This window comes from Myotis myotis, unplaced genomic scaffold (genome assembly GCF_014108235.1).
Source record: "Myotis myotis isolate mMyoMyo1 unplaced genomic scaffold, mMyoMyo1.p scaffold_m19_p_34, whole genome shotgun sequence".
Classification (NCBI taxonomy): Eukaryota; Metazoa; Chordata; class Mammalia; order Chiroptera; family Vespertilionidae; genus Myotis; species Myotis myotis.
The window spans coordinates 1,115,609-1,179,522 of NW_023416340.1; the positions used below are offsets into that span (position 1 = coordinate 1,115,609).

The following is a 63,914-nucleotide window of genomic DNA, read 5'->3' on the forward strand; positions in this document are numbered from 1 at the left end:
CAGAGTGGTTAGGGATGATCAGGCAGGCAGGCAGGCAGGTGAGTAGTTAGGAGTCAGCGGTCCCGGATTGCTAGAGGGATGTCCGACTGCTGGTTTAAGACCAATCCCGCCGGCAGTTGGACATCCCTTGAGGAGTCCCAGATTGGAGTGTGCAGGCTGGGCTGAGGGCCACATTCTCCCCCCCTCCCCCCGTGCACAAATTCTGTGCACTGGGCATCTAGTATATATATAAAAGTCTAATATGCAAAGTGTCCCCTCGGGAGTTTGACCGACCAGTTCGATCACTTGCTATGACGTGCTATGACGTGCACTGACCACCAGGGGGCGGCGTGGAATGAAGGCAGGCCCTGGCCAGCAGCCGGCAGCTGCGAGGGACCCTACCTGTGCATAAATTTCATGCACTGGGCCTCTAGTGTATATATATATATAGAGAGAGAGAATAAGTTGTGCACATGTTGCTCCTCGACCCACAGACATGTTGGCATTCACTTCCTAAATAGAAGAGGGAGGTTCTCTCACAACACCAAGGTAGTTGCGGAAATCAGGGAATTCAGCCTGAGCGCCACCGGGTGGGTGTCTGATCCGCAGTCCATGCTCAATATGGTCCATAGTCCTAGTCGTGGCCTTCAGAGCTGCTGTCTTTTTTCGGGATTCAATGCAGAATCGTGAGTGTCCCTCAGTCGGCACAACTTTCTCCCTCCTTCACTCTGCAGCTCTCCCCGTCCGTCCTTGGTATGTATGATACAACCTTTCAGGAGGACCATTAGCCAGAGCAGTTCTGTGTGGAGGCTCTGGACCTGGCCGCCTGGGTTTGAGTTTTGGGTTGGCTCTTATTAGCGATGGGCCTTGAGTAAGTTAACTGTTCCTATGTGCCTCAGTTTCCTCATCTGAAAAATGGGGATAATACTAGAACCTTCCTGAAGGCTTATTGTGAGGATTAAATGAGATAATAGTTAAAGGGCCTGAGACCCTGAATGAAGTAGGGGCTGTGAAAATGGGGGCGGGGGGGGGCGGGAGTGAATTCAGTTGCATATTCATCCAAATGGTGTTTCTGGGCATGTGCTATGAGCAGGATCTTGTTCTAGATCCCTGAGACACAGCCTCCAACAGGACAGACTGCCCAGTGTGGTCTCGGCCCCCCTTACCCACTCTCAGAGCCCCTGGCACTGCTTTTATTTGCATTGCTGTCTGCTGGACTCTTGGATGTGCTCCCAGTGTTAGCATAGGACTTGGAGCAGAGCTTGGAACATACATATAAACATACTAGAGGCGCAGTGCACAAAATTCGTGCACTGGGGGTGGGAGGGGGGTGTCCCTCAGCCTGGCATGCACCCTCTTGCAGTCCGGGACCACTCAGGGGATGTCCACCTGCCGGCGGGCGGACATCCCTCTCACAATCCAGGATCCCTTGCTCCTTACCACTTGGCTCACTGCTCCTTAGCGCTGCCACGAAGGTAGGAGAGGCTCCTGCCACCGCTGCTGCACTTGCCAACCATGAGCCCAGCTTCTGGCTGAGCAGCGCTCCCCCTGTGGGAGTGCACTGACCACCAGGGGGCAGCTCCTGCACTGAGCGTCTGCCCCCTGGTAGTCAGTGCATATCATAGTGACCAACTGTTCTGGTCGTTCCTCTGTAACGGTTGCTTAGGCTTTTATTATATAGATATTAAGACAGGTATAGTTGCTCAGGGTACACAAATACATATATACTCAGAAATCCCTGTTCTCCGTCTCCAGCACTGCTATCTGACGGGCAAACTCCTATAAAGGCTGGCCTTCAGTTACCTCATTAAACCTCCCCACCCTGCGGCCCTGGCTCACTCAAAGAAGTCCCACGTCCCCACCAGGGGCTACAAGGTGCTTCAAGACCTGGCAATAACCTCCCCTGCCCCACCCCCTCTTTCTCCAACTTTCTTCTTAACTCTCCCTTGTCCCCTCTGCCCAGTCACACCAGCGCCTTTGCAGTTCCTCAAACACACCAGGAAGGCTGCAGCCCCAGGGCCTTTGCACTGGCTGTTCTTCTTCCTGGGAAGCTGTGTTGAATATTCACATGGTCGCTCCCTCCTCTCCTTCAAGTCTTCACTCAAATGTCACCTCCGTAGAGTTCTCTCTCCGCAGGCTCCAAAAAATTAGCACACCCTCTGCCTCCAGGCACCCTTTTTCTCTTTATCCTCCTTCCCTGCTTTATTATCCCTATCACCACTTACTATCACCATGTAATATATAGCTTTCTTTTTAAAAGATATATTTTTATTGATTTCAGATAGGAAGGGAGAGGGGGAGAGAGAGAGAAACATCAACAATGAGAGAGAATCACTGATTGGCTGCCTCCTGCACGCTCCCTACTGGGGATCGAGCCCACAACCCATGCGTGTGCCCTTGACCAGAATCGAACCTGGGACCCTTCAGTCCGCAGGCTGACGCTCTATCCACTGAGCCAAACCCGCTAGGGCTTATTATTTTGTAAAATTTTTTAATTGATTTTTAGAGAGAGGGGAAGGAAGAGGGAGAAAGAGACAGAAACATTGATGAGAGACAAGCATCAACATGGATCCCCTGCCGCCTGCACACCCCCTGTTGAGGATCAAGCCTGAAACCCGGGCCTGTGCCTTGATCTGGAATCAAACCTGAGACCTTCAGTGGACGGGACGCTGCTCCAACCAACCGAGCCAGACTGGCCAGGACCAATACTCCCAATTAAAAAAATGGGTGAAAGATATGAACAGAAAATCACAGAAAAATGAAATAAAAATTTCAAAATCTCACTAGCTGTGTGGCCTTAGGTAAGTGATTTAACCTCTCTGGTCCTCAGTTTTCCTGACTGTAAAACCCAAGAGATGCTCAATAAATGTTTGTTGAATGAAGGAGCAACAGAATCAATAAAATACTAGTAATATCTAACTCATGGACTGCGGATAAGAATTAAATGACAGTGCAGAGATAGGGCTTAAAATATTGTCTGGCATATAGCACGTCCTATGTAAGTGATAGCAATGCCTGCTTTAAAAAATAATATCGCCTGGCCGGTGTTTCCCAGTGGCTAGATAGTCGGCCTGCTCGTGGAAGGGTTTCAGGTCTGATTCCCCGTAAAGGGCAGGTACCTGGGTTGCAGTTTGCTCCCCGCCCCCAGTCAGGCTACATGCCAGAGGCAACCAGTCGGTTTGTCTCTCACATCACTGTTTTTTTCTCTCTCTCTCCCCACTCCCTCCCTTCCACTATCTGAAAAGCAATGGAAAAAATATCCTCAGGTGAGGATTAACAACAACAACAAATGTTACTAACAAGGTTACTATAGGCAGCCTTCAGGATCCCTTCCAGTGTTGCCTCCTGCAGGGAGCCTTCCCTGGTGAGGCTGATAGGGAAAATGAGACATTTCTTGGGGCTAGCAATCTGGATCTGTGCCAGTAACCTAATGCACATTCTTGTTAGCCTATAGTTTAGTTACTGCTCCTTCTTTAATTATCTGGTCCTGCAAGACCTGTTTACCTAAGTACTAGAGGCCACAAACCATGAACAACACACAACCCCAGATGTGCTGGGGTCCAACCCCAGCAGGTCCAGGGGTCCCCAAAGGTGTAGACGGAGTCGGCGAAGAAGGAATGACATGGAGACAGCGTTCAGTTGATCAGCAGCCTAGCCAGGATCTCTAGCCAAGTTCTGTTCCGGATCTTTAGCGAAGTTCTGGCTAGGATCTCCAGCCAGGTTCTGTGTCCATGTTCTCTTGCTAGGTTCTCCAGGTTCTCCAGCCAGGTTCTGTCCAGGTTCTCCAGCCAGGTTCAGTCACCAGGTTCTAGTCAGGTTCTCTTGCCAATTTCTGTAGTCAGGTTCAGTCCAGGATCTTTTGCCATGTTCTCTCGCTAGGTTCTGTCTCTAGGTTCTGAGGCCAGTTTCTGTCCAGGATCTTTTGCCATGTTCTCTCCAGCGAAGGTCTTCTGTCTCTAGGTTCTGTCTTCTAAGTTCTGTCTTGTTACATCTGTATTTATACCAGTTGATTCCAATCCTATCAATCTCTATTCCAAAGGTTAGGGCGTTTCTTATCTCCATTCCAGGGAGTAAAGATTATGTAGCTTAAGCATGATTGTTCGTAAAGTGATTAATTACCCGCCTGGCACTTAGTTAAGAGGTTTTATTCCCTCCCTAACTTCAGGGGAAAAATCCCTACCTGGGGAAACAACCTTTCTCAGAGAGGTGACCTTGGTTAAAACACATAGTGCCAAGAAGGTGAGCAAACATATCAAGAACAGTATGCCATATATGCCAGGTCCTTTGAAACAGCAAGGATGGACCGGCTCCCAGCACAGATGGAGTTATTAGTGCTGGTGCCAGGCCAGGCCTTGAGATGTGGTCTCACTGCCTCCATCCCAGCACATGGGGCTTTTTGCAAAGCCTGTGAAAGGTCTGGAAGTGTGACCCATATTTGGGGGACAAAGAAACCAAAGGGGTTTAAAGGGAAAGCTTCCTCCATATTGGTTTGCTCAGGGTTTGGAGAGAAACAAACTCCCCCGTCACTGTTCCGGTACCTGTGAAATGTCTGGAAATAAGTGGGTTTCCCGGTGCCTCCAGTATTCCTGCGTATTTTTCGCTCGCCTGGTAAATTCTGAAACAAGGCCAGGTGGGATCAGTCGCTCAGGGCCCCCAAAGCCCCTTTTGCAGTCCTCTCTTTAAACCAGTGGTTCTCAACCTTCCTAATGCCGCGACCCTTTCATACAGCTCCTCATGTTGTGGTGACCCCCAACCATAACATTATTTTCGTTGCTACTTCATAACTGTAATGTTGCTACTGTTATGAATCGTAATGTAAATATCTGATATGCAGGATGTATTTTTATTGTTACAAATGGAACATAATTGAAGCATAGTGATTCATCACAAAAACAATATGTAATTATATATGTGTTTTCCGATGGTCTTAGGCGACCCCTGTGAAAGGGTTGTTCGACCCCCAAAGGGGTCGCGACCCACAGGTTGAGAACCGCTGCAAACGTTAGCAAAGCATGTCCCAATTAGCATATTCTACAGTCTACACCCCGGACCGAGGATCAGAACACATCTTCGTGAGAACCACGGGGCTTCCCTCCCTGACTGTAAGGGGGCCGGCCGAGCCTGTCACAGCCCCGGGGCCGAGCGCCTACAAACGGAGCCTGCTTCGCTCACCCAGGTCCTCCCAGCACGGCCGGCCCGGGGTCTGGCACAAGGCGCGTCTCAGTCCATCCTGCTGGGTCACACAAAGGACCCGTCTGTCCCCTGCTTCTCAGTTCGGAATGCGCACACGCCCAGGGGTGTGCCCCGGAGCCCCGGGGACTCATAAACCCACGGCAACTTTTTAAAACATTCATCACCACGCTGAGCCACAGAATTTTTTCCTTGTGATGAAAACGTTTTGAGATTTCCTCTCTTAGCAGCCTTCAAGCACGCAGTGCAGCAGTGGTAAGTACGGTCGCTGTGCTGTGCACCCCCAGGGCTCACACCTGCAAGTTTGTACCTTTAACCACCTTCCCCCATTTACGGCCCGCCCCCCCCAACTCCTCCTGCCCCTGGCAACCACCACTCTGTACTCTGTATCTATGAGGTTTTTAAAAATATATATTTTATTGATTTTTTTTACAGAGGAAGGGAGAGGGATAGAGAGTTAGAAACATCGATGAGAGAGAAACATCGATCAGCTGCCTCCTGCACACCTCCTACTGGGGATGTGCCTATAACCAGGGTACGTGCCCTTGACCGGAATCGAACCTGGGACCCTTCAGTCCGTAGGCTGGCGCTCTATCCACTGAGCCAAACTGGTTAGGGCAAGGGGATTTTTTTGTTTTTGTTGTTTTAAGATTACAGATACAAGTGAGATCATATGGTATTTGTCTTCCTCTGTCCATCTTATTTCACTTAGTATAAAGCCCTCAAGATCCGTTCATGTTGTTTCAAATGGCAGGGTCTCCTTTTTTTTTTTTTTTTAAATATATTTTATTGATTTTTTACAGAGAGGAAGGGAGAGAGCTAGAGAGCCAGAAACATCGATGAGAGAGAAACATCGATCAGCTGCCTCCTGCACGCCTCCCACTGAGGATGTGCCGGCAACCAAGGTCCATGGCCTTGACCAGAATCGAACCCGGGACCCTTGAGTCCGCAGGCCAACGCTCTATCCACTGAGCCAAATCGGTTCTGGCCAGGGTCTCCTTTTTTATGGCTGAACAATATTCCATTGTATACACACACCACAGCTTCTTTATCCATTCATCCATGTCTTGGCTGTGGTAAATAATGCTGCAGTGAACACTGGGGTACATATATCTTTTCGAATTAAGTGTTTTATTTCCTTCAGAGAAATACCCCAAAGTGGAATTGTTGAATCATATGGGAGTTTGATGTTTAACTTTTTGGGGGACCTCCATACTGCTTTCCACAGTGGCTGCACCAGTCTGCATTCCCGCCAGCCGTGCACGAGGGTTCCCTTTTCTTCATATTTTCACCAGCTCTTGTTTGTTGATTTATTGATGGTAGTCATTCCGACACCTGTGATGTGGCACCTCCTTGTGGTTTTCATTTGCATCTCTCTGATGAGTAGTAACGTTGAGTATCTTTTCATATGTCTATTGGCCACCTATATGTCTCCTGTGGAGAAGTCTCTATTCAGGTCCTCTGCCCATTTTTTTTAATTGGATTGTTTTTCTTGATGTTGTTTTGTAAGTTCTTTTTTTTTAAAAAAAGATATACTTTATTGATTTTTTACAGAGAGGAAGGGAGAGGGATAGAGAGTTAGAAACATCGATGAGAGAGAAACATCGATCAGCTGCCTCCTGCACACCCCCCACTGGGGATGTGCCCGCAACCAAGGTACATGCCCTTGACCGGAATCGAACCCAGGACCCTTGAGTCCGAAGGCCAACGCTCTATCCACTGAGCCAAACCAGTCAGGGCTTGTAAGTTCTTTATAAATTTTGGATATTAAGCCCTTATCAGATGTATCATTGGCGAATATGTTCTTCCATTCAGTGAGTCGTCTTTTCATTTTGTTGATGGTTTCCTTTGCTGTGCAAAAACTGTTTAGTTTGATGTAGTCACATTTGTTTATTTTTTCTTTTGTTTCCCTTGCCCAAGGCAATATATCAAAAAAAAAATATTGCTGCTAAGAAATGTCTGAGATTTTACTGCCTAACTATGTGCGTGTGTGTTTCTGGGATTTTTATGTTAACCACTTTCTTGACTAGGGAGATAGAAGGCACTGATTGGCTTAGGCCCGGGTTACCTGGGTGACCATTCTGAGCCAATCACTGCGGCAAAGGGGCGGGTTAATTAATTTAAACCATTCACCGCTGGAGCTAGGAGTTTGGAATCTGTCAGTCAACCCACAATTTACGGCTTTGATTACTGGGGTAGAGGGCGGAGGAGAGGACGTTGTGAAGGTGATCACATATGCAGGACGTTTCTTTTTTATTTAAAAATTTTTTTTGAAACAAGAGAGTTGCAAGTACGGTGCCAAGAACTTTTCCTCTGAATCCATTTTGAGAGTAAATTGCCAATCTGGTGCGCCCCCCTGAATACTGTCCCTGGCTGTCATCGTAGTGGGCGTGTCCCACAGAAAAGGGCATTCCAAGGCAAAGATCCTTTTTGTTCCTTTGGAGTCATAAGTTTTATACGAGACAACGTAAAAACACACATTCCTCGCCGAAACCGGTTTGGCTCAGTGGATAGAGCGTCGGCCTGCGGACTGAAAGGTTCCAGGTTCGATTCCGGTCAAGGGCATGTACCTGGGTTGCGGGCACTTCCCCAGTGGGAAATGTGCAGGAGGCAGCTGATGGATGTTTCTCTCTCATCGATGTTTCTAACTCTCTATCTCTCTCCCTTCCTCTCTGTAAAAAATCAATAAAATATATTTAAAAAAAAAACAAAACACACATTCCTCCACCAAACTTTCCGTCGGTCCACTTACTTACATCTACATGGACACATGGATGCTTATTTTATTGGAAGCGTTATGATCTGTTACCCGCAATGGGAAAAGAAAAACAGTTTATTGATTTTTAGGGAGAGAGGAAGGGAGAGAAACATCCACCTGAGAATGAAACATCCATCAGTTGCCTACTGCAGGACCCCAGGCCCACAGTCCAGGCACCTGCCCTGACTGGGAATCCAGCAGGCAACCCTTTGGTGCAAGGGAGGATGCCCAACCCACTGGGCCACACCGGCCAGGGCTGTAAACAACCCCCAGTGTTAACGTTGATGCCCAGAGTGTCCCAGATTGTTCAGCAGGAGCCCTTCAAGCCAACCCTGTGTGTTTCCATCTGTTCTCACTATCCTTTGAGCATTTCCTGACTTTCTGACCCAAGAAGATGTTCCGGGGTCATTTGTATCTTCCCTGTCTCTCCCCCCCCGCCCCCCCAATCAGCCATTTCCCCAAAGGGTCAAGGGGGAGGGGACTTCCGAAAGCTGGTGGCTGACCCCTCACCTCTGAATGACCCCCTCAGACTCTGATTTCAATGCGGCTGGGCCTGGCCAATGGCAGAGGCGATGCTCTAGTGGTCGCCATGGAGACCGCTGGGCCGCGGAGAGGAAGGAGGCGGTGACGTCATTGCGGGAGCAAGTGCAGCGGCCGCAGCCTCGTCTTAGCCCGGCCACGGGGCACCGAGGGCAGCCTCTGGGCCAGCGGCACCGAACCACCGAACCCGCCGCTCTGCCTGCCAGGCCTCCACCCCCAGCACCCGGGTGGCAGCGGCCCCAGCGAGATCCGCAGCCTCAAGTCTGCTGAGACCTTCGGAGGCACCGCCAAGCGAGGGGAAGCGGCATCTTCAGAGCCTCCCTGGTGCGGCCTCGCCCGGGAGCCACGAGCCGGCTGGCAGGCACCCTCCTGGCTTCACTCTGCGCGAGTCCCTGGGATCCCCAAGGGCAGGGCCCCGGGCAGCCTCGGCAGGTGGACAGATCAGGCCGCGCGCCTCTCTCTCTCTCTCTCTCTCTCTCTCTCTCTCTCTCTCTCTCTCTCGCAGGGCCTTGGGGAAGGAAGGGACTGTGGCATCCTGGATACCCCCGCGGAGTCCCGAGGCAGCGCGGGGGCGCGCCAGCGGGCTTACTGCTGCCTCCGAGAGCTGGGCAAGATGCTGTTCGGGGTGAAGGACATCGCGCTGCTGGAGCACGGCTGCCAGGCCCTGGAGGTGGACAGCGCCCGGTCCCTGATGATCCTGGGCATCCCCGAGGACTGCGGCCACGAGGAGTTCGAGGAGATCATCCGGGCCCCGCTGAAACCGCTGGGCGAGTTCGAGGTGGCGGGGAAGGCCTTCGTGGAGGAGGAGCGCTCCAAGGCGGCCATCATCAGGCTGCTGGGGGACGTCACCCACGCCGCCATCCCCCGGGAGATCCAGGGCAAGGGCGGCGCCTGGAGGGTGGTCTATATGCCCCGCAAGCAGGACATCGAGTTCCTGACCAAGCTGAACCTCTTCCTGCACAGCGAGGGCCGGACGGTGGAGGACGTGGCCCGGGTCCTGAGGCAGGAGCTGTGCCCGACGCCGACGCGCCCCAGGGAGCCGCCGGCCAGGAAGCTCTGTGCGCCCGGGTCCCCCGAGAAGCCGAAACCGGGGGCGGGGACCTCCGCGGCGCTGGCCCGGGCGCCGCCTCTGGACTCCGCCGAGGACAGCAAGGCTGCAGACGGCAAGAAGGGCAAGCGGAAGCCGAAGAAAAACCGCCGGCGGCACCATGCCTCGGACAAGAAGCTGTGAGGTGGGGTGGGGTGGGCGAGAGGCAGCGAGGGAGTGTGGGCGTCAGCTGAGTGGGTGTGGGTGGCCACTGAGGGAAGGTGGGTACCACCTGAGTGAGTTGGGGCATGCGAGTGAGTGTGGGTCCTGTGGGTGAGGTGGGTCACTCCGTCGAGTGGGTAACTGAGTAGGAATGGTATCATCTGGGTGGGCCTGGTTACATCTGACTGTGTGCGTGAGGGTGGGCGTTTGCATCTGAGTTAACGTGTGGGTTACAGCTGCGGGAGGGTGGGGCATGCATTCATTCCACCATTCATTCATTCATTCATTCATTCATTCATTCATAGTCAATTGACTATGCCCCAGGCACTGTCGTAGGAGCAGGGAATATGGAAGGAACAAATCCTGCCTTCACTGGTAACATTTGAGTTCCTTGGATACATCTGAACGGGGGTGGGTACCATCTGAGCAGACGCGGGTAATATCCGGTTGCGTGTGGCTCATTCATTCAGCAAATATTCCCCGAGCACCCACGGTGTACCAGGCACTGTTCCAGGCACCGGGGGTACATCAGGGAACAAACAGCCCCCAGCCTTGCCCCCACGGCACTCGTGTTAAGTGGGTGCGAGTAGCATCGAAGTTACCTGGCTGCATGCGTGAGCGTGGGTACCACGTGAGTGTGTGGGCAGCATCCGCGCACGTGTAACATGTGAGTCCGGGTGGGTTATATTTGAGCGGTTGGGAGTAGCACCTGATGATGTGTGTGTGTGTGTGTGTGGGGGGGTATTATGTGAGTCGGGGAGGCAACTTCTGAGTGAGGAAGCGCCTCAAAATCCTGCAAACGCGGCTGACTCCCGGGAGACGCCGCGGGACCAGCCGCGCAGTCGCAGTCGGCGGCGCTGAGCAGCGCGTCGGGCCGTTGCCACGGAGACCGCGTCCCCTCCCCCACCCACGCGGTGCCTGCAGGTGTTTGCGGGAACTGGAAGGAGAGAAACCGGTGCGGGACTCCAGGGTTTTACAGGAGGTCTTTCCATAGAGCTGAGGAGCATGGCAGGTGGTGGGGACTCGGGGCCAGGGAGGAAGGCCGCTGCTGTCCCCTCGCCACCCCCGCGGCCGCTGCCGCCGTGAGGACAGCCCCTCTTGCTGCGTGTGTGTTGCGGGAAGGAAGCACGGACGCCCCTACCTCCGGGCCGCCTGGAAATCCTGCCACCGCGAAGTCTAGAGTCGTTTTTTGTCTTCTAGAAGGATGTGCTTTGGCTGGACCTCTGGCACAGACTGTCCGGAGTGCGCGCCCTGTCTGCACACGACCAGCAGGGACCGAGCCTGACCAAGTGAGCTGCCTGCTCGCCAGGCCCGAGGGGCTCGCTGCTCTGAAAAGCGGCCGCTGTTCCCTACACGCTGCGTGTCCCTGGCCGGGATGGTCAGCCAGGGACCCTTCTGCTCTGATTGGCGCCAGAGGTCAGGGTAGGGGTCTCCCCAAATTAAATCCTAGAGGCTCTGACGTGGGGGGAGGGGCACGTTCCGCTCTCTAAAGAACAAGAGGCAAGGCTTGCAGGGAATGGCCCAAAAGGCGGTAAATAATTAAGAGGTCACCTTCAAGAGTTACCCATTAACGACAGTCAGGTTGAGTTGCCAAGTCCCCTGGGATGATAAAGAACAGAGGGAAGGCAGGCAGGCAGACAGGAAGGCAGGCAGGAAGGAAGGAAGGAAGGAAGGAAGAAGGAAGGAAGGAACGCAGGAAGGAAGGAAGGAACGTAGGAAGGAAGGAAGGAACGTAGGAAGGAAGGAAGGAAGGCAGGAAGGAAGGAAGGAATGTTAGGAAGGAAGGAAGGAGGGAAGAAGGAAGGAAGGAGGGAGGGAGGAAGGGAGGAAGGAAGGAAGGAAGGAAGGAAGGAAGGAAGGAAGGAAGGAAGGGAGGAAGGGAGGAAGGGAGGAAGGCAGGAAGGAAGGAAGGAATGTTAGGAAGGAAGGAAGGAGGGAAGAAGGAAGGAAGGAGGGAGGGAGGGAGGAAGGGAGGAAGGAAGGAAGGAAGGAAGGAAGGAAGGAAGGAAGGAAGGAAGGAAGGAAGGGAGGAAGGGAGGAAGGGAGGAAGGAAGGAAGGAAGGCCATCAGGTAATATCTAAAGGTCTGTGGGTAGACAGGCTCTTGCTCAGGGGCGCCTGACTTGTGAATCTGCAGACTTTCATTAGTTCAGCAAAAGTCTGAATTGATTTTCTTTCCAAAAATGTAATTTCTGCGCGCATGCTCAGATTCTTACCCATCAAATTGCTCAACAATAAAGATTTTTAAAAATAAGTGAAATTGAATACACATTGTGCCACTGGAGACCCCCAGTGCATTCCTGCGGTGGGCAATCAGCCTGTGGATTCCAGCGTCCAACCCCTTTCTTATTTCGGAGGCTGCCCCACTTTGCCCCCCTAGCAGAGCCCATAGGTGGAGGTCTTGTTCTCCACCCCCCCCCCCCCCCTTGGCAGCCGGGGTGCAGGTAAGGGACCCGCCTTCAGACGGTCAGAAACTCCTGGTAGGTCCTTGCCTTCCCAGCAGGTGTCAGGACACCGAGGAATTTTCAGAGTTCACTTGCCTTGACAGAACCTAAAACCCGGAAGACGGATTCCCGTCCACTCCCCAAACTGTCTCTCTACCGCAAGCCTCACTATCCCTCAATATCCTTCTCTTTGGCGCAGTGGCTGGGGTAGAGCTTTCCCTGCATCCCCTCACCGATATTTGAACTTCTTGCGAGTGCATCCCTGGTGCAGAAGACGATAGCTCCCTGTTGGTCCTGTTATCCTTTGTAAGTTTCCGGCCTGGTCACGCCCACTCACAGAATATTGTACTCACTGTCTCCTCAGAATCTGATCTTGAATAACATCCACACAAACCTCAGGCATATTTGCTCACTGCATGCTGTTCTCCCATCAAAGCACAATCATTGTCCAGGAGCAAGGGACAGGGTGACGTTTCTTGGCGTCCTATTGCAGCGCTAAGACCGCATTTGTGCCTGTCGTGGATTTCACGTGCTTCCCATACACAAAGTGAATGGGTTTCATGTTGCCTGCGACACCCAAGGCTCCTACCACTTCTCTCTGGAGCTTCTCTGGACTAGGTGAAGAGTTTCCTGAGGTTGCCAGGCCAGCTGTTGTGCAAAACTGGTGTGGACAGTTCACACCCTGCCTGTCTGTGTGAATGGAGACGGCCGCCGGCATAGCGGATCCCAAACAAAAATTCCCACGCTGGCTGGCGGAGGGAGGCTGCGGCTGGCCTTCGCAAGCCCCGGATTTTAAAAGTGGGTTCGGTTAAAACTTTTCATTGTTCCTTGTGGCTGATGCTGTGTTGGTCAAACATCCAATAAATATAAAATCCATGTGTGCCAAAGCAATCCGTCTGCTCGTTGATATTGGATTTAATCTGGAAAAACAATCTGGCTGCTAAGAAGCATTCTGAAAACCGTGGGTGGCGTTATTTGCAAAAGGGGTGTTATCAGATCTTACGGCCAAGAGAACAAAAAACACACTCTGCCGAGGGCTTCCCGCAGCTGGTAGGAAAGGGGAAACATTTTATCTGGAATAAAAACAGGAGCAGCTGCCCCGTGCTCCAGACAGGGAGCCGCGTCCTCCACACCCATTCATTCATTAGATCTTCCCTCCCTCCAGAAAAATGATTCAGTGACTGCACCCTGTACTGTGTGACTCACTCCCCAGGGAGGATGGGGCAGCTCCCACAATCCAACTCATGAGTGTTCTGAGGGAAGTGCAGGCTATTGGCCTTCAGTGAATAAATGAGGACTGGACACAGCTTCACATCAGTCTACATCTTGCCTACAAATGTTTGTCTGTTTGTTTATTTTGTTTGGGGGGGGTTTTGATGCAAAGCTTTCCACTTAGGGAGTTTCTAAAATATATATATATTTTATTGATTTTTTACAGAGAGGAGGGAAGAGGGATAGAGAGCCAGAAACATAGATGAGAGAGAAACATCCATCAGCTGCCTCCTGCACACTCCCCACTGGGGATGTGCCCGCAACCCAGGTACATGCCCTTGACCGGAATCGAACCCGGGACCCTTGAGTCCGCAGGCCGACGCTCTATCCACTGAGCCAAACCGGTCAGGGTAAGCTTAGGGGGTTTCAGAAAAGGAGGTAAGTGATGAGGAACCCGTTCTACGATCATGATCATCTCATTCTACAGACGAGGAAAGTGACACTCAGAGAGGTTAAGTGACTTGCCTACGGCCGCACAGGAAGTAATACTCATGCTCACTGAATATTCAATATGTATCAGGCACTCTTCTAAGCATTTCCCATAAAGTTAATTGAATCCTCACAGCACCACTCAACACTACCAGGCAGATACAAAATAATCCCGGTCTTGCCCTGGTGAGCGTGGCTCACCTGGTTGGTTGTCGTCCAGGCACTGAAAGGTCACCGGTTCGATTCCCAGTCAGGCACATGCCCGGGTTGCAGGCTGGATCCCTAGGAGGGGGTATGCAGAGGGTAGCTGATCACCTTTTCTCTCTCACATCGATGTTTCCCTCTCTCTCTCTCCAAATAAATAAAAACATATCTTTAAAAAATAACACCACGCCGGAGCCGGTTTGCTCAGTGGATGGAGCGTCGGCCTGCGGACTGGGGGGTCCCGGGTTCGATTCCGGTCGGGGGCATGTGCCTGGGTTGCGGGCATATCCCCAGTGGGAGATGTGTGGGAGGCAGCTGATCGATGTTTCTCTCTCATCAATGTTTCTGGCTCTCTGTCTCTCTCCCTTTCTCTCTGTAAAGAGTCAATGAAATATGTTTAAAAATAAAAAAATAAAAATAAAAAATAACACCAGTTTCCAGATTTGGAGGCTGAGACAGTCACACAATGTGCAAACAGAGCCAGAGTTTGAACCAGACTTGAGCCTGCATGCATAACCACTAGGCAACACTGCCCTTCTAACAACCATGGCTTGCATTAATTAATTAATTTAATTTATTGGTGTGACATCCTAATAAAAGACAAAAAGGGTAATTGACCGTACCTGCACTATGCTTCCCATTGGCTAATCAGGGTGATATGCAAATTAACCACCAACAAAGATGGCGACAAATTTGCATACTGCAGACAGGGCAGGACAGCGCCAGATGCCATCCGGCCCCCGTGTGCCACCTAAGCCCCGCTGCCAGCTGGGACCCCATGGCGATCCCAGAGCAGGCAAGTGCAGAGGGCGGGTGGCCCCCAGGTGGGGGGCCTCTAGTAAATAAATAATACCAGGAAGTGGCAAGTGCTGTGGTGAAAATAACTTAGGATAATGGGAAAACTCCCTATGGGGTGAATCCTAAAATTCCACATATATTAAACATTTTTTTTTTCTGGAAAAGTACAGCTATTTAACTGTGGGGGTGAGAGGCTGGAGGCTTGGGGTGGAGGGCTTGTTTTTCATTTTACACTTTTCTGTAACTTCAGCATTTTCTTAGTGCGGCGCGTCTGTGTGTGTGTGTGTGTGTGTGTGTGTGTGTGTGTGTGTGTGTACCACTTTTAATATTACTTTTATTTTTTTAATGGCAACCCAGTGAAGCTGAATAGAGAGATTTGGGCCATCTTTGTTTTCTTCCCTCATTCTTTACTGATTTTTTTTTCTTTTCAACAAATATAAAGCGGAAGCTATAATTATCCATTTGTCATGGGTGCTGGGGGAGGAGCTCCCTGCCAGAGACCTGGGCCATTTCAAACACCCGCAGCGGAACTGCTCTGGTTGGCAATTTTTGTAAGGATGTTAGACATGGGAGGTTTTCATTTCTAGGGTCATCTTCCCCTCCTTCCACCAAAACACAACGGATAAATAAATAAAACGATCTAAAGGTCTCATCTGACGGGTCATTGTCTTGCCTTCTCACAGTTGGATTCTTAAGCCATTATTCCTCGAACAGGGTGTCCGAGGGGTTTTTGCTTCGGGCCTCCACGAGGCAGCTTCTCAGGGGAGATGATGAGGGCATCAGAGCCAGGGAAGGGATGAGAATCCGGGAGGAAGCCTGCGCGCCCATCTCACCCACAGAGAGGACCGGCGCTTCAGAACGCGTGTCTTCGTTGCCATGGAGACCACTGGGAGGCGGGGCGAGAAACTGAACTGGAGGAGCGTAGTGGCTGGAGGCCCCGGGGGGAGGAGGAGGAGGAGGAGGGGGAGGAGGAGAGGGAGGAGGAGGGGGAGGAGGAGGAGGGGGAGGAGGAGGAGGGGGAGGAGGAGGAGGAGGAGGAGGAGGAGGAGGGGGGGGGAGGAGGGGGAGGGGGAGGAGGAGCGGGAGGAGGAGGAGGATAAAATCTAGGGAAGCCTAAGGCCGGGCTGTGCAATATGAAAAACAATCAGCATGAGCCAACAACTGTGCTATGGCCTCGGGGAGCCTCTAACCTCCCCGAAATCTCCAAGCATCTTTCTTCCTTCTTTCCCCCTCCCCCTTCCCTTCCTTTAACCTCTCCCTTCCCTCTTTCTCTAAACATCTGCCTGGTTCCTCCAGGAGTTAAATAAAATTACACGTGTTCATTTTTATATTGTGTATAAAAGTTATTATTTTTAACATGTTTCTATTGATTTTGGAGAGAGAGGAAGGGAGGGAGGAGAGAGGGAAACATCAATGTGAGAGAGTAACATTGTCCCTCATATGCACCCCGATCGGAGATCGAACCCACAACCTGGACATGCACCCTGACCAGAATCAAACGGGTGACCTTATGGTGCATCAGCCGATGTTTAACCAACTGAGCCACACCAGCCAAGGCTAAAGTCATTATTTCACGGGGTTGTGTTTTTTTCTGATGGAATTTCATTATCACTGGTTTCCTTTGTAAGCCAATAGATGTAATTCTAGTCATTGAAACACTTTATCCAGAAAAGGGTTCATGGCTTGGTAAAGGGTTAAGGATTCCTGGGCTACAGGGCTCTGGAGAGGGCAGAGGGGGGAGGGGTGGTGGCATAGAGGAGATTGCCAAAGAAGGTGGAGGCAGAGCATTCTGGGTGGAGGCAACAGCAAGTGCAAAGGCCCTGGGGTTGGGGGCGAGAACAGTGTGTTGGAGGAACAGTAAAGAAGAGGCAGGGGTGACTGGAGTGAGGAGAGGAAGAGAGGGAAGTGAGGGAGACCTGGTAGGGCTTTGTGGGCGATAGTGAGGGGTTTGATTTTACTCTGTCTGAGATGAAGACTTTGAAAAGAGTAGAGACAGCTGACAAGTTTTTAAAAGGCCCCTCCAGCTGCTGGGTCCGGGATAGACTGCAGGCAGCGAAGGTGCAAGAAGCGTGTTCTTGGATCCAGGCAACCGATCAAGGTCAGCCGCACCTTCTGAGCCTGCCTGGATGGTCACTGCAGGGCCTACCTTCACTCAGAGCTGCGCAACTTCAGACCAGCCTCAGTTTCCCCGTTGTAAGAAGATGATAGCTCTGAGGATTCCTAACAACAGGCCTAGTCAGCACATCGGCGCAGGGTGTCTGGTTTTAAGGTAACCCTCCATGCAAGTTAACTATTATTATTACTAATGCCATCGCTATTGTGCATATCCCTGCTGAGCTGGCTGCCTCAGGGTTACCTGGGAAACTACAAATCCTACCCCCATGTCCCAGCTGTCCTAACCCACTATGTCTGTGGCCGAGTATGAGGACCTTTGGTTTAATTTAATTTTTTTTTCATCCTCACCTGAGGATATTTTTCCATTAATTTTTAGAGAGAGGGAAAGGCAGAGAGAAACATCGATGTGAGAGAAACACATCGATTGGTTGCCTCCTGCACGAGCCCTAACCAGGGCCCCAAGCCAGGGAGGAGCCTGCAACCGAGGTATGTGCCCTTGACCTGAATCGAACCCGGGACCCTTCAGTCGGCAGGCCAACACTCTATCCACTGAGCCAAACCAGCTAGGGCTAATTTAATTTTTTAATTAACATTTCTGATTGCTAAAAATCCAAGCGATCCAAAAGGATATAGAAAAGTACATGTCCCCAGGGCCCCTCCCCAGAAACAGCCATTGCCGGCAGTGCTTGTCTGTGTGCAGAACATGTGTGTAGGCCTTGGCCCTTACACACACACACGCACACACACACACACACACACACACACACACACGCCAGGCTGTTTCAGATTCAGACCCAGGTTCTGTCACTTTCTGATCCTGAACAAGTGATTTTATTTCTTTGGCGATAAAGTGGGACTGATGATTGTAGTCTCTGTCTCATCATGTTATGATGAGGATTATATGAGCTGGTTTCGTAGAAAGCGCTTACAAGGGTGCCGCCTCTTCAGGAAATGCTGCATAAACCTGACTGCCCTTATTCATAGCAGCTCAGCATCTTACTGTCGGAATAGATCGTGAGATTGAGTCTCTTCTGATAAACAATTGGGTTCATTCTTTCATTTCACTCAAGAATATTTATTGAGCACCTACTAGGAGCTGGTGCAATAACACCCTGGTACCACTTCCTCCACCCCCGTATCTGGGTAGGTAGGAGGGAATCGCTGGTCCCAGAAGGCCTGTCCTTTGAAAATGGTGCGATTCAGGGGCAATGACACTGAACGGACGGCCTCACTAGCCCACCCACCTCCAGCTCGGCTGGAACCCGCACGTGCAGGATGGCTGGTTTGGAAACTGCCTTTCCCGGGGAAGGTGCTGACGTGGGCCGCCGCCTCGCGCTCCGCTTGGAAAGCGGTGGCCCCAGCGAGGCCCGGGGCGCGGCCACACCCCCGGGCGGGAGGGGAGTGAGGGCGCCCCGAAGGGAGTGGGCAGCCCCCTTGTCAGTCTTCCCCTGTCCGGGAGGGGGGCGGGGGGGTGTAAGATGAGACGGGGGAAGGTGGGCCTCACCCTGGGGAGGGCGAGGAGGAACTTCCTGCCCGCGCGCTCGCTCCGGGGCACAGCGCGCGCCGACCAGGAGGCGGGAGGCGAGTCAAGGTCAGCCTGGACCAGGTGGCCGCCTGCCGAGGGGCGGGAGGCCCTCCCGGGGGGCTGGGCGGCCTCCCCCGAGCGCTCGGCCATATTGAATAGCCGCGGCGGAGCCGTCTTTGTCTGCGAAGTCCTCGCCCAAGTTCCAGGCGCGCCCCCGTGCCCGGGCCGGGAGGAGCCACGGCCGCCCGCGCGCTCCAACTTGCAGCCGGGACACCACGTTTTCCGCTCGCGGTGGGCGGTGAGCCTCAGGACGGGCCTCGACCCGGCTCCCGTGAGCGTCCTGAACACGGATTCCCCCCGCGGGCTGCGGGGAGCCGGCCTGGGTCCAGCAGGACTAGTTGCCGGCGGAGGAATTGGGAGGCGCTGGCTCACCCCCACCCGGGAGAGGGGAGACTCTCCGCGCAGCATTGCCGGGACCCCCTCCCCGCCCCCACTTCGTGCAGTTTAGGCTCGTTGCCCCCACCCAGATTTCACGCTGGAGATCCTGAAGACCCTCGAGAAAAGCCACGTGGGGGGCTGGTTCCCCTGGGGCTTCCTCCCGTCCCCCGACGGCCTGATTCTCTGGAGCGTGCCCGACGTCTGCAAAGATGTGGACCTGGACGTGCTCGTGGACGCCCTGAAGCCCGTGGGGACCTTTAAGAAGATCGGCAAGGTGTTCCGCCGGGAGGAGGACTCCACGGTGGGGATGCTGCAGATCGGCGAGGACGTGGACCACCTGCTCATCCCGCGCGAGGTCCGGCTGGCGGGGGGCGTCTGGAGGGTCATCTCCAAGCCCGCCACCAAGGAGGCGGAATTCCGGGAGCGGCTGACCCGGTTTCTGGAGGAAGAGGGCCGCACCCTGGAGGACGTGGCCCGCATCATTGAGAAGAGCACCCCGCACCCTCCCCAGCCCCCCCAAAAGCCCAAGGGGCCCCGAGTGAGGAGGAGAGTCCCGCAGATGGCGACCCCGCCTCCCCGGCTGGTCGTGGGCACCTACGACAGCAGCAACGCCAGCGACAGCGAGTTCAGCGACTTCGAGGCCTCGCGAAAGCAGGGCGACCAAGGCCGCAGGGGCCCCATGCGCAGCGGGAAGGCGCGCAAGATGCCGGTCAGTTACCTGGGCAGCAAGTTCCTGGGGAGCGACCTGGAGAGCGAGGATGACGAGGAGCTGGTGGAGGCCTTCCTCCGGCGCGGGGAGAAGCAGCCGGGCGCCCAGCCCGCCCGCCGCCGCGGGAACCTGCCGGTGCCCATGTTTGAGGACGGCCCGGGGCTGCAGCCGCCCAAGGGGGACAGGTGGCGGGAGTACGTCAGCCAGGTGTCCTGGGGGAAGCTGAAGCGCAGGGTGAAGGGCTGGGCGCCCAGGTCCGGCCCCGGAGTGGGTGAGGCCCAGCAGGCCTCTGTCAGGGTGGAGAGGGATGAGGTGCCATGTAGCGCCCCTCAGGGGGATCACGTGGTGAGCGCAGGAGGTGGGCTGGTGCCCGAGGCTCCCCCAAGGCGATGGAGGCCCAAGATTAAGTGGGCCTCGTTTAGGCTGCTCAGGAGGGAGGAAGCAGCATCCACAGCTCAGGGGGCAGAGGCTGCAGCTGATCAGAGGGCGGAGACTGTGGGTAATCAGAGGGTGGAGGCTGCAGCTGATCAGAGGGTGGAGGCTGTGGGTAATCAGAGGGTGGAGGCTGCAGCTGGTCAGAGGGTGGAGGCTGTGGGTAATCAGAGGGTGGAGGCTGCAGCTGATCGGAGGGCGGAGGCTGCAGCCGATCAGAGAGTGGAGGCTGCAGCTGCTCAGAGGGTGGAGGCTGCAGCTGATCAGAGGGTGGAGGCTGCAACTGATCAGGGAGCAGAGGCTGCAGCCGCTCAGAGGGTGGAGGCTGCAGCTGCTCAGAGGGTGGAGGCTGCAGCTGCTCAGAGGGTGGAGGCTGCAGCTGCTCAGAGGGTGGAGGCTGCAACTGATCAGGGAGCAGAGGCTGCAGCTGCTCAGAGGGTGGAGGCTGCAGCTGCTCAGAGGGTGGAGGCTGCAGCTGCTCAGAGGGTGGAGGCTGCAGCTGCTCAGAGGGTGGAGGCTGCAGCTGATCAGGGAGCAGAGGCTGCAGCTGCTCAGAGGGTGGAGGCTGTGGGTAATCAGAGGGTGGAGGCTGCAGCTGATCAGAGGGTGGAGGCTGTGGGTAATCAAAGGGTGGAGGCTGCAGCTGATCGGAGGGCGGAGGCTGCAGCCGATCAGAGAGTGGAGGCTGCAGCTGATCAGAGGGTGGAGGCTGTGGGTAATCAGAGGGTGGAGGCTGCAGCTGATCAGGGGGTGGAGGCTGTGGGTAATCAGAGGGTGGAGGCTGCAGCTGATCAGGGGGTGGAGGCTGTGGGTAATCAGAGGGTGGAGGCTGCAGCTGATCAGAGGGCAGAGGCTGTGGGTAATCAGAGGGTGGAGGCTGCAGCTGATCAGGGGGCAGAGGCTGTGGGTAATCAGAGGGCCGGAGCCCCAGTTGTCCAGGGAGCAGAGGCTGCAGCTGATCAGAGGGCAGAGGCTGTGGGTGATCAGAGGGCCGGAGCCCCAGTTGTCCAGGGAGCAGAGGCTGCGGCTGATCAGAGGGCAGAGGCTGCAGCTGATCAGGGGGCAGAGGCTGTGGGTGATCAGAGGACCGGGGCCCCAGTTGTCCAGGGAGCAGAGGCTGCATCTGATGGGGCCGAGGCCAGAGCTGGTCAGAGAGCAGAGGCTTCTGCTGAAGCTGCCGCCTTAGCTGCCCCGGGAGCCACAGGAGCGACCCCAGGAGCTAGGGCCCGGAAGCAGGTCAAGACAGTGAGATTCCAGACCCCTGGGCGCTTTTCGTGGTTTCGCAAGCGCCGGAGAGCCTTCTGGCACACTCCCCGGTTGCCAACCCTGCCCAAGAGAGTCCCCAGGGCAGGCGAGGCCGGAGGCCTCAGGGTGCTGAGGGCCGAGGCCAGAGCAGAAGCGGAGCCGGAAGAGCAAGAGGACCTGCTGTGAGGCGGGCATAGAAGCCAGAGAGCCCCTGCCACCTGCCACCTACCGGCCACTCAGGGCGCCCCCCTCCCCCGCACTTGGACAGAGATGCTATTTCTGCCTCCACGCGTGAAAAAGGAGGTGGGGCTGGAGGTGGACCGAGGGCCGGCAGCACCTACCACCCCTTTTCTTTTCTTGTTAAAATTTTAACTTTCATGCATTGATTTTTTTTAGAAAAAAATACAGACTCTCTAGTAACCCAGGGAACGTAAGGAAAGAAACCGGTGCAATGGGGTTGCATTAACTTCCTCACATGCAACCCTGGGTGCTCAGCGTGACGGGAGCCAGGCGGAGAGAAATTCCCTCCTCTTTGCTTTCCGTGCTCCCTCCCGCTGCACATCTCATGGTGCTGGCCTCCTGGAACCTACAACATGTAAATAAAAATGTTTACAAACTTGTTGCCTGGCTTTGGACTTGGCAGCTAAAGACTGCCCCCCCCCCCGGGGTGATTTTTGTCACGCCCTTGTCCACCCTCCGGATGGCGACCTGCATTTATGTCACTTTGCTTGCCATCCCCGCACCTCTGGGTGCTGCCGGCTCCACGGGTCCAGGGCCTGCAGCGTATATGCGCTTCATGCACTCTACAGGCTTCATGCACTTTACACGCTTCATGCACTTTACATGCTTCATGCGCGTTACGAGGGACGGGAGACTCACCGGGAAGTGTGTCCAAATGCTGTGCTTGCTAGGGCTGCCTGTGAGGCCAAGGAACTGTATGTGTGTTTTTTCTTTTTTAAAATATTTTTTATTGATTTTTTTACAGAGAGGAAGGGAGAGAGAGGGATAGAGAGTTAGAAACATCAATGAGAGAGAAACATCGATTAGCTGCCTCCTGCACACCCCCTACTGGGGATGTGCCCGCAACCAAGGTACATGCCCTTGACCAAGAATCAAACCCATGACCCTTTGGTGGGCGGGCCAGGGCTCCAACCACTGAGTGCACCAGCCAGGGCACAGGAATCTGTTTTGATCAAGCCCCGTGAACACCTACCTGGGAAGCTGGCAATTGGAACAGGCCGGTGCAAGGCGGGGTGTGTGGTCGTGTGGGGTGCCCTGTAGTTACAGTTGGGAGAGATGGGGCTGCTAAGGTCCGTGGGAGCTGGGGGACACCTCTCTGTGCTGTTTGTGTCCTCCCACCCCGACCCCCACTCCCCCCACTTCACTGAAGCAGGAGGACAGGAAGTCACTGCCGGGGGGCTCTGAAGGGCAGCTCTGGCCTCCTGTCTGTGGCTGCAGCCTGGCAGGAGTTGCTGTTTTTCCCCTCGGAACTGAAGAACGAAGCAGCCTCTCCCAGCCGCCCCGGAAGTGGTCGTGTGGGTGCCGCTGGCTGTGAAGCTAAGAGCCCCTCTGCCTGGTGGTTCAGAGCTCACAGCCTGGCAAGAAGGAGCCCCCATGGGCTTTGAACGCCAGTGGAGGGCTGGGCTTTGGAGGTGGCAGGGGGAGAGCTGGTGAGCACTCCAGGTGCCAGGGTGGTGGTGGCACTGCGGCTGTCTGTCCGTGGCTACTGCCCATCTTGGGGAATGTGGGCCTCCTTACCACGGCCCCTGGGCTGATTGGGATGCTGGAAGGGGAGCGGAGCTGTGAGCAGGGATGGGGACTCAGGCTGTAGGCAAACCTACCCGTCCCCCCTCCGCCTGCTAATTCTGTTTGTCCCTCCTGTCCCGGCGTCCCAGCATGAGCTTCCAGCGAGGCCATGGCGGTGGGAGGACCCTTGAGCAACCTGAGACGGTACCAGGGCTTTCTTTTATATATATATATTTTATTGATTTCTTACAGAGAGGAAGGGAGAGGGACAGAGAGTTAGAAACATCGATGAACGAGAAACATCGATCAGCCGTCTCCCGCACACCCCCCACTGGGGACGTGCCCGCAACCAAGGCACATGCCCTTGACTGGAATCGAACCCGGGACCCTCTGGTCTGCAGGCCGACGCTCTATCCACTGAGCCAAACCAGTCAGGGCAGGGCTTTCAATATTATTTTCAATCCAAGGGGGTTTCTGGGAGGAAGCCCCCCCGAAAACTGGAGTTTTGTTGCCAAACCAGCCTTTATGTGGACTGGCCAGCCTCCCTGAACTGTAACCAAAGAGAAATCAATGGAAATCAGACACAGAAATGCCCCCCACACAGGGGCTTTCTGGGTCCCCCTTCCCAGGCCCCAAGGTGGGGTGACAGGAAGCGAGGAAACCATGTGAGGTCGGGGGACAGAGTGAGGAGGGATTTGGAGCGAGGCTGCCCATCTCACCTCCAGCTGCACTGCCCCTCACAGCTGTGTGGCCCTGGGCGGGTTATTAACGTCTCTGAGCCTCCACCTACTCACCTGAGTGAGTGATCATCACAGAGCTCCCCACGTGGGGCCGCTGAGAGGAACGAAGACCTGAAGTGTCAGAGCTCACATCAGCCTCAGCCGGTGTCATGGCGTGTTATTCCTGTTACATGTCATGGCGTGTTATTCCTGTTACATGTCAGAGGCGGCCAGTTCTTTACATCTCAGCCCTGACGGGGACTCCCAAGGTAGCGGTTCCCATCCTGGCTGCCATGTGGAATGACCTGGGGGCTTTCACACACTCGGGCCCAGCCTGCTCTCTCAGAGGTTCCCAAGAGCTGGTTCGGGTATGGCTGGGGCACCCAGAGCCCCGAGGCTTCCGGGTGATTCCCAGGTGTGGGGGGTGGGGGGAGGGATGGGGGGGGGTGATAGGAGGTGTGGGGGGTGTGTGGGGGTGTGTGTGTGTGTGCGGGGGGCGGAACCACGGTCCGAGGGTCCGGAAGGTAATCAGACCTCAAACTGGCTGTGCATCACCATCACTTAAAGGGCCTTTTAAAACACAGATGGCTGGATCCCAACCCCAAGTGATTCTGTAGGTCCGGGGGGGTGGGTGGGGGGATCTATACATGGACATTTCTGGTTGTTTTTTTGTTTTTTGGTGTGTTTTTTTAAAATCCTCACCTGAGGATATTTTTCCATTGTTTTTAGAGAGGGAAAGACAGAGAGAAACACCGATGTGAGAGAAACACATCGACTGGTTGTCTCCTGCAGGAGCCCTGACCAGGGCCCAGGCCAGGGAGGAGCCTGCCACCGAGGTTCATGCCTTTGACCGCAATCGAACCCGGGACCCATTGGTCCACAGGCCGGCGCTCTATCCACTGAGCCAACCCGGCTAGGGCTGTACATTTACATTTCTATCAAGAATATGCCTTTCTACCAAGCCCGCAGGTGATGCTCACGCTGCTGATCCCAGGACCTCACCTGAAGGAGCGTCCATTCCCCCTCCCGGCCGGTGCCTAACGCACCTTCAGCGGCCCTGGAGCGCCCTCTGGTGGGCACCGGGGGAGCGCGGCAGGCGCGGGCCACCTGGCCACGACCTCAGCGGGGGGTAGTGGGGAGGAGGCTTCGCTCGCTGCTCCCGGAGCCCCGTCCTTCCTCCCCATAGTTCTAGGACCTAACTACCCTCGGGCCTTGAGCGGGTGGAGAAGCCGGGACGGGGTCAGCGGGGGCGGGGGCGAGGGTGTGGGGAAGTGTGGGGGGTTCCAAGCCAAGGCACCTCTGCCTCTTGCTCTGGAACTGTTATGCGGGGATGTGCGGGAGACCTTGAGTTAAGGCAGGGATTGAGCTCCCTTCCTCCGCTCTCGGAGCCTCAGTTTCCTCCTCTGGGAAATGGGGGTGAAAACCTATTTCCCCAGCCGTGGCCGGTGTGGCTCAGTGGATAGAGTGTCGGCCTGTGGACTGAAGGGTCCCGGGTTCGATTCCGGTCAAGGGCATGTACCTGGGTTGCGGGCACATCCCCAGTGGGGGGCGTGCAGGAGGCAGCTGATGGATGTTTCTCTCTCATCGATGTTTCTAACTCTCCCTTCCTCTCTGTAAAAAATCAATAAAATATATTTTAAAAAAACCAACAACCTATTTCCCCAAAACTATTCCAACCATAGGATCAAATGAAGAATCCCCGCCCCCCCCCCCCCCCCCAATCTACTCACTCCAAAGACTGGATAGGACACAAGCCCAGCACCGGCCCTGGCCCTGCGGGGGTCAGTGACGACAAGTGAACCCCCACCCCCCACCAGCATCACCCCCTGGCTCAGGGCTTTGGCACCGGCTGCTCCTGCCCCTGCGTGCGCTCCCCTCGGGTATCCGCTGCCTCGCCGCTCCCTCCTCCGGGCTTTGGCTCACCCGTCACCGCCTCAGCGAGGCTTCCCCGCAGCCTCAAACCGGCGGTGCCTGCACCCCCTCCTGCCCCGCCCGCCGGCTCCCCCCCGCAGTCACCGCGTCTAATGCGGGCCCCGCGCTTCTCCGGCGGCATTAGCACCTGCCGCCGCCCCCCCCTCTCTCCTCCCCCCGCGTCTGCATTCGTGCGGCTTCCCGCAGCCCCATTCCCAGCGCCGGGCCGGGATCCACGTCCTTTCAGCCTCGCAGGCGCCCTCGGTCTCCTCCGGGGACCCCGACGTCTCCCACCAGAGGCGACTCCCCCGCCTCCGTCCACCTCCGGGGCCTCGGCACCTCGGGGCGCCCCGCGGGGACAAACCCGCCGCCAAGGGGCCTGGCGGGCTCCTCGCGCCGCCTTCCCGGCGGGGTCTCAGGCCGGGGCGCGGCTGCTCCGTGGACCTGAGACGCTGCTCGGCGCCCCGGGCCCTCCCGCCGGCGGAGCGTCCCAGCACCGTCCTCGCCCGCGCGCCCGGGTCGCGTTCGCCAAGCCCGCGCGGCTCCTTCGTCCATTAGTCACGGACAACGGGAACCGCAGCCGCCGAGCGTGGGCACCGGGCTGGCGCTGGGGACGCGGCGGGGACAGGGCTAAGTCCCCCCCTCCCACCCCCCTCCCCCTCCCTCCCCAGCGGGTGGATCCTTCCCGCCGCCTGGCCCTGGGGACACTGGGCTTTGTCTTGAGGTCACTGGGGAGCCGTGAAGCCCTGAGCGGAGGAGGGGCCATGTCAGATCTGAAGTTTGATGGGGATGGGGGGGAACAGAGGCCGGGAAGGAGACTGGGGCTGAGGAGGGAGACACCGGGCAGGGCTGGGGCCTGGAGATGGGGCAGGTCTCAGGGTGAAGCCCGCGGCCTCCCAGTCTGAGCGAGGATGGGGTGGCCTCCAGCCTGACGCCACGCCCCGCTCCCGCCCAGAGCCGGGCCCAGGCTTCCAGCGGCACATTCCCACCTGGGGTTCCCTTCTGTACCCTCCTCAGCCCAGAGGGTGCTGGTCCCCCAATGCCCGCAAGTCCCGGCCCTTGATCTGCCAAGAATGACAAGAAAAAAACAATGGCACCAACCTGGGAAGGGAGAGTGGGCACGTGGGCGACAGGGATGCGTGGGGAGGAAGCTGGGGCTGTGCGTGTGAGTGGGCGACGGGGCGTGCGGATTGTGAGAGGGTTTCAGCAGTTGTGGGGTGTGTGTGTCTGAGTCTCTGCGTGTACCTGGGTGGGTGGGTGTGGTGGTGTGGGTGTGTGATTGTGTGGTGTGTCTGGGTGTCACTGAGTTAGTGTGCGTTCGTGTGACTGTGACGCAGGCTGACCTGAGCCCACTCCACACTGTGAAACTACCAACCCAGGACCTGCCCGCCCCGCTCCCTAACCCGCGCCCCTCCCCCCCGCCTCCCCGCACACACACCACCCCCCCAGGCTGACCCTGTCCCCGCCTCTTGGCCCGCTCAGGCATGGACAGGGGTGCCCCCTGACTCCCCCCTCGTGCGTGACCAGGTCTTACAACAGTCGGAGGGAGGAATGAGGGTTCCCAGAACAGAAAGCGACCTCCTCCCTGTCACCCCCGCAGGCAAGATCATGGTAGTGGCACCTGCCTACTCAAGTCGCAGCGCCCGAGGTCCCCACCAGGGGGCGCTGCAGGACCGCGCGGAGGAAGGCGCTGCCGCCGCGGCAGGTGCGTGGGGCTAAATAACCTGCCCAGATTCGGCTCTGAAGTGGGGAGCTGGGATGTAACACTAATTCCAAAAATAACAATAACATGTTCCTACAGTTCTTACCACACTCCAAGCGCTGTCCGAAGAACTCAGGTTGGCTGTTTTTAATATTTTTATTGATTTCAGAGAGGAAGGGAGTGGGAGAGAGAGAGAAACATCAATGATGAGAGAGAATCATTGATCAGCGCATCCTGCACGCCCCCTACTGGGGGTCAAGGCCGCAACCCCGGGCATGTGCCCTGACCGGGAATCAAACTGTGACTTCCTGGTTATAGGTAGACGCTCAACCACTGAGCCATGCAGCCAGGCTCAGGTTGTTTTTTTAATTTAATTTTTAATTAAAATACACATAACAAAATTAACCATCCTAGCCATTTAAAACATTTTTTTATTGTTTTTTAGAGAGGGAGAATGTAATGTAAATATCTGATATGCAGGATGTATTTTCATGGTTCGCGAATCACAGGTTGGCATAGACAAAGACAGAGAATGGAAGAAGGTCGCTGAATATTTCTAAGTGCTGGGAATACACGATGAGAAAGGTACAATGGTACTCATGCAACCTGAGAAGGAAACAAGGAGAAAACAGTAGAAAAACAGGCAAGAACACCCACAGGCAATGTTGAAGAGGGAATGCATCCAACGTTCATCTGCAATGATTAGGTGCTCAGTCATTAAAATAGGAAATACGCAAAACAAAGGAATGAGTTATTGTTTTATGCCTGTGAGACTGGAGAAATGAGAACGCTGGACAATGCTATTAATATACCCATTTTCCAGATGAGAAACCTGAGGCTTAGTGGGGAGAAGTGCAGAGGGGCCTTGCCCAGCCCACATAGCTGGGAAGTGGCAGGACAGGAAGTGAACACAGGTTTTCTCAGATCTCAAGCCCCAGACTCTACAACTCCATCAGGCAGCCTTCGGCAGAGCCTTCCCTGCCATTCATTCATTCACTCACTCATTCATTCATTCATTTTTCCATCAGTCCATCCATCCATCGGAGCACCCATCCTCGACGGATACAGCTGTGATCCATCGGTTCAGTTCGGTTCCCTCTGACAACGTTAATCACACAAACAGCTGTTTAAGGACAGTTTACTACCTGTCAGCTCCATGGACTGCTGGGTCCCAAAGCACTGACCGGGGAAAAAACGAGTTATGGGGAGAACGCTTCTAGTGTGATCATTCATATAAACCAGCTGGTCAACCATCTGTCCATTAATTGTCAAGTATTTTAGAAAATGTCTCTATTTTCTATTTTTAAAATATTTTCTCAATTTATGTAATAAAAATGTTTGGCTATGGTGGGCAAGATAGGTTTTTTTTAAAACACTTTTTTTAGGGGCATGAAAACAAAAGAAAGTTTGAAGTCTACCCTCTTAGGGGACTTGTCATTTTCTACAAATGTTCTAATTAAGAAGTGGGAGAGAAGCGCAGGACACAGCCTTGAAAAGAAAGGAAGTTGCGCCCTGGCTGGGTGGCTCAGCTGGTTGGAGCGTTGTCCGTACCCAAAAAGGTTGCAGATTCTGCCCTAGCTGGTTTAGCTCAGTGGATAGAGCATTGGCCTGCGGACTAAAGGGTCTCAGGTTCGATTCCGGCCAAGGGCACATGCCGGGGTTGCGGGCTTGATTCCTCAGTGGGGGGGCGTGCAGGAAGCAGCTGATCAAAGATTTTCTCTCATCATTGATGTTTCTATCTCTCTCTCCCTTCCTCTCTGAAATCAATAAAAATATATAACAAATGAATAAATAAATTTAAATAAAAAGGTTGCAGATTCGATTCCCTGTTAGGGCGCATAGTGCAGGTTTGACCCCCAGTCGGGGTGCATAGGGGAGGCAACCGATCGATGTTTCTCTCTGGCCCCTCCTCTCTCTAAAGTCAACAAAAACGTATCCTTAGATGAGAATTAAAAAGGAATTCTCAGGCGGCCCCAGCAGAGAAGCTTGTTCTGAGGAAAGGCCTGCAATGACTAAGTCAAGGTCAAGGAGAGGGACGGGGCCAGTCTCCACCTTCTGAGCAAGAACCGCCTCCCCCCCCCCCCCCCCCCGGTCTCTTGCTGTGTGTCCTTCCGTGTACATGTGTACAATGAGCTACATTCTTTCTACCATACAGTGGCATCACATGCTACAGACCGTTCTGCTCCTCAAATTCTTCCCGTAAGAGCATCTTGGAGTTTATTTCGTATCAAGAATTTAGAGTTGTGTTTTGACCACAAGTAACTTTTATAAAATTTCCCCCTTCCCTTCCTTTCTTCCTTCTTTCTTTCCCCTTTTATGGGGTGGGTAACAGCTTTACAGATATATAATTCACATACAATTCACCCATGTAAAGCGTATATTTTAGTGGCTTTGAGATATCCACGGACTTGTACATTACAACAATCAAATTTTTAATATTTGTATGACCCCCAAAAGAAACCCTATACCCCTTAGTAGTCAATCCACACCCTTCCCTCCCCCCCCCCCCCCCCCCGAGCCTCTGGCAACCATCAATCTACTTCCTGTCTCTGAATTTGTCTATTCAGGACATTTCATAGAGATGGAATCATACACTTTATGGCTATTTGTGTCTGGCTTCTTTCACTTAACATGATGACTTTATTGCTTTTTTAAAAAAATATATCTTTTTTATTGATTTCAGAGAGGAATAAACATCAATGATGAGCCCAGCTGGTGTGGCCCAGTGGTTGAGCGTCGACCTATGAAGCAGGAGGTTATGGCACATGCCTGGGTTGTGGGCTCAATCCCCAGTGGGGGACGTACAGAAGGCAGCAATCGATGGTTTTCTATCATTAGTGATGTTTCTCTCTCTCCCTCCCTCTCTGAAATCAATAAAAATATATTTTAAAAAATAAAGAAACATTAATGATGAGAGAGAGTCATCAGTCAGCTGCCCCCTGCACACCCCACTCTGGGGACCCAGCCCGAAACCCGGGCATGTGCCCTGACCGGGAATCGAACTGTGACCTGACCCATAGGTTGACGCTCAACCACTGAGCCAGGCCAGCTGGGCTTAGCATGACGTTTTAAGGTTCATCCACATTGTAGCATGTGCCAGACCTTCTTCTTTCTATGGCCAAATTATATTCCATTGTCCGAATAGACCACACTTTGTCTACCCAGTCATCATTGACGGACATTTGAGTTGTTTCTGCTTTTTTACTATGGTGAACAATGTTAAGCCTATTTGTGCACTAGTTTTTGTGTAGGCGGGTTTTTCATTTCTCTTGGGCAGATACCTAGGAGCAGAATTGCTGTGTCACGTGATGTGTTAGTCAGCTGGGGCTGCCACAACAAACACCACAGACTGGGTGGCTTCAACAATTGGAATTAATTTGCTCACAGTTCTGGAAGTCCAGGACCAAGGCATGGGCTCCAAGCGCCATGATTACTATCCCGTGGGGCTGCTGAGTGGCTCTCCTGGCGGTGCGCTGGGGCTGTGGCCAGGGCAGCTGCGTTGGTTCTCCACGTGGCCTCCCTCCCTCCCTCCAGGTGATCTTTCACTGTTAGGCAGTGAATCTTGAGCTTCCTTGCAAAATGGCAGCTGGCTTCCGGGAGAGCAAACATGGGAGCTGCCAGGCTTAGGCCCCAAATTGACAACAGTATCCCTCCCACTGCATTCTATTGGTCAAAACAAGTCACAAGCCGGCAGGTGTGGCTCAGTGGTTGAGTGTCAACCTATGAACTGGGAGATCATGGTTCAATTCCCAGTCAGGGCACATGCCTGGGTTGCAGGCTCAATCCACAGTGTGGGGCATTCAGCCGATCAATGATTCTCTCTCATCACTGATCTCTCTCTCTCTCTCTCTCTCTCTCTCTCTCTCTCTCTCTCTTCCTTCTTCTCTGAAATCAATAAAAATATTGAAACAAACAAGTCACAGGGCCTGCCTGCCTAGAACCATGAGGGTGGGGAAGCAGACTGCTGCGTGTGGTGGGAGGGCCGACAAGCATGTACAGGCATGGGAGGCAGTCCGAGCAGCGTCTTTCTGTTTTCTAGGCACTGGTGGTCCGTGAGGTCTGAAAGGTTGGTGACCGCTGTTCTAGGGCATCTGCGCTGGTCAAGTATATTTTATAATGGAAATGGTATTTTTAAAATAGCATAATAAGTAGTGGGAAGATGTTGACTTGAATAAGAATCTGTATAATAAGAGCCTAGCCCTGGCCGGTGTGGCTCAGCGGATAGAGCGTCGGCCTGCGGACTCAAGGGTCCCGGGTTCGATTCCGGTCAAGGGCATGTACCTGGGTTGCGGGCACATCCCCAGTGGGGAGTGTGCAGGAGGCAGCTGATGGATGCTTCTCTCTCATCGATGTTTCTAACTCTCTATCCCTCTCCCTCTCTGTAAAAAAAAAAAAAAAAAAAAAAAAAAATCAATAAAATATATTAAAAAAAAAAAAAGCCTAAGTGACCTTTACGGCAGAACAACCAGTTGCTCTGACGCGCACTGACCACCAGGGGGCAGACGCTCGATGCAGGAGCTGCCCCCTGGTGGTCAGTGTGCTCCCACAGGGGGAGCTCTGCTCAGCCAGAGCCAGGCTTATGGCTGGTGAGCTCAGTGGCAGTGGCAGGAGCCTCTCCCGCCTCCGCGGCAGCACTAAGGAGCAGTGAGCAGGCAGGTGGTAAGGGGCAAGGGGTCCCGGACTGTGAGGAGAAAGAAAATTAATACCTGGGTGCATTTGAGGGAAACTACAAACAAACAAACAACAACAACAAAAGGGCAGAGAACATCTTAAAAGTAGTCAGAAGAAAACTGCAGGTGGACATCCCCTGAGGGGTTCTGGTCTGCAAGAGGGCATGAATTTCATGCACCAGGCCTCTAGTCCTATATAATAAAAGCCTAATATGCTAAGTGTCCAACTGTTCAGTTGACCAATCCACCAGTAGCTATGATGAGCACTGACCACCAGGGGGCAGATGCTCTGACTGGTAGGTTAGCTTGCTGCTGGGGTCCAGCTGATCAGGGTTGGGCCAGAGGGGCCAGACATGCCCTGTAGCCCTCCTGCGGTCCTTCCCCGGCTGGCCAGTCCCCATCGGCCCCAGTGGGGACTGGGTGAGACAGCCTCGATCGCCAGCCAGGCAGAGGGACCTCCACTGGTGCACGAATTCGTGCACTGGGCCTCTAGTCTATAAATAAATGAGTTCAGTCCTGCCAGCGTGGTTCAGTGGTTGAGCATCGACCTATGAACCAGGAGGTCAGTTTCATTCCCAGTCAGGGCCCATGCCCAGATTTCCAGCTTGGCCCCAGTAGGGGGTGTGCAGGAGACAGCCAATTTATGATTCTCTCTCATCATTAATGTTTCTCTCTCTCTTCCTCTCATAAATAAATATATAAATACTAGAGGCCCAGTGCATGAAATTTGTGCATGAGAGGGGGTCCCTCAGCCCGGCCTGCACCCTCGGGGGATGTCTGACTGCCAGTTTAGGACCAGTCTCTGGGGATGGGGCCTAAACCAGCAGTCTGACATCCCTCTCGCGATCCAGGATGCTGCATGCACCAGTGACCATGCTTTTCATACAGATGAAAGGCATCTTGCTGCTGTATGGGCAGCTACATTTTTTTGCCGATTATAAAAAGTAGTACATAACATGATCCTTTTGAGGCAGTAGTACCATTTCCCCCATCTTATGGGTGGAAAAACTGAAGCACAAAGAAGTTAAGTAATTGGCTTTGTCACATGGTTATGTGTCAGAATCAGGGCTGACCACAAAATGTGCAAGTCAGAGTCCATGCATGTCATCACTGTATCATCCTGTTTTTTCAGTGTTAGAGTAGCCTTGCCAAGTTTCAATTTTTAAATCTAAGAGACTGTTCCCAATATATAGGGTAGGATCCCTAGACCTGGCCAGCAATCAGGACCATCTGTGGGGTGACTGGAGATTGGGGGGCCCCCCTGCTGTCATCTGCCTTGGCTGGCGGCCTGGTGCCACCTGTTGGCTGGCCCCGCAACCCCCCTCGCCACCCCCCACAACTGTTGCCTCCCTCTGCAGGGTGACCAGCAGGCAGGGTGATCGGGGGCTCCTGCTGGCACCTACCTTGGCTTGCCTTCCTCTGTGGGGGGCAGGTGCTCAACGTCGACCGGTCCTTCCGCTGTTCGGTCGATTTGCATATTAGGGTTTTATTATATAGGACACACACACACACACACACATTTTAAAAGAGTTCTGACTAGAGGCCACAGGTGTAAGGTAGTTCTAATGAAAATCTTCGATCCTTCTGTGCACCATGTTTGCTTCTTCGGCATCTTTTTCCCATAGACAGCTGGTAGCCAGCGGATGCCATGGAGTGAAGGTGGATTTGTTTAAAAACGGTCCTCTGTGGATTCCATTCACCCAGATACCCGCAGCCTCTCGTTACTGCGACACTTCTAACAGAACTGTTTCGTTTTATGATTCCCAGCCATTCATCTTAAGTTCTGTATAGAGAATATAATGAAGTATTTGCTGACTGGAGCCAGAGGAAACGGAGAGCATTCCTCAGCAGAGAAGGGACGGTGGCTGGAGCCTGTGCTGCAGGACCGTAAGCGCCTGCCCGGCCCGGGCTCCCCGGGAGGCGTGGCCCAGCGAGGGGGGAGAGCACTGCCAGGAGCTGTGTGAGCCTTGGCTCCGGGTGGGAGGTCTGACCAAGTCGGAGAAGATGGTTTTTTACTTGAATCTCCAAACACTCATTTGAATTTTCCCACGTACTTCAGATCGGTGGTGTTGGGCCACTATTGTTGCCTCTAAATTTCTGCCCTCACTCATCTCTACAGCTACCACATGCTATTTATTTATTTAACTTATTATCCTCACCCAAGGAGTCAGGTATTTTTTCCATTGATTCTTCAGAGAGAACCATTGATGTGGGAGAGACACACAGGTTGGTTGCCTCCTGAATGTGCTCCAACCGGGGTGCTGGGGTGAACTTGCAACCCAGGTGCCTACCCTTGACCAGGAATCGAACCTGTGACCCTCCAGTGAGAAGGCCAAATGCTCTAACCATTGAGCACACTTGCCAGGGCTAATGTACTACTGTCAATGTTCAGTTTGGTTGCATTTTTAATTTTATGGATCCCACATATTTCCCTCCCCCATATTCATTATTTATACCCAAATGCATACTTACAGAGCACAGAGTTTTCTGAAGCCTAAAAATAATCTATAGTATATAAGACCCCAATTCTTAAATTCAGCTTTAATTGGGGTGAAGGGTTCGTGGCAAGGTGAGGCCCTGTTGTATGGGCAGCTACAACCCTGTGCCGGTGGGCTCTGCGAGGGGTTTATCCTGAGGACACAGAGGGATGAATCTGTCTAGAACAGGGAAGAGCACCATCAACCCTCAACCTGGGAAAGAATCCTCGGCCGGGGTGACAGAGGCTGAGCCCCACGGGGACCAAGAAGGTGGGAGGGCGCTGCCTAGAGAGCTATAGGGGAAGGGGAAGGGGAAGGGGAAGGGGAAGGGGAAGGGGAAGGGGAAGGACACAGCTGGGACCACACTCTGTGTGACAGAGAGGATGGGGCAGCCCCCCTGAAATGGGCAGGAGGAGGAGGCTTGCAATGAGAGGATAATTAAGATTTCCCTATATTCCTCAATATAGCTATAGGTTTCTAATTTTTTTTGTTATAAAAGTAATACATATTCATTGAACTTGGATAAATATAAAATCATAAAACATTAAAATCAGCAAGGATTCTTTGATCAGCAAGATGGCTCCCAATGCTATCTGGCTGTATACTTATAACCTAGTCCATAGATATAGATAATATTTGTAGATAAGGATAGAGATACATATATATAGATATAGATAGGGATATAGATAAGGAGACAGATTTATATATTACAGTGGGTTGAATGGTGATGCCTGCTAGCCCCCAAATACATCCATATTCTAACCCAATTCCTGGAACCTGCAATTGTGACCTCACTTGGAAAAAAGACCTTTGAAATATAATTAAGGATCTCAAATGAGGTCACCCTGGAAATTCAATTGGGCTCTAAATCCAATGACAAGTGTCATTACGAGACAGAAGAGAAGACGGGAGGTGGCCATGCAAAGCTGACGGAGCATTGGGAGCCAAGAGCCTCGAGAAGCTGGAAGCAGCAGGAAGAGTTCTCCCCTCGGGCGTCTGGAGGGAGGCTCCCAGCCCCAGGATTACGCAAGACACATCTCTGTTGTTTTGGCATCCGGTTTGTGGGGGTTTGTTCCGGCAAAGCCCAGAGGCAACACAAATGTGGGCACAGATCTGAACCTAGACACTGACGTGGCTGCACTGCAGACACACAGACAGGGACACACAGACAGACAGACACACAGACAGGGACACAGCTGTAGGTGTGGCTGCGGCTGCGACAGGCTGTGGCCGTCTGTGCAGATATGGACAGAGATGTATAGACAGTTATCGCTGTGGCTGTTGACAGACAGAGATAGTGCAGATCTTGAGGAAACCCTGATAAGGAACGGAGCCGACCTGGACACCACGGCAGAAGGCTGAGCGCGAGGCGGTGCAGCAGCAGGTGACAGCCCAGCACTTGGTGCCTGGGACACCGGCTGCCGCACGGCTGCACGCGCTCTGCGGGCCGGAAGGACTCTCCCAGCACTCCTCATGGGAATGAATGAAACGGGCCACCTGGGACTCACGCCTCTCCTTCAGGACACAAACCCGCGCCCACATTTCCCACAATGCCGACCTGTTTTACCGAGGGGAGCTGCCCGCAGAGCCGCCCGAAATGCCAACAGAGGATTAGGACTGTGATCCCCTCATTTCTGTCCCTGGGGAGGCAGCCAAGGACGACAAAGTACTCAGCAGTCTCCACCCCCGATCCAGTGTCATCTGCCTGGAGACAATCCTCAGGTCTATGTCTCCCGGGGAAAGGTGGGTCCTGGAGAGCTCAGACCTGAAACCAGGAGTCTCTCCAGGGGCCCAGGCCAGGCAGGTGGCCTGCAGGGGACTGAGCATCAACCTCCGACGGAGAGGAGAGGGGGGAATTCCTCGGTCTTCCTGGGTGGTGGGTGTCTGCCTGGTGGTGTGCTGTCAGAACCAAAGTTGGGCCGCTGTGAAGGGGGTCTGCCTTGAACTGCGAGGCCGGGGGCGGGGCTGTGTGAGGCTGAGGGCGGGGCTGTGAGAGGCCGGGGCAGGGAGGCATCCAGCAGCCCCAGTAAGCATTTGGCAACCACAGAGAACAAGTTTCCTCCAGCTTCCGCTGACCCGGCCATGCTGGCCCAGCCTTCACTTCGTCTCCCTGTGTACGATGTTTCTGACGGGGGTTCTCCACCCCAGGCAGCGCATCTCTCCCTCAAGAGCCATGTCAGGTGGACACAAGGGCTGGTCAGCTCCGCGCCCCGCTGGACAGCTCCAGGGAAATGGGAGGAGGGGCTGGACTCTTGCGGCTCCGCCGCCCCTCCGTAATCCTAGCAGCTCTGGTGGCTCTACCAGGGAGACAAGCTGACTTACAATAATGACTTTATTTTAACATATTTAATTACAGACATAAAATAGCTGGGGAAGGGGGTGAGCCCCAGCCTAGCCCCTCCCTGGGGCTGCCCGGAGGGGGTGCAGGCGAGGCCTCCCTGATGACCCTCCTTCAAGGGTCTTCCTATGGCGGGGCCCTATTGCTTTAGCAGGGGAGGGGCCATGCAAACGAAGGGGGCGGGGAAGCCTTGGGCCCCGCCCCTCGCCACAGCTGGCCTCCCTCCCAAATGCCCGGGACAGCGCCCCAACCCAGCCTCTCTCCACCTCCTCCTCCTCTGTCCAGGGAGCAGACTCTCTGGCAGACCCCCACCCCCTCTGCAAACCTAAAGGGGAATAAATACAAACTTTACAAAGTAAAGGGGTCCAATGTGGCCGGGGCGGCCGCTGCGGCCTCACATCATCCCCAGCTGCAGCAGCGTGCTGGCGTAGGCCATGGGCTTGACGTCGGGATGAGGCTGTGGACCAGACACACGGGGACAGACAGAGACACAGATGGGCAGCTTTAGGGCTGTCTCTGAACACCAGATGCGGGCACCCACCGGTCCCCCCAGTTGTTATGCCGTCTCCCCACTCCCAGGCCTCTCAGCCACTTCCTGCCCAGGCAGAGCGGGGCCGGGGGTGACTCACCACTGCTGTGAACTGGTGGAACTGGGGCCGCAGGTCGGAGCCCCGGAGGTGGATGTAGGAGGCTTTGTTCCCCATCTGGTCACTGTGGGGACAGGGGCAGAGTAGCCAGTCAGGGGCTGGGCGGGGCTGAGGGACAGAGAAGGGCCGGGCAGCAAGGAAAGAGGGAACGAGAGGAGGGGCGACAGAGAAAACCTGAGTGGCTGAAAGGCCGAGAGAAAAAAGGAAGATGGAGGGACAGTCACGGCAGACACTGAGACAAATGTTGAGTCAAGGTCACAGAGGACAGAGACAGAGAGGAATCCAGACAGAAGAGGGGGCTCAAGGGAGGAGGGAGACGGGGAATGAGGGTGAGACACGAGGCGGGGAGGGTAGTAGGGAGACAGGATGGGGGGGGGGGGGCAGCTGCAGCCCCAGGGAAGCAGGACTCTTGCCAAGTCCTAGGTTCTAACCTGACCAGGCCTGGCTCAGCCCCAGCAGACACAGGGGACAGAGGGACGTGGGGGCGGCCCCGAGACTGGAATCGGCCTGGTCCCCAACACAGGCAACTCGACAGAACAGCGGGCCTGGTTTTCAACCACAAAATGCAACATGGGGGTATCCATGGATGGAAGAGATGCCTGGGGTTTGCTTTAAGACCACCCGTGGTGGGGTGGGGTTGGGGTGAGCAGGGGAGAGGGGCCGGAGTTGGTACTGTGGAAACTGGGTGACGGGTATGTGGGCATTCATTATACGATTTTATCTGCTCCTCTGTGTTCAGAATCTTATATCATAAAAAGTAGAAACCAAGGGGGCGGGGGAGAGGCCCGGATGTGTGGGGGTGACGCGGACGCACCAGTAGTTGGGGGCAGAGAACACGGTGACGCAGCGGCCGCCGTGCGCCACCTCGTAGCCCTCAGCCTTGACCTCGTGGCTGCGGATGATGTAGTCCAGGTGGTTCTCCTCCAGGAAGGCCTTGGTGACATCGGGCCCGAACTGGCAGCTCACGCCCCGCTTACTGACCGAGCGCCCGTTCTGGGGACACAGGGAGCTTAGGTGCTGGCCCACCTCCAAGTCCCTGCCCACACCCACCGTCCAAGGCCCCTGGGCAAACTGACCTGTGGCTGTGGGTCTGACCAGAGCAGGTCGCACATGGGACCTAGAGGGGAGGCAGAGGGGAACGTCAGGGACTGGCCAGCCTGCCTGGGGTGGGTGCTCTCAGACCACCTTCCAGCCCACCCCACGACACAGCCCGCGCCCTCCGTCACACTTCCCGTGTGTGTGTGTGTGTGTGTGTGTGTGTGTGTGTGTGCGTGCGCATGTGAGTCCTCAGCTGTCTGTCCCAGTCACTTGAACGGAAGCCCCACTACATCACCCCAGAGGCCAGGAGCTGACTCATGAATAAATCTGTGCCTTAAGTGTGCCCCGGGCCCAGGACACGAACGCTCCCTTGTCATGCACTGACCCGCGCCGCGGGTAAGGAAGCGGAGGTTGTTTTGCTGTCCTCGCCAAGGGCAGGGCCCTGGTCACAGCAGCTCCAACCGGAGCCCAGGCCCGGACACCCCGAGGCCCCGGGAGGAAAGGGGCTGTCACCCAGCCCGCCGGTCACCTGAATCTGGGGGCTGCCGATTCCGTTCGATCTTCCTGATATCGTCCAGGGTGACGCCGTCCTCACTGAACAAGCCCCCGTGCATGATCTAGGGTTTAGGGTGGGGACAGCTGTGTGAGGGGAGGCGCCAGACATATTCCAACTCCCATCCCTTCGACTTCTTCACCAGCACATCTGCCCACGTGGGGCCCTACGGGAGGCGGGTAGGGAAGAGGCTCGTGGGGTGCCGGCTGCCGTGCTCACCAGCACTTTGCCGTTGATGCACTGGGCCAGAGGGAGCCACTCAAACACCTCACTGAAGAGCTCGTACATCTGCGCTGTGTACTTGGCCTTCACCTCGCCCTCGAAGCCATAGATCTGGTTCATGTTGTCCGTTTCGTGGTTGCCTGGCCAACAGCAGGACAAAGAGAAACCTCAGCCTCTGCCGCCCCCCTAGGAGCCCTCAGACTCGGGCCAGGGGCCCAGGGAGGCTTGTGTGGCAGCTCCAAGCCAATGACGTTCATGCATCAGCTCCTTGGCCCCTCAGACCCTGATGAGGTGTAGACACTGTTCTCAGCCTCTTTGCCGGAGGGGCACACCTGGGCATGTGGTTACGAAGCCTGGGCTGGAGTCATGGCCCTGGGAGTGGCTGATGTCTTTCCAGTCCCACAGCCACGTCCAGAGGCGACCTCCGCGTCTCCAGGCTCACACCCTGCTCTTCCCCGTCTGTCAGTGGCAGCCACAGGCCTCTAGGCGCTCCAGCCGAAACCACTGCTCCCCAATCCCCCGGGGCCAACGCTACATCCTGCTCCCACCCTTGGTCTGTTCACCACACAGAGGCCCAAGGGACCCTGTTAACACCCAAGTCAGCCCCGACCCTCCTCTGCTCCAAGCCCTCCCGAGACCCAACTCCTCCTCAAGACCCACGGGCTCCATGTGTGTAAGGCCACGTGCAGGGCAACCTGCCCGACCTGACAGGGCAGCCCTCCCTGAACACACAACACACACCCAGCGGCAACTGGTCTCCCTGCTTCACGTGGCGACACTGGAGGCTCCCAGAGGAGAGAGCCAGTGCCCTGCCGGCGCCCCACACGGATCCCAGCTCCTGCTGCCGCCCCGCTCACCTCGAAGCAGGTGGAAATGATCTGGGTACAGGAGCTTAAAGCCAAAAAGGGTGAGGATCACCTCCACGGAGAAAGAGCCTCGGTCCACAAAGTCGCCATTAAATATCTGCCCTGCTAAGGAAAACAAGGGGGGGGGGGGGATCCTCCCCTAGTCTCTCCACACCCACGGCTCCTGTCAGCGCCTCCCTAGGAGCAAGGAGGTCAGCGGGGCCTGGGGATCTGGCTTGTCTCTCCTCGCTGTGTGGCCTCTGTGAGCCTCAGTAGGATGTACTGAGGTCCCCAACCTCACCTGTTTCTCAGGGAACCTGATGGTGGAGGGGCAGACTCTAGGTGTTCAGCCTGCTCAGCTCTCCCCCAAACACAGCCCCAGCCCCAGGGGAAATGAGACAAAGACCCTCCCACCCAACACTGCTCAGGCCTGGTGGGCCTAACATGGCCATTTATCCAGCAATTAGCATCAATAACCCATGAACACTGGGACAGCACTGCCTGGGCCCCTTAGCCCTTCACATGTCCTAACTCCTCGACTCCTCAGTGACCCAGGAGGCAGGCCCTACTTCCATCCCCATTTTGCAATGAGGAAGCTGGGCACCGGCAGGTGAAGTTACGGCCATGGTCCCACAGCTGCCAAGTAGCAAAGCCAAGAGGGCGCCCGGTGTGGGCAGTGCCGGGTGCTGTACAGGATCCTGGAGCTGCCCCCTTTCAAGATAAAGAGAAGCTGGGGCCCAGCGAGGTGGCGCCACCTGCCCTGTCACACGGCAGGCGGGACTGGCTGGCTGTGTCCACCCACATCCCGGGGCTGCTTCTCTGCGGGGGCTCCTCTCCCACATCCAGGCTGCGGGGAGAGGGGTTTGCTCTTCTGAGAAGGATACATAGGGGTTGGTGTCTGAGGGTAAACCGTTGAGTTCAAATATGTTGAGGAGGTCATAGAACTGGCCATGGGTGTCCCCGCACACTGTAATCTTCTCTGTCTGGAAGAAAAGAGGCCACCGGAGAGGGAGGGGCCCAGAGAGAGATGTGGGGAGGGGGCAGAGGGGAGGGGAGAGGCAAGAGGTCATGGCAGACCGAGAAGAACCATGCAAAGACACAGGCAGAGGACACGGACATGGAGAGGGTGGGACAGAGGCCGAGAGGCCAGGAGAAGAGGGACATCCAGGGAGACAGACACGGGGGGGGGGGGGGGGGGAGGGAAGGCAGACCAAGCCAGGTGGGCCTGTGAGTTTCTGAGCTCCGTGGCCCCTCCCCAGCCAGGGAGCCCCACCTGGCCCACCCACACACCGCCCCACAGCGCGCACCTCTTTAAGCGTGGTCTCCACGAGTGTGCTCAGCTTGGAAAGGACCTCTTTGACCTGTACCAGGATCTGGAAGGCAGGGCAGGCTGTGAGTGGGACTGGCGGAGGGCTCGCCTTCCCCCTGGCCCCCAGAGGGCCTGGATGGACTCACTAGATTCAACCTGCTGGGCTGAGGGGAGGGAGAGGTGGGCAGTGGGGAGGAACGGGTAGGGGGAGGCCGATAACTGAGTGCTTGCTGGGGCCAGAGGTGTCCCCCAAACTGTGACGCAAGTAACCTCTATGGCATTTCAATATCAAAGTTATTTCACATGAAAATTGAGAGTCTTGGTTTCTCTTAAAATAATCAGCATCATGAAACACATGAAGAGCCCTAGCTGGTTTGGCTCAGTGGATAGAGCGTTGGCCTGCGGACTGAAGGGTCCCGGGTTTGATTCCAGTCAAGGGCACATGACAGGGTTGTGGGCTCAATCCCCAGTAGGGGGCGCGCAGGAGGCAGCCGATCAATGATTCTCTCTCATCATTGATGTTTCTGTCTCTCTCTCCCCTCTCCCTTCCTCTCTGAAATCAATAAAAATATATTTAAAAGAAAAGAAAAAAGAAGTGAAACACGTGGATGAATCCAGACGTGGAACATTTTATAAAACAACTGGCCTGGACACATCTGATGTCAGTGTCACTTAGTCAGGGGCAGCGTGGCAATGCTCAGTTTCTAAGGCGGACAACTGAGCTGGTCATGCAGGAGGAGGTCCTGGTTCTGGGAGGCACAGCTTATGACGCAGTGTATCCTCAAATGGTCCAGAAACACAAAAACCAAAAGTTAACGGTTGGTGAGTATATGTGAAGGGAACATGGGTGTTACCTGTAGTGTTCTTTTGACTTCTCTGTAGGTTTGACACTTTTCAAAATAACAAGTTGTGGAAAAAATTTAAGCATTAAAAGTAGGTGTCCAGCCCTAGCCAGTTTGGCTCAGTGGATAGAGCATCAGCCTGCAGGCTGAAAGGTTCCAGGTCCAATTCTGATCAAGGGCACATGCACGGGTTGGGGGCTCGATCCCCATTAGGGGGCATGCAGGAGGCAGCCGATCAATGATTCTCTCTCATCACTGATGTTTCTATCTCTCTCTCCCTCTCCCTTCCTCTCTGAAATCAATTAAAATATACATTTTTAAAAAAGTAGTTGTCCACTCTGGTCAGAACATATCCTATAGAATAAAAGCCCAGCGACCGAACGGTGGAACGACCAGAATGACCAGTCGCTGTGCTGTGCACTGACCACTAGGGGCACTCAACGCAGGAGCTGCCCACTGGTGGTCAGGGCGCTACCACAGTGGGACTGCCGCTCGCTAACCGGATGAGCGACTGCTCCCGCTGCGAACCTCTGGCTGAGGAGCAGGAACCTGGGTTGCAATCGTTGCCTCCTCGCCCCAGGCTCCTCCTCCTCACTCCCTGCCACCTCCTTTGGACGCCCAGCGCCACTGCTGGGCTCGCAGAGCTGACCCGGGAGGCTGGGAGGCGGGTTCATGGCCGCCCAGGGACTGAAGCCTACTCCACCGCCTCTCAGTGCTACTGTCCCTGGGCCCGGCCCCGACCGGGTCCCCTGGAGGGGCCAGCGCTTCAGCTCCATGGAAGATGCCGGACCAGGGAGCAGCCGCTCAGAGGGCAGGTCCACGGCCGCTCAGCTGACCAGAATGAGCGGCACTCCCACAGCCGGGATCCCTGCAGGCCACGCCCCCCACAGGTGCACAAATCCCATGCACCGGGCCTCTAGTAAAATTATAAAAGATCGTCACTCTCGCCCTAATGATGAAAACAAGCCAAATCCCAACAAAATTAAACAAAAAACAAAACACACACACACAAAAAGATCCAAGAGCTGAGGATGCAAAGAAACCTAAATCAATCCAGTTGTAGACAGTGCCAGGCCCTTCCTTGGGGGAGAAGACATGACTGCTTTCATCCTGGTCTCCTCTAGGAGGGCGAGTCCACCACGGCTGGGGGAGGGAGCAGAAGTCCATGCCCAGCATGGGCTGGTGTGACAGCTGAGAGCCCCAAGGAGCCCCAGCCCCACAACACCTCTGCCCTCACCCACCACCTCCCTCACTGGCTGTCACAGGAGGCGAGGCGCAGGGCAGCATGGCGGGGACAGACTTCCTGAGGCACAAAAGTGGGGAGCGGGACTGGAAACAGAGGACTCCCCAGCCACCCAAATCTCTGGCAGTGCGCCTGGAAATCAGCGCTCTCAGAGTGCCAAAGCTGGAGACTTTACAACATGAAGACACCGCTCGCTGGCATCCCAAGCCCTGGCTGAAGGGAGACCCTGCTTCCACTCTGAAACATTTAAAGCCAGTGGTGAACTTAGTCCAACCACAGCTGCCCGACTGCAGGTGAGACGGACAGCCCTCACACTAGCTGCCTGGCAGAAGGAAGTCCTGCCATTTTCTGCCGAGAAGTTTGATCTCAGTCTCTTCTACACAGAATGTCTGGCACACAATAAAAACTGGCATGTGAAGAACAGGCAGCAGAAGCAGACCCAGAGATGACCCAGACAGTGGAATTACCAGATAGAGACTTTAAAATAACTCTGCTAAACCTGTTAAAGGGTCTAGTGCAGTGATGGCGAACCTTTTGAGCTCGGCTTGTCAGCATTTTGAAAAACCCTAACTTAACTCTGGTGCCGTGTCACATATAGAAATTTTTTGATATTTGCAACCATAGTAAAACCAAGATGTATATTTTTGATATTTATTTTATATATTTAAATGCCATTTAACAAAGAAAAAACAACCAAAAAAATGAGTTCGCGTGTCACCTCTGACATGCGTGTCATAGGTTCGCCATTACTGGTCTAGTGGAAAAGGGAGACAACATGCATGAACATATGGGGCAGAGAGATGGGAACTATTAAAAAAGAACTGAATGGAAATGCTAAAAACAAAAAAATAACAATATCAGAAATAGAGAACTCGCAATGCCCAGCATACCCCAGCTCAGCAAGTGTTAAGACACTGTGGCCACCCTGCCCTTTGTGGCTGTTTCAGCAGCCAGCACTGTGATGCACCCTGGGGCACAGCCTTGTGCCGTACCTCACAGATGCGTTACCTGGTAGGCGCATTTCCGGTGCAATTTCTTCTGGTCCTTGTACCACTGCATGAGCTCCTTCATGAAGGTGATTGTCACCTTGCCGTCCTCAAGCTTGGGCCCGCTGTACTCATCCTCGATAGCTAATTGTGAGTGAAGGAATGAGTCAGTGGCCACAGCCACTGTGAGGGTGGGAGGGGGGCTGGCTCCCAGGCATGGGGCAGACACAGCTCTGGACACTGAGGTTAAGATGTGAAGGAGAGAGGATTCCACTCTCCAGCAGGTCCCCTCACAGCCTGCTCCTCCCATTTGGTCAGCTCAGAGGCCCTCTCCCTGACCTCCCTGCCTGTTGTGCCCCTCTCTCTCCTCTGCCTATTTGATTTTATAGCGCTTAACACTATTAATTCGTTTGTTGACTAATCATCTCTCTCCCCCCTAGAACATCAGCTCCATGAGGGCAGTGTCTAGAACAGTGTCTGGCACATAGGTGCTCAGCAATGATCTGTGGCATGAATGAGTGAATTATCTGAGTGCCTAGGAGACCTAGAGACAAATCCGACACAGGAGGCCCGTGAGGGGTGGGCAGGAGGAGGAGGTGCTCAGCCACTTCTCCCAAACTGGAACTCAAAGCCCAAATCCGGACTCTGGATTCCCCAGGAAGGCAGGAGGGAAGCAACAGACAGCAGCCTGGGGACAGGGGCCGGAGGCCACCCGAGCCCCACCTCCCCACCCCACAGTGTGCGCAGGGAGCGGAGAGCCCATGCAGGGACGTGGAATGTTCTGGACTGGGTGTGGCTGGACCTGGGCCTGACTCACTCATGCTCTCGATGTCCAGCGAGTCCACCACGGAGCGCTTGTGCTCGTCGCCCGCGATGGCCCGCTCGAAGGCCTTCTGCTTCACGATCTTGTTGCACTCCTGGTATTTCATTTTGGCATCTTTGTCGTGGGGCTTCACCTTCACCACCTGGGCAGGCAGGGGGTAGAGGAGGGAAGGAAATAAGGGAGAGGGGGGACCACAGGGAAGAAGGATGGGGAAGGAAGGGAGAGGAAGGGAGGGAGGAAGGAAGGGAGGAGGCATCAGGCTCAGACCAAGGAGGGGGCAGACAGCAGTCAGGAGGTGGGGACGCCACAGCTGCCCACAGTCTGCCCGGCCATGAATGATGAAGCCAGACCACCCAGGCCGTCATGCACTAGTGGGGCAGCCCTGGACACCTCTCACCTCCAGGCCTAGGTTTCTGCACCCCCAAACTAGACCACACGGGCTGTTGTGAGGGGTAAACAGTAACCCACATGGGTGATGTTAATAAATCTTAGCTCCATCATGAAAATAAAATGGCCCCATCCGAGGAGCACGTGTTCAGCTTCTGGTTCCCCGTCAGAACCAGAGCAGCCGAGGCACTTTACTGCTGTTGTCACCGTCAATACCAAAGAGCGTGGGGTTGAGAGGAAAGGATGTGCTGGGTCTAAAGTCATGATTAATGGCCCAGACCCATCCGAAGGGCCAATGATCACAGGTTCCCTGAACCTCAGGCCCTTCATGTATAAAACGAAGGAGATAACAGGCTCCACCTGCCAAGGCTACAGTAGGCCTCGGGTTACGTCCGAGATCCGTTCCTACGGCGCGACGTAACGTGATTTTCCCGGTACGTCGGAACCCACCTACATAAGCACCTTCGTCACTCACATGGAGCACATACACAGCAGTAATGAAGTGAAACAGTAAAAAAATTTAAAAGATAACAATTCCTGACCTTTGCTTGTGGTAAATAAATAAAAAAAACATAAAGTACCAGAGACTTTTATGTACATGCGTCGAAATGACGGAACTTTTTAAAAATATAAATATATGGGAGATGGCGACATAACCACGAAACGACGTACGTCCAGTCTGACGTAACCTGAGGACTGTCTGTGCTGGACATGAGTGGGGACACATGCACAGCCAGCACCGAGTGGTATCTGTTCCTTGGGCTGCGGGGAGATGCAGGGCCAATGATTCCCTCAGTCTCCTCTTCTGAGGGGAGGGGCCACAGACCCAGGCTACCTGGGTTCAAATCCCAGCCCCGCCCATCAATCATCAGTGGAGCAACCTTGGGCAGCCGGTTGCCTCTGTGGCTGTTTCCTCTCTGAGATGGGAGTGGCAGGAGTCCCTGCCTCCGAGGGCTGCTGTGAGGACTGAATGAGTGAACACTGTGCAGTGTGTGCAGCGGCGTCAGGCCGGGGTCAACCTGCGTAACCGTCGCTGCTCCCTATGGCCCCTTTCCCAGGCTGCTGTGCTGATCACACCAGCTCATCCCCTCCCTTCTCTCCACCTTGTACCCGGCGTCCTCCAGTCTTGCCTCCTCCAAACTCAGAAGCACAGAGGGCTGGATTCTGATCCCTGCTCTGCCACTCGCTTGCTGTGTGACCCTGGGCAAGTGACTCCCCCCGCCCCTGAGCCTCAGGTAGTTATCTGTGTTACTGTCACTGTTATTAGTGGCCCCACAACCCCTGTGCGGGTGAGGGGCAGAGCGGGGCGGTGATGCCCCCTAGAAGGCCTGGCAGAGTGAGCCAGAAGCCTGGGCAAAGGCTCACTCGCTGACCCGAGGGTCAGTGCGGCTCGTCCACGCTGGGAATGGCTGTGCAGACCAGGCGAGTGGCAGAACGCTGGCTGCGGCTGGCGATGGCTTCCTCCCTGTCTGGACAGGCTCAGGCTAGGGCACCCTGCCAGGCAGCTCCACCTGGGGCATGGGTGCGGTGCAAGGCTCGGGAGGGAGGCAGAACCAGACATCCCCTGGAGTCCTTCCCGGGAGGGAGAGGTTGAGTCCACACCCCGGGATAAAGTCCACACCACCACCTGGCCTGGCTCATGAGAACCCCTTTGTTTGTCCAGCACTGCCCAGCAGGCCGACCTCCAAGTCCCCACGTGCACCGTCTCCTCTCACCCCAGGTCCTGTACAGGCTGCCCCGGCCCAGAACTCCTCATCCCCTCCCACCTCTAAGTCCTTTCCAGCTCCTCCTCTTCCAGGTCTCCCCTTCCCGTCACTCAGGCTGGGTCAGGCACCCCTCGGGGCTCCCACAACCCCCTGGACCTCCTGGCCAGCACGAGCACTGCTGGACAGGGGACATCCCCCCTGCACGGTGGCCCGTGAGGCGGGGCTGAGGCTGTGTCCCAGCAGTGAATGAACGCCCCGAGTGAACAGATGAACCACTCAGCTTATCCCCCTGGCCAGTCGCCAGTTCTCAGCGAGCTCACAGTCTGGGGTGGAGGATGGGGACAAACCCTGACAGTGGAAGAGGAGCAGGAGCCGTAACAGAAGCAGAAGCAAAAACATGGCTAATTTTGACACGTTTTATGTGCCTGACACTGTTGTGAGCAATTAACTTGCTCATCTGCTCAAAGTAGCTCTATGTGGTGTTACCACAATCCCATTTGATGGATGAGAAACTGAGGCCCAGAGAGGTGTCACCGACCCAGGAGGCCAGGATTCTGTTCCCTTCCTGTGTAGGCTCCTGACTTCTACCACACGCTGAGACATGGTCCCTCCCCTGACCAATGCCACATGTCCCCACAGCACCCTGTATGCCCTCCATGGAGGCAGTGTGGGGTCGTGGCCATGAGCGCCCTCTCAGGAGTCAGGCCTTCCAGGGCAAGCAGCCCCCCTCAGGCCTCCCTCAGCTTCTAGAAAGTGGGGAGGGTGCCGGCAGTCCTGAGGAGGGTGGTGTGAGAATTCAACATCAGGCCCGCGTCACAGGGCCTAGCAGTGAGCCAGGGCCCGTGCCAGGGCCTGCAGCTGTTGCTATTATTCGCTACCGGGAGTGGGGTGGGGGGGTGGGGGGTGGGGGGGGGGGCTGCCAGGCACCTGGGGAAGGCCAGTGCTTCAGACCAGAGGGACGGGGCGGCTCTTCAGGAGTCGAGGCCGGTTAGGCCAGAACTTAAGGCTGCGTTTTTCTTTAAAATGTGGTGCCTGGGTCGTCTCAATGCCAGGCTCCTGACTGTGATGTTTATGTAGTGATGTCACTGGGGAACCTGGGAGAAGGGATCTCTCTATTACTTCCTATAACAGTCGCAAAATAAAAAGACATTTTCAGAAAGTGGTATTGCAGCTGGGACTGCTCACAGGCAATTATGCTGGGATCGATGAAATGACAGCACAGCTTGGCAATCCCTAGAAGCCAGGGGCTGCTGTGTCTGGGAACCGGGAGGTTTCTGGGGTTTACGAAGTTGACACAGTGCTCACGCTGTTATCTGACACCCCAGCAGGTCTGAGTGGCACCTGGTCACCACACACCCCCCCAAACCTCTAGGCACACCACGTGGGGGCAATCAAGACCATCAACGGCCTCTCATTAGTTCAGGTCAGATTTTGCCACCAAATAAGTTGCCCAAATTTACTGGAAAAACTGGTTTTCAGAATGGCCTGGGTTTGGAACTGAAGGTGAGAGACTCTAGACCAGCAGCAGGAGCCAGGCCCCAAGGCAAGTGCTCCTGACCTCAGGGGACCTACATGCCAACACGTGATGGACACTGTGATTATCTGTAATGTCACGATGACGGACAGCCGAGAGGTACTGCGCCCGCCCGAGCCGGAGGGAAGCCAGGTGTCTTGGGCAGGCCCTGCACGCGACAGTCTTAAGTGTGACACTTGGGTTTTCAGCCCACAGGTTGAGACCCTCTAGTGAATTAATTCAGCCAATACTCCTCTTATAATAAAAGAGAAGAGAAGACCATTGAGTACACTGCCTGAGCTGAGGGCAAGCACTGCGCCCGGAAACTGGTGCCCACGGTGAACAGCCAGTGGCCAGGAGCCTGACTCTGGTACCAGCCTGTCACCTCCTGGCTGGGGGGCCTCAGCTTCCTCACCTGTCAATCAGGACAACAGGCCCCAATGCACAGGGTTGCTAAGATCACGCGAGTTATTAGGGTATTAAGGTCCCAACCGTGAACAGTAAAGAGCCCATTAGGAGTTACTCAGCATCTACTGATGAGTAGTGGTGAGCACTGTGCTGGGTTTCGGCTCTGACTAGCCCTGTTACTGCCGCGTGTCCACACCTCAGGTACAGGCCTGTGTGGGCTTGCACGGCAGACACACGTTTACCTGGCTGCGCAGACTATGCTGTAAGAACCCAAATGCAAACCATATCACAAACCCAACCCAACAAATCCCAGGAAGGGGCGAGGAGGGAGTGCAGGAGTCCCCCAGACCCAGCCTGGGCCCACGTGACCCCCCGAGCTCCACTGCAGACAGGAAAGAACCCAGGAAGAGGACCCGATAAAGGGCAGGGGATCCTGAAGCAAGGGTCCCTGCGGAAGGATGAACTTGGAGATGAGGGAGGCTGGGGTTGGGGGATTCATCATGGGCCCATGCAGAGGGGAGCTGATATCTGAGGCGTGGCCTTAGAATGGAGACACCGCCAGCTCCCAGGCCCCTAACGCAGCGCTTCCCACGGGCCTCAGGCTTTCCCCCAACACCCCCAGGAGAAAACGCACCCAGTGCTAAGTGGGGGCAGGTCCGACTCTAACGTACTGATCTCCGTCAATCCGCACAAGGTCACGGAGGCAGCCCCTACTCCTCTCCCCTTTCACAGACGAGGACAGAGGCTGGAGACGAGCCCTCGGAGTTGAGCGGCTCAGAGCTGGGCCTCCTGGCCAGGGGGCGGGTGCCTCCGGCTGCACCAGTGGCCTGTAGACTGACTCGCAGTAAGAAATATGTATTTTATGTCACACCTAACACACATCTAAATTCACATAAATGAAAATTTTTTTTCACAGAACCACATATACACAACGTTCTCCAAATATTGACCTTTTTTCTTCTTTACTGTATTTGATGAAAGTGGTCTCAAACCATTACACTGACTTCACAGCCTCTAACAGTTACAAGCACAGACTCTGGTTCAAGTCCCAGCTCTGCCACTTCTCGGCTGGGTGACCCTGGAGGGGGGCTCCCCCTCTCTAGACCCGTTTCCTTCCTGTAAAATGCACTAAACTCAGTAGGCAGAGAGCTCACACAGAGCCAGGCCCACAGCGAGCACGCAGACGAGGAGACCGAGGTGGCAAAGGAAAGGCCTCCACCCGAGGGCCCAGGCTGCTGAGGCAGAACCTTGGGCTTGTTTGTTCAGCCAAGGTCACGTCTTGGCTCCACCTCCAAGGAGGCCCAGGTCTGAGGGGGGCCTGGGCACACCCTCCATGAGAGTCACACGTCGTAAGACAGCTCCGGAGGGTAGGAGGTAGAGACTGGAGGGGGGGCAGCCCCAGGGCCTGGCCCCTCTGCCTGCACCCAGAGGCTGAAGAAACATGTCAGCATGGAGAAGGGTGACCAGCCTGCAGGCATGAGCGTGGCTGGCCAGGGGTGGGCCAGACCCAGGCGCAGGCCGGCAAGGATCTCAGGCTCACGTGGGGACTTTCCAATGCTGCAGGCAGAGCCCCCACAATAAAGGCAAGTTGATTTGAAAAAGACTGTGAACCCCCCCTCCACCCCCCCCCAAGACATCCACAGGCTGGGGATGAAGTTCAGACGTGGTACCCACAGGATGGCTGGCCCGAACCACCTCAGTCTCACGGAGAATGCAAGGCTAGGGCCCAATCTGGGCCAGAGCCACGGGAAGAACCCCTGCTCCTCACCCCAGGAAAAGCCTCTTTCCTGCAGCCCTGGGAGTGGGAAGACCTGTGGTCAGATCTCACTTTCAAATGCCCCCTCCAGGCCCAGCTCCCGTTCTACGACTCCCCACCCTGCCCCGGAGCCCTAGGAAAGCCCTGCCCCCACCCAACCCCCACTGCCCTCTGGGTTACTCATCAGTGACCCTCCAGCCCCGATGACCTTTACTCACACCGCTTCACAGAGCCCCAGAGCCACTCCTCTTGTCACCATGCCCGACGGGAGGACACCAGGGGCGGGGGGGAGGACTGACGGAGGAATGGCTTGGGCGCCCAAGCTCACAGGGACTCTGTTCTGTTGTCCCTTCCCTCATCCTCGGGGTGTCACCCAGCATCCTCCTCCACTGTGTCCCCGCTCCCTGCACACCTCTGCCCCAACCCTGACACAGGTGTCCTCTGGCCCGAGGCTTGGCTCAGCTTTCACTGGCCTGAAATCCACCCTTCACCCAAGGCCAGCGGCCAGTCCGACCAGGATCCCTCCAACTGCAGCCTGTGCCTCTCAGCCCCCTGGCCGCCCTCCCCACACAGCAGAAGCTGCTCAATGTGTGCAGGAGGGAATGGAAGGAGGGTGTGTGCATTGAGGGCAGAGTAAGAATTCACTCCACAAACACCGACTGAGCCACTGCAGGGTACACCATCCCAATGAACAGAACAAATGAACCCGACTCTCAGGAAGCTAACTCTCCGAGGCAGGGGAGACGGGGGGCTGGCAGGCCGGGCTGCCTGGGTTCAAATCCCAGCTATGACCCTTCCACCGGCTGGGCCTCCGTCTCCTCTGTAAAACGGGGTAACCAGTTCCCACCCCACAGAGCCACCATTCATTCAGCCAACTGATGTGAAGGCTGCAGAAGGTGCCTGGCACAAAGGCATGTACTCTGTGGGTCCTTCCGACTATCATCATTACTATTATCAGGGCAATTACAGCGGGAATGGCAGGTGACCGAGGGGTCCCGTCCCTCATCACAACGCATCCCCCACTTGCTCTGCCTCTAGAGCACATGACCCCACTCCATTCCTCCCAGCTGCATGGGTTCTGCTTACATGCTCGCCTCTGAACCATCAGCTCCTCTGAAGAAAGGCTGTGGCTCTCATTCAACAGAGAGAACAACAATAATCCTAACAGCACACGCTCACAGAACACTGACTGTGTTCAAACACCCGAAAAGCAGAAACTCGTTTACTCTTCATGGCAACCCACTGGGGTAGGTCCCACTGCTCTCCCATTTCACAGATGTGGAGAAGAAGGCACTGAGGGCCAGGCAGAGCCGGATATGAACCCAGGCAGTCGCTCCAGGACAAGGGGCCTCACGCCTTTGCTGGATGAGTAGATGGTGAGTAACTCGTGAACGGCCTTCTCCCACCTCCCCCTCCAGGCATGCACAGAGCACACCTTCCCCTGCCCGCCCCATCGGCCCTCAGCATCCACCTGGCTCAGGCGGCTGGCCTACTCCCAGAGGCCTGGCTCACCGTCTCGTAGTCGCGCAGGGCGGCTCGGAACTTGCCCAGTGCCATGTTGCTGGCAGCCCGGCGGTAGTAGCCCTTAATGTACTTCTTGTCCATCTCGATGGCCCGCGTGGCGTCAGCCAGTGCGTAGCCATAGCACTCAGTGCGCAGGTAGGCCAGGCTGCGGTTGCCGTAGTAGATGGCATTGCTGGGGTTCAGCTCGATGGCCTGGCTGTAGAACTTGATCGCGTTCTCGTAGTCCTTGGCTGTGGAGACAGAGGAGGAGGAGGCATGAAGCAGGGCCGCTGCCCCCGCAGGAAGAACAGGTCCTAGGCTGGGCATGGGCCCAGTCTCCCCATTTACAGATGGGGAAACTGAGGTCCAGAGCTGGATTCAGCAACGTCTCTTCCGCCCGCCCCTCTTCCCTGTCCCGACTGTCCCACACTAACATAGGCCTCATCTCATGACCAAATCTCCAGGACCCAAGGTCATTTCCACACACCCGTCCTCCCAACCATGAGTCCTCCAGGCCCCAGGCCAGTGACCTTCTTCCAGGACCTCAGGAGGGTCTCACTGAGTCCTCCCCATGGCCCAGAGAGGTCATGCTACTGAGATATAAACCAGCAAACACGAATATGCCCTGAGCCTCTCGACTGTCCAGCCCTCAGAGCAAGGACACAAGTCCAAAGGGGGGGCCTAGGACACGAAGTGGGGAAGGAGAAGGAAGCTACTTGGTCCTCAATAAGAAGGGGACATATCAGCCAAGACCCAAGAAAGTGACAAACCAGACTGAAGAAGGGCATTCCTGACAAAAGGAACAGCAGGTGCAAAGGCCCCGGGGGGGGGGGGGGGGGGGGGGAGCGTGAGAGGCTGGAGTGGCTGGGCAGAGTGACCTGGAGTAGGGTGCAGATGAGGGCATGGAGGCTGGCAGGACAGATCCCCAAGGCCACGGCCACAGCCGGATCCGGACACTGATATTCTGGGTATGAACCAATAGGATGTGGCCTGGCCAAGGGTAAAAGATCAATTTTATTTAAAATGAGCTATGGTTGCCCTGACTGGTTTGGCTCAGTGGATAGAGCGTCAGCCTATCCCTGGGCTGAAGGGTCCCAGGTTCGATTCCGGTCAAGGGCATGTACCTTGGTTGCGGGCACATCCACAGTAGGAGATGCAGGAGGCAGCTGGTCGATGTTTCTCTCTCATCGATGTTTCTCTCTATCCCTCTCCCTTCCTCTCTGTAAAAAACTCAATAAAATATATATATATATATTTTTTTTTAAAAAATATATTTTATTGAGTTTCTACAGAGAGGAAAGGAGAGAGATAGAGAGTTAGAAACATCGATGAGAGAGAAACATCGACCAGCTGCCTCCTGCACACTCCCCACTGGGGATGTGCCCGCAACCAAGGTACATGCCCTTGACCGGAATCGAACCTGGGACCCTCCAGTCCGCAGGCTGATGCTCTATCCACAGAGCCAAACCAGTTTCGGCTCACTAAAATATATTTTTAAAAATAAGTAAACAAAATACAATAAAATGAGCCATGGCTGTGCCCTGCACTCTACATCTCCATGGCATAAGCACCATCTGGTGCTCACTTTACAGATGAGTCATTAGGTCTTTTTCAAGGTCAAGCACCCAGTCTCTATTAGCAAAGCCAGGCTCAAACCCCTCCCATGAGGCATTCGCCAGGCAGAAGGCCAAGGCTTGTCAGAACCGGAGGACCATGATGTACTATGGGCCACATAGGGCTCTTGGTACATGAGTCCCTTCACTGAACCCTCGTAACAACCCCGAGGATAACTACGTTAGCCCCATTTTCCAGATGAGGGGACTGAGGCTCATTGAGGCAAAGCCCATATTGAGGTCACACCACAAGTGGCAGGCAGGGATTCTGAGCCAGGCCAAGACCCAAATGGCCCCACTCTCACCCTCCACATCTGGAAACCTCTGGGGAGCCTGGCACAGGGGCAGGAGCAGATACAGGGGCAGGTGGCCTAGGCCCATCCCTGGCTCTGGCTCTTACTAGCTGGGTACCCTTGCACACCTTGAGAGCCCTCTTAATACCTGGCTTGAAATGGAAATTCCTGCCCTAACTCCCACTTTACTTTTCTCCTGAGTCATCTGATAAACCATTCCATTTTTGTTTGTTTGTTTGCTTATAATCTATCTCCCCAATTTCAAGTTAAGCCCCATGAAGGCAAGGGCCTTGTTTGTCTTACTTCTTTTTGAGTCGTTGCCCTGTCTAAGGATACAGCACCACTCAGTCCTGCCCTCCCTGGGCTCATAGTCCAGTGGGGACTGGGGTGGGGACAATACACAGATCCATCCCCATAATGTGATAATCGAGTGCTGAGGGCTGGGAAGCCAGAGGGGATGTCAAGCTGAGACCTATAGGGTGAGAAAGAGCCAGGTAAAGAAATAGAATGGAATAGGGCTCCCAACTCCATTGATTGTTCTAGAAGGGAGGGAGGGAGGGAGACAGACAGACAGACAAACTAACCCAATAACCAACACTAGAGAAAGAAGAAACCAGGTCCTAGGGAGATGGCCAGGAACAATATAACAGTAACTCCTTTTGCAGGCGAACACCTGGCAATCTTTTAATGCTCGATGTCCCCTCCTTCAGGAAGCCCGCCCTGATCCCTCCCCCCCCCCCCCCAGGCTTACCTATCCCAGCCCTGCGCACTCCACTCTGGATTGTCACTGTTAAGTGATGAATGTGTCCCCCCAGAGCTGTGAGCCCTGGTGGGCAGGCCCAGGACTTCCCAGAAACAAGCAAGGGCAGAACCGACCCTCCCTGGAACACCAGTGCCTTTGGAGACTCCTTCCGGCTCCCTGGCGGCGTTCCAGAGGCTGGCTGGCCAGCTCTCTTGTCGGGTGAGGTGTTACCTGACGGCCGTCTGGCATGGGGCAGAAAGCCTGGGGTCTGAGAACCTGGCATCCAGCTCTGCAGGTCCAGCCATGAGACCTCGGGCAGAGCCTCTCCTCTGAGCCTCAGTGTGATGATCTGAAATGTGGAGTCACAAACAACCCTGCCTCGGGGGGTGGTTGGCTAAGTGAACTCATGTATGAAATGTGCTACAGCGGATACTTGTAAAAGCAGCAAATGAATGACTAAGCGAAGGGAAGGAGAATGGAGCAGAGGAAATGGGAGGGGCCCCACTCCACGCATCTGCCCAAAGACACCACCACAGCCCGGGCTGCTCTGTGTTGAACCTGAGTGCGTTCCATCGTCCGACAGTCCCCCGTGTAGAGATGAGGAGACGGAGGCACAGAGAGGAAGCGGAAGAAATAAGATTTGGGGGCTGCTGAGGCCCAGGGAGGAGGGAAGGGAGCTGAACACCACCGGGGACAGGGCTCTGCCAGGGCCTCTGAAATGGGCCTGAGCTCACAGAGCCAGCCTTGCTGGGGAAAGGTGGCGTGGGCGGGGAGTCCCTGGAGTCCCTCTTCCCCCTGCGGGGGCCAGGGTAAAACCTGTGGGAGCCCAGCACGTGGCGAGGGAGGGGACATCCGGGCTCGGCTGCTCACACCCTCCACCGTGGCGCGTGGTTTCACTTCTGAGCCCCAGCTTCCTCTGTGAGACAAGCAGAGCTGCTGCCACCTGCCGCCGGTGCTCCAGGGAGGACTGAACAAAGGGTGTACCTGGCCACCACAGGGCCTCAATCAGGGGAGCTGTAATCATTCTTTTATTGTCCTTCCAGAGGCCAGGGCTCTGTGCCTGCTGCTGCCTGCCATACAGAGAAGGGCCTGACCCAGGAGGGGCGCTCTCCACGCCAGGACCTCTGGCTGCCCGCCCAGCCCAGGGCTCCTGACAACCTAGGTCCCAGGTCCTGAGGGGCACGGGGCACCTCCCAATTGCTTCCTATTTTCCAGAATTCTTACTCTGCCTCAGCATCAACCCCCAGACTTGCTGCTCCTCCCGAGCCCCATGGCAGGGATAACACCACCTTCCACGTCACCCCTAGCGGCAGACTGGGCTCTGTCCGGACACCTCCTGGCCCTCAGCCCCTGAAGCCAGGCAGCCACCGAGTTCCGTCAAATCAGCCTCCGGAACACCTCTCCAACCTGCTCATCTCCATCCCTTCGGACCCATCCCACCTGGCCCGGCCTGCATCCTCTCCTGCCAGGGTCCCGCCCAGCCTCCAGTCCTGCCCCCCAGAGGGGACTTTTACAGCACAAACCTGACCTTGTCCCTTCCCTGCTCAGAACGGGCCGCAGCTCCCCAGAGGCCTGGGCAGAAAGCTCAGGCTCCTCCCTGCAGCCTCACCAACACCAACTCCTCCTGCCTCTCACACTTCCTACCTCAGTGCCAGGCCTCTGCCATCTGTTCTCTGCCTGGGGCTCCCTCTGCCCTCTCTCCAGGCAGCCCCTCTGAAACGTTTCTCGAGTTAGTTCCCCTCTCCAGCCTGGTCAGCAGTTCTACCACCTTTCACCTGTCCCCAGTTCTCGTCTCCTCTCCGGTCTCCAGTCTGACCCTGTGTCCAAGCTTCACACGGCCGCTGGGGGATCTTTTCCAAATGCCGATCAGACCATGTTGCTCCTCTCCTAAAACCTCCCATGGCTCCCTAGCACTCCAGGATGCCATCCATTCTCCCGGACCCGGACCTCAGGGCTCCCCCTCCCCATCTCTCACCAGTCCCACCTGCTCCCTCAGCCCATCACACTTTCCCACTCTTTCAATCTGTCTGTGCTCCCACTGAAGGCCAATTCTCCCCGAGGGCTCTAATTCATTCCACTCCCCACCCCCTTCCCCAGGGCTTTGTTGCTGCAAGTCACCCCTCTCTCCTACAGGATCAAGTCACCCCTCTCTCCTACAGGATCAAGTCACCCCTCTCTCCTACAGGATCAAGTCACCCCTCTCTCCTATAGGATCAAGTCACCCCTCTCTCCTATAGGATCAGTTCTCCCCTCTCTCCTATAGGATCAAGTCACCCCTCTCTCCTATAGGATCATGTCTCCCCTCTCTCCTATAGGATCAAGTCACCCCTCTCTCCTATAGGATCAGTTCTCCCCTCTCTCCTATAGGATCAAGTCACCCCTCTCTCCTATAGGATCAGTTCTCCCCTCTCTCCTATAGGATCAGTTCTCCCCTCTCTCCTATAGGATCAAGTCACCCCTCTCTCCTACAGGATCAAGTCACCCCTCTCTCCTATAGGATCAAGTCACCCCTCTCTCCTATAGGATCAAGTCACCCCTCTCTCCTATAGGATCAAGTCACCCCTCTCTCCTACAGGATCAAGTCACCCCTCTCTCCTACAGGATCAAGTCACCCCTCTCTCCTATAGGATCAAGTCACCCCTCTCTCCTATAGGATCAAGTCACCCCTCTCTCCTATAGGATCAAGTCACCCCTCTCTCCTACAGGATCAAGTCACCCCTCTCTCCTACAGGATCAAGTCACCCCTCTCTCCTATAGGATCAAGTCACCCCTCTCTCCTACAGGATCAAGTCACCCCTCTCTCCTATAGGATCAAGTCACCCCTCTCTCCTACAGGATCAAGTCACCCCTCTCTCCTACAGGATCAAGTCACCCCTCTCTCCTATAGGATCAAGTCACCCCTCTCTCCTACAGGATCAAGTCACCCCTCTCTCCTATATGATCAAGTCACCCCTCTCTCCTACAGGATCAAGTCACCCCTCTCTCCTATAGGATCAAGTCACCCCTCTCTCCTACAGGATCAAGTCACCCCTCTCTCCTATAGGATCAGTTCTCCCCTCTCTCCTATAGGATCAGTTCTCCCCTCTCTCCTACAGGATCAAGTCACCCCTCTCTCCTATAGGATCAAGTCACCCCTCTCTCCTACAGGATCAAGTCACCCCTCTCTCCTATAGGATCAGTTCTCCCCTCTCTCCTATAGGATCAATTCTCTCTCACATGCACCAGACCCTGCTCTCCTCCATCCTTCAAAAAAGCAGCTCCCTCCCCCATTTCTCCACTCTCCTTCAGAACCAAAATACTCAAACACTGTCAACATTTGCTGTCTCCACTTCCACACCTCCCGTTCCACCGTCAGTGCCCTCCTCGCTGGCCACCCCCCCATCATTCCCCAGAGCCTGCTCTTGTCGAGACTACCATCAACACCCATGGAGCCGAAGCCCATGGTCGATGCTCTGTGTTCACCTGGGCAGCATCTGACCCAGGGCCCAGCCCCTCCCTCTGGAAGCACCCTCTTCTCTCACCTTTCCCCACCCTTTCCCCCCGATTTCCTTTCTACTCCGCTGACCACCCCTCCTCTGCCTCTTCCGCTTCGGTTCCAAACGTGAGGATTCCTCCAGGTTCCGTCTGTGGCCCCTGCTCTTCCGGGATGACCTCACCCCTTCCCGGGAGTTCTATTCCACCCTCAGGCGGACCCTCTCCTTAGAACTCCGCGCCGGCCTGTCCGTCTCCTCAAAGCTCCTCAAAGGCTCCTCTCGGGCGGCCGGGTAAAAGCCAAACTAGTCCTTGCAAAGACCTGGGAAGAAACCCTACCGATCCGGCCCCTGTCCTGACCGCGTCTGTATCAGTCTCCCCGCTCACCTGCTCGGGTCCCAGGCCCACCGGTCAGCCCCCTTTCATTTCCTGCCCCAGGTCTTTGCACACAGGCTCCGCCCGCCAGGAGCCCTCCTCCCCAGTTCTGCCCAACGTAAACGCACCTACTCAGTGCAGCCTCCAGCCCCCCAACCCTCACACTGTTCCCCCGCCCCCCCAAAGCACTCATCACAACTTCTAAGTATTTGATTAATGTGTGCAGTTACTCATTGTTCGATTCTCCTGCTAAATTACAAGATGTAGAGGGGCATTTATCTCATTGGTTGCTACCTCCCAGAGTCTAGCACAGTCCTTCGCACACAGGTGTTCGAGGAACATGTGGAATGAATGAATGAATGAATGGGTGCCCGCATACCCATCTCTTTCTCAAGGTCCTGTCATACATACTATTCTGGGGGTTCTCCCACCTCTACTCCCAGGGCCTCCCCACATCTACTTCCTTGCCCTCCATTCTAGTGATGGATTCCTCACTCCCACGACCCCCCCGCTCTACTGAGACTGTCCCCCTCCAGCCCCCACTTGGCGCCACCCACCCCAAGTCTCCCCACTGGGTAGCGCCATCACTACCCCGCCCCACGTCCACACTTGACAGCGTCCTCTTCAGGTGTCCCCACAAACTAGCAGCTCTCGGGGGGGAGGGGGTCTCACGTTCGGTGGGACCCTCATTCCCCTCCCCCCTCCCGCCCCACACTTGGTAGCGCCCTCCTCAGTCTCCATAGTTAGCAGCATCCGCTCCGTCCGCCACTTTTAGGTACCACCTTTCCCCTCAGAAGCCCCCTCTGTCGCCCCCGGGCAGCGCCATCCTGGGCCTCCCCGGACCTCCCCACGCCCGGTCACTTGGTAGTGCCGGGCCCGGGCGCAGGCTGCCGCTCCGCGTTGCCATGGTTCCGCGCGGGCCCCGCGCCCCTCGACCCGGGCAGCTCTCCACCCCCCTCCTTCGCCACCTCCAGAGCGGGCGCACCTTTGAAGTAGTCGTTGGCCTGCGTCTTGAGCTCCTCTGCCCGCTTCAGTGCGCCATCAGCCGGGGGTTCGTCTTGGGGGGGCTCAGGACACTCAGCCCGCTCGCCCTCCGCCATCGCCATGCCGCAAAGCGACCCCCACCCTGGCAACAGCCACCAGCGGCACCCGGACGAATCGTCGCGAAGGAGTGCCGGATTCCAGCGGCCGCTGCTGCACAAGTGTCGTAAAGCGCGGGCCCCGAAGGCTCCCGTCACGCGCCTGCGCAGGTCTCTTCCGCCGGGGAGCGCGCGGAGGACAAGGTGACCACGGGGCCCTCAGACGGCGCCCTTCCTAGAATAAGCCAATGGGGAAGGTGAAAAGGGGCGCGCGGGGGAAAAAGGCCCGGCGTGGCCCCTGCTCCCCAAGCGGCCGCGTTCCGAGACCGAAGGTTCTGGGGGCGGGAAGCGGGATTTATCCGCTGTCTTCCGGGGTTGGTGGGTCAGGCCGCGGTGCGTGCGGCTCAGGCGGGGCTGCGCCAAGCCCAGCGCGGAACCGGAGCCGGGAGTCTAGCCCTACAGCCAGTTACCTCGATGACCTTGAACACAGAGTCCTCTCCTCTCTGGGGCCACTGCTACCCCTCTCTGGAACATGGGTGGTTTCCCAAACTAGAGTCAAGTTCCAGCCTTGAGGGTCAGGGTTTCTAAGTTATTAACCGAAGGCCCCCTGGGTCCCCTAATCCTGAGCAAGGCAGTGTCTCCCTTCTTTCTCATCCTCCCCCCCACCCCCACCCCCTCCCTCCCTTCCATAGCTCCTTCTGCCTTTAGGAGGAAATAAAGGACTTTCTGATGACCTAAGAGACCCTGTAGAGCAGTGGTTCTCCACCTTCCTAAGGCCTCGACCCTTTAATACAGTTCCTCATATTGTGGTGACCCCCAATTTCATGGTTACAAATTGAACCTAATTAAAGCATAGCGATTAATCACAAAAACAATATGTAATTGTATATGTGTTTTCCGATGGTCTTAGGCGGGTGACCCCTGTGAAAGGGTCGTTTGACCCCCCAAAGGGGTTGGGACCCACAGGTTGGGAACTGCTGCTAGAGTCTAGCTTCATGCACCATGTCCAGACGCCACCCTCACGCACTGTACACACTTCCAGACCATCCTTTCCGTCCTCAACCCCTACCGGTGCCTAACTGTAGCGATGAATCCCTTAGGGCGCTGCCCTGGCTGCCTCCCAGAAATGCAAGCCATCCCACCCCCAAATCTAACTGTGGCTGGCAGACTCCCCACCCCCCAATCAGCCAAAGTTCACCCCAGGAGATACTAGCATGGTCTCCTTTTTACAAATGAGGACACTGAGATTTGCAGAGTTCAATGCACTTGCCCAACATCATACAAGAAGGAAGTGGCAGAGCCGGGACTTGAACCTGTCCCGCCTGACTCCTGGGCTCTGAATTCCCACTCTGCTGCTCCAGAGCCCACCTTGCAGCATAGAGTTGGTTGTGTTTCATTAATCTTCACAGGAGGATATTTTTTCCATTGCTTTTCAGAGAGAGCGGAAGGACGGTAGGGAGAAAGAAACATCAATGTGAGGCATATGGACTGGCTGCCTTCTGCAGGCGCCCTGACCTGGGGTGGGGAGCAAACCAGCAACCCAGGTGCCTGCACGTGACAGGGAGTCGAACCCACAGCCCTTGGGTGTGTGGACCGATGCTCTAACCCAGCCGTGGGCAAACTACGGCCCGCGGGCCGGATCCGGCCCGTTTGAAATGAATAAAACTAAAAAAAAAAGACCGTACCCTTTTATGTAATGATGTTTACTTTGAATTTATATTAGTTCACACAAACACTCCATCCATGCTTTTGTTCCGGCCCTCCGGTCCAGTTTAAGAACCCATTGTGGCCCTCGAGTCAAAAAATTTGCCCACGCCTGCTCTAACCACTTACACCACCAGCCGGAGCAATTTTTGAGAATCTTTGGGTGTCTGTGTGGGAAGGCTGCCATGATGGACATAAATTCTGGACTCAAGTCCAGCTCAGCCCTTCCCGGCTTTGTGACCTTGGGCAGATGATCACTCCCTCTAAACCTCAGTCTTACCCTCTATAAAATGGAGTGACAGTCATGCCTGCTGTAGAGGTTTAGAGGAGAGTCTGATAAATCACATGAGTAATGCTGGGCAGAGGGCCTGACACAGCGTCAGTACTTTTTACATTCACTCCATTGTAAATATTCAGAGTGGGACAGAGTACTTAGGGCTGTGATGGGGACTGGCGCACCGTCAGGAGGCTGTGGGAGGATCTCGCCCAGCTGGGACAAGCAGGGAGGACTTTCTGGAGGAGGGGATGTCTGAGCCTGCAGCTAAAGTATGAGGAGATAAACAAGGGAAGAGGGGGGTAGGGCGAAAGCTGTTGAAGGCAGAGGGGGCAGCAACTGCCAAGTCTTGAAAGTGGTTTTTATCCTTTTAAAATATTCCTGTGTTGCCCTGACCAGTTTGGCTCAGTGGATAGGGCGTTGGCCTGTGGACTGGGGCGGGGGGGAGGGGAGCCCGGGTTCGATTCCAGTCAAGGGCATGTACCTTGGTTGTGGGCACATCCCCAGTGGGGGATGTGCAGGAGGCAGCTGATTGACGTTTCGCTCTCATCGATGTTTCTAGCTCTCTATCCCTCTCCCTTCCTCTATGTAAAAAAACCAATATATATGTGTGTATATATATTTATATATATATATATATATATATATATATATATATAATATTTTAAAATATTCCTATGTGGAACACCGGAGAGGGTGATAAGAGACAGGACGGAGGACGCACAGCCTGTCTGCACATGAATCTATAGACAAGCAATCTCTCTCTCACACACACAACTACAGAGCATCATGTCAGACAGACATCAGTACATAGAATTATAGTGTCAGACAGTTCTGTGCATGTGCACAGAACCTCAACACCACACACACACACACACACACACACACAACCAAAACATAAACAAAAACCAAACAAATCACAATACTCACACATTCAGGAACACAGGAACCCGAAGTGACTAGAAACACGTTAGGCAGAAGTATTCCACTCACTAACACATACATGTAGAAGGAATTACAATGCCCTCCTCACCCAGGTTCATAGAATTATGTCACAAAGACACATATATACAGTATGACAACCTCACCAGACACGTTACATAGACCCACATAGGAACAGAGTCACATACATACGTACAAAATCACAAAGTGACGGGGACACCTGTCACCCAGGGCAACCACACCCCCTAAAGTAAACTCCACAGATGAGTCAACACACAGAGTTCTGGTGCCTACTGAGGCGAGGTCTTTATGGTGGTATGGAGATGAGTGGGTTCCAGAGCCAGTGTGGCCGGTCCCGTCCCTCCCCGTCCCCCAGCCTAGCACAGTTTTATTCATTGAGGGCCCTGTGGGAGGGAGGGGTGAGGGAGACCCTTCTCCCCCTATAGCACCCATCTGGACAGGCAATTCCCTGAAAAACAAAAAGCACAAAGTGAAAAGTGCCCTTCCCAAAGGGGGCGAATTGGGCTGAGAGAGGAAGGCCTTTCCCGTGGAAAGCCAAGAGCAGCACCAGCATAGAAGGGGGTCTAGGGACACATGAGTGGTGGCAGAGAACTGAGGAGTCTTGGCCTCACACCCCGCCTCGAGATGTTTGGATAGGGCTGTGCGTGTGCCTGTGCGGCTGGGGAGGTCTCCTGGATTGTGAACCCCCCCACAGAGGGTGAGGGAGCCCTAGGTTCCCCACATACCTGGG

At 55.1% G+C, this 63,914-nt stretch overlaps 3 protein-coding genes across 3 annotated transcripts; 2 read left to right on the plus strand and 1 right to left on the minus strand.

The window, feature by feature from the left end:
* Positions 1-8,489: 8,489 nt before the first annotated feature.
* LOC118652801 (paraneoplastic antigen-like protein 8C) lies at positions 8,490-11,380 on the plus strand. Its single transcript, XM_036302947.1, has one exon. The coding sequence runs from the start codon at positions 9,081-9,083 to the stop codon at positions 9,696-9,698; it is 618 nt and encodes a 205-aa protein (XP_036158840.1). The 5' UTR covers positions 8,490-9,080; the 3' UTR covers positions 9,699-11,380.
* A 7,091-nt stretch (positions 11,381-18,471) lies between these two features.
* CCDC8 (coiled-coil domain containing 8) lies at positions 18,472-21,913 on the plus strand. The gene has a single exon (XM_036302845.1). The coding sequence runs from the start codon at positions 19,248-19,250 to the stop codon at positions 21,510-21,512; it is 2,265 nt and encodes a 754-aa protein (XP_036158738.1). The 5' UTR covers positions 18,472-19,247; the 3' UTR covers positions 21,513-21,913.
* A 14,952-nt stretch (positions 21,914-36,865) lies between these two features.
* Positions 36,866-60,353, minus strand: PPP5C (protein phosphatase 5 catalytic subunit). Its single transcript, XM_036302948.1, has 13 exons — positions 60,150-60,353; positions 52,680-52,921; positions 45,392-45,539; positions 44,597-44,718; positions 41,502-41,567; positions 41,079-41,177; positions 40,207-40,312; positions 39,347-39,489; positions 39,104-39,191; positions 38,613-38,653; positions 38,351-38,529; positions 37,519-37,600; positions 36,866-37,346 (listed from the first exon to the last, which is right to left on the minus strand). The coding sequence occupies exons 1-13, from the start codon at positions 60,268-60,270 to the stop codon at positions 37,284-37,286; spliced, it is 1,500 nt and encodes a 499-aa protein (XP_036158841.1). The 5' UTR covers positions 60,271-60,353; the 3' UTR covers positions 36,866-37,283.
* Between the last annotated feature and the right edge of the window lie 3,561 nt (positions 60,354-63,914).

Coding starts and splice junctions, on each gene's coding strand:
- LOC118652801 (XM_036302947.1), top strand. CDS start 9,081: ATGCTGTTCGGGGTGAAGGACATCGCGCTGCTGGAGCACGGCTGCCAG.
- CCDC8 (XM_036302845.1), top strand. CDS start 19,248: ATGCTGCAGATCGGCGAGGACGTGGACCACCTGCTCATCCCGCGCGAG.
- PPP5C (XM_036302948.1), bottom strand. CDS start 60,270: ATGGCGATGGCGGAGGGCGAGCGGGCTGAGTGTCCTGAGCCCCCCCAA. Junction 52,922..60,149: donor GGCCAACGACTACTTCAAAG/GTGCGCCCGCTC, acceptor CTGTCTCCACAG/CCAAGGACTACGAGAACGCG. Junction 38,654..39,103: donor TCGGCAGCCCCCAGATTCAG/GTGACCGGCGGG, acceptor CCTCCCCTCTAG/GTCCCATGTGCGACCTGCTC.